General features: G+C 39.9%; 2 protein-coding genes and 1 pseudogene across 11 annotated transcripts; 2 read left to right on the top strand and 1 right to left on the bottom strand.

Moving 5' to 3' along the window:
• Nucleotides 1-14,711: 14,711 nt before the first annotated feature.
• LOC148357759 (U2 spliceosomal RNA) lies at nucleotides 14,712-14,835 on the top strand (annotated as a pseudogene).
• An 823-nt stretch (nucleotides 14,836-15,658) lies between these two features.
• On the top strand, nucleotides 15,659-55,803 carry synrg (synergin, gamma). Of its 10 annotated transcripts, none has more exons than XM_088344916.1 (24): nucleotides 15,659-15,710; nucleotides 19,365-19,405; nucleotides 20,081-20,223; nucleotides 21,437-21,564; nucleotides 23,524-23,629; nucleotides 23,717-23,816; nucleotides 24,116-24,463; nucleotides 26,426-26,707; nucleotides 27,356-27,436; nucleotides 27,653-27,849; nucleotides 28,287-28,523; nucleotides 28,678-28,817; nucleotides 29,336-29,451; nucleotides 29,535-29,597; nucleotides 30,898-31,761; nucleotides 39,250-39,756; nucleotides 42,572-42,735; nucleotides 42,818-42,871; nucleotides 44,281-44,377; nucleotides 44,444-44,592; nucleotides 46,283-46,393; nucleotides 46,473-46,511; nucleotides 50,892-50,924; nucleotides 55,319-55,803. In XM_088344916.1, the coding sequence occupies exons 1-24, from the start codon at nucleotides 15,676-15,678 to the stop codon at nucleotides 55,448-55,450; spliced, it is 4,167 nt and encodes a 1,388-aa protein (XP_088201042.1). In that variant the 5' UTR covers nucleotides 15,659-15,675; the 3' UTR covers nucleotides 55,451-55,803. The 10 variants fall into 10 exon arrangements, with proteins under 10 accessions (XP_088201042.1, XP_088201041.1, XP_088201047.1 ...); XM_088344915.1 differs by having other exon boundaries at nucleotides 23,717-23,828; XM_088344921.1 differs by lacking the exon at nucleotides 24,116-24,463.
• A 479-nt stretch (nucleotides 55,804-56,282) lies between these two features.
• On the bottom strand, nucleotides 56,283-67,301 carry dusp14 (dual specificity phosphatase 14). Its single transcript, XM_088345901.1, has 2 exons — nucleotides 67,072-67,301; nucleotides 56,283-60,959 (listed from the first exon to the last, which is right to left on the bottom strand). Exon 2 carries the CDS (start codon nucleotides 60,896-60,898, stop codon nucleotides 60,230-60,232), a length of 669 nt encoding a protein of 222 aa, XP_088202027.1. The 5' UTR covers nucleotides 60,899-60,959; nucleotides 67,072-67,301; the 3' UTR covers nucleotides 56,283-60,229.
• Between the last annotated feature and the right edge of the window lie 4,788 nt (nucleotides 67,302-72,089).

Below are 72,089 nucleotides of genomic sequence, written 5' to 3'. Positions count from 1 at the left end.
ATCTCTTCAGTCTGTCCGTAGTACAAGACAGTGACAGCAGTCTGTCGCTGAAACTGCTCTTCTGTCTGGAGATAATGCTGTGTAGTGGATGCGATGGATTGTCCAAGATTGACCTCAGCTTTTTCAGTGCTCGTCTCTCAGCTACTGTTGTTAGGCTGTCCAGCTCTTTGCCCACAACAGAGCTCGCTTTCCTAGCCAGTTTATTGAGACGAGAGGCATCCTTCTTCTTGACGCTGCCTCCCCAACACGCTGCCGCATAGAAGAGGGCGCTTGCCACTACTGTCTCATAGAATATTTTCAGGAGCTTTTTGCAGATGTTGAAGGAGGCCAGCCTTCTGAGGAAGTAAAGTCGGCTTTGCCCTTTCCTACATAGAGCTAATGAATGCTGTTCTACAAAAAGAATGTCTACACTTTTTCAATAAAATGTCAAAGGATAAAAAATATTAATGTTTGGAGAAAAATGTTTTTTAAGCCTTATCTTTACAATGTTTAGACACTCAAGACAAATATGGTCTCTAGTTGAAACATGTCAAACTAGCTAACTATTGTACCTACTGTAACTACTTTAGTTAGCATAGTAGACTGTCTGTCTGTCTGTCTACCTATCTATCGACCTGTCCACCTATCTATCTACCTATCTACCTATCTACCTACCTACCTACCTATCTATCTATTTATCTCTCTCTCTCTATCTATCTATCTATCTATCTATCTATCTATCTATCTATCTATCTATCTATCTATCTATCTATCTATCTATCTATCTATCTATCTATCTATCTATCTATCTATCTATCTATCTATCTATCTATCTATCTATCTATCTATCTATCTATCTATCTATCTATCTATCTATCTATCTATCTATCTATCTATCTATCTATCTATCTATCTATCTTTCTATCTATCTATCTATCTATCCCCCTCGGATGGGTCTGGCCTTGATGCGGCGAGGGGGCTTGCGTGTTCCAGTGACCCTGGAGAGCGATACCGTCGGGAGCTTGCTCCTGGTAGGGTCACCCATGGCGGGCCGGTCTCCGGGGTAGGTTCCAGACAAACAAAGACCCCAGCGTGTCGGTACGCTGTGAGGTGGCAGCCCCACCAACCGACTATCCTGCGGAGGGCTAACAACTCACCCAGGAGAAACACACTTTGTTACGAAACTGACCAGAGAAAGAAGCCGGACTGACCAACACGGTAACGGACCCCAGCCTGCCCCCGACCAACGAGTACGGATCGATCTTCGTCATAAGACCCGTGTCGCCACCTGGAATGTCCAGACACTCCTTCGCCCCGGAGCTGCCACCCTGCTGTCCCGAGAGCTCTGTCGCTATAACATCACCATGGCAGGGCTCTGTGAAGTACGATGGCAAGGCAATGGTGAAACAACAGCTGGCAACCATTGCTACATCTGGAGTGGCCCCGAGAGTCGGACCGGCCTTTACGGTGTGGCTCTTGCCATTCCAAAAGCCCTCCGGAGGTCCCTCATCAGCTGGACACCAATAAGCGACAGACTACTGTCTGCTCGATTCCTCCACCATCACGGCAAGATGACAGTGATCGTCGCCTACGCCCCCACCGATGTCGCTGATGAGGATGCGAAGGACACGTTCTTTGACCAACTCCACCAGGCTGTCAACCAAGCCCCACCACACGACGTCACCATCATCCTCACTGATGCCAACGCCACTCTATCCAGCAATGATCGGTCCCCCGGCTCACCTGTCGGCACCACCTTCGTTGACAGCACAACAAACGACAATGGCAACCGCCTCCTCCTCCTCTGCCACCAAAACAACCTTTGTGTTGCTGACACCTGGTTTCCCCGGAAATGCATCCATCACTGGACGTGGTACAGCCCAGATGGCAGAACCAGGAAGGCATTGGACCACATCCTGATATCACGACGCTGGAAGTCGTTTGTAACCAACTGCCGGGTGTTCAGAGGAGCACAGCTTGGCAACACAGACCATCGTCTGCTGGTGGCCCAGCTCAAGCTAAAGCTCCGAGCCAACCAGCACAAGACTCTGCCTCGCCTCGACTCCTCCCGACTCAGCGACCCCAACATTGCCAGAGACTTCAGTTGCTCCATCCGCCGCTCTCTTGATACCCTGGCTCCTGACAAGCTGACAGACTGGGCGGCCTTCAAGGAAAGTGTCCTCCAGTCTGCTCACAATGTCCTCGGACGCCCGCGATCCTCCCCGAGAAAGCCCTGGATATCAGAGAGGACACTAAACATCATAGACCAGCGGCGTGAGGCCCGACTCCGAGGCGACCTCACAGAGTATCGGAGACTGAATCGCCTGCGCAATGTGGCCATTGCTGAAGATAGGGAGAGGTTTTGGCAGGCAGAAGCCCAACAGCTTGAGTCCGCGGCCAACAACAACAACATGAGCCGCGTATTCAGTCTACTACGCCAAGCCCGTAGCGGCCCACACATAAAGACAGCCCTGGTAAAGGACTCAGACGGCAACCTCATCATGACAGAAGCCAACTGCCTCGAGCGCTGGAAGGAGCACTTTAGCCTCCTCTTGCAGCACAGCACCATCCCGGCTGATCCCACCCTCCTAGGGGCTGCGAGCACAGCACCTCCTAACGACACCTGCTGCACAGACCCTGTAACACCCGAGGAAGTGAGAGCTGCTCTGAAGAAGCTGAACACCAAGAAAGCCCCCGGCATCTGTGCCATTACCGGCGAGATGCTCAAGGCCGGCGGTGATGGCATGGTGGAGTGGCTAACCCGCCTATTCAACCAGGTGTGGGAATCGGAGCAGCTGCCCACCGACTGGACCAGAGGAGTCATCTTGCCCTTCTGGAAATGCAAGGGCGACAGGCTTGTCTGTGGAAACCACAGAGGCATAACCTTACTCTCCATCCCGGGCAAGGTCTTTACCAGGATCTTGCTCAGCCGTGCCCTTCCAGCAATCAGAAGCTGCCGCCGTCCCCAGCAGGCTGGCTTTATGCCCAACCGCTCCACAACGGACCACATCTCTGCCGTCCGTTTGCTGATAGAAAAGACCCGTGAATTCCGTAAAGATCGCCATCTATATATCGGATTCATTGATCTGAAGGCCGCCTTTGACACTGTCTGCCACTCTTCACTGTGGAACATCCTCCAAGCTCTCAGAGCACCACCCAAGATCATAGCCCTGTTCAAGCTGCTCTACAGCAACGCAGAGAGCTGTGTCCGTATCAACGGCATTGACTCCGACTGGTTTGCTATCTCCAGCGGCGTTCGCCAAGGCTGCGTGGCTGCTCCCGACCTTTTTAATTGCATCATCGACCATCTGATGTTCAGGGTTAGTGAGCGCATCCCCGGAGTGTCTTTCGGCAACTACCACCTGACTGACCTGGAGTATGCTGACGACACCATCATTCTCAGCACTTCCTACAGCCAGCTGAGAGACGCTCTGGGCATTTACAGCGAAGAGGCAGCGCGGCTTGGCCTGCAAGTGAGTTGGACGAAAACCAAGTTCATGTATGTCGGTGATGGACCAGATCCACCTCCCATCCAAATTGGTAGCGACATTGTAGAGCCTGTCAAGAGCTTTGTATATCTGGGGTCCATGGTGACAGACAATGGGGACCTAAAACCAGAGATTCTCCGCAGAAGAGCCCTGGCAGCATCTGCTCTGCAGTCTCTCTGGAAACCACTCTGGCGGCACCAGACCATCGCACGCAAGACGAAGCTCCGCATTTACAACCTCGCCGTACTCCCTATCCTGCTTTATGGCTCAGAAACATGGCCCCTGAACGACACCCTGGCCACAAGAATCGATGGTTTTGATAGCAGGGCTCTCAGAACCATCGAGAACATCAGATGGCCCCAGCGAGTCTCCAATAAAGAGCTCAGAGCCCGCACGTGCCAGCCCCAAGCATCTTCCTTGGTCGCACAACGCCGCACCCGCTGGTTTGGCCATGTCCTTCGTCTACCACCAGACCATCCGACACGAGCCATTCTCCAGTTTGACCCAAAGGCCGCATGCTGGAGACGACCACGAGGGAAACCCCGCACTCGATGGCTCGACGTCGTTGCGGGCGACCTCCAACAACACGGAGTTGCCGTAGAGGATGCAGAACAGCTGGCACAAGACCGCCAGCATTGGAAAAACCTGGTTCATCTGGTCGGCTCAACGCACAGGGACGGGACCCCCCGACCTTCGCTGGAGCAATAAGTAAGTAAGTAAGTATCTATCTATCTATCTATCTATCTATCTATCTATCTATCTATCTATCTATCTATCTATCTATCTATCTATCTATCTATCTATCTATCTATCTATCTATCTATCTATCTATCTATCTATCTATCTATCTATCTATCTATCTAGCTACATGGTTAGATAGACATATTAGGCGTTGTTACATGTTGATAATGTATATTGCTGGCTAAGTATCAGTGTAATACTGTGTTTGAAGGGAAGTAGAAAGTCCGATTGGAAAAACACACTAGCTGCCAATACAACTGCCCGATCATTGTTAAACCAAAGGAAAGTTCAGCTTTCCCTGTTTTTTAAGGACATTTCTTGGTTTTCTTGCAAAACCGTGGGCAATTATCACCAGTCAATCTAATTTTCACATTCAATTCTTTACCTCCCTCACCGTCTGAATGTTTCTTCAAAGGGTGTAACCTAAGTCTGAGATGAGAAATGTCGGAATTCTCAAATACGTTTTACATAATTAAAATTGTTTTGTTACTTTATTGGACACTTTTCTGATGCAGGAATCCAGAGCAGAGTATGAGTGTATGAGAACAAAACATTGTGCAGTTTAATCAAATGAATACATAAATACATACACAAAAAGTTACAAAATAGGATCCCAAAGAGTGTTGTCAAAATCACTGTAGGAGGTGCTTCAATGTGTTGCCATGGTGACCACCCTCAACTCCATGACTGTCCATGCATCATCATGGGCACCGCATCAACAGCAAGAAAAGAGGAGTTGTGATGATGGAAGACCTCTTCGTCGTGCGCAAGTCGCAGCGCGTCAAAGACGAATCTCGGTCCCGGGGTCGCAGCAGTGACCAATTAGCCTCCCGACCCCTGACCCCCGCTGGGACGCCTCCTCCGCGGGGCCCTTTGGGGCCCAGCTGGAGTTGATGTAGCATCCTTTCTTGCGACGCGGCTAAACACACCGTCGCATTCAGCAAGGGCCTTACACTTTCTGTCTTGTTGCGTGGGGCTCCCTCAGTGTCGCCGTAAGGTCAGTCACAAAACTATATATTTGAAATCATTTTTATATTATTAAAATCATAAAATCACAATGAAATTATTGCAAAATTATTCTCAATTTAGTGAAATTTTATGTCTTACTAAATAAGAAATAAAAGGGTGAAATTCTTTTGCGACACATGTTTTTCGGTTTGTTACTCTAAACTAAGAGCGAGACCAAAACTAGAGTTGTTTTCTTCTACACCCAAAAAAAAGACAGTATATTCATTCATTCCAAAAAGTACAACAGGAGTGGCCGAACTTGGGCTGTATTGGGTTGAAAATCTTTGCTTAGGAGCCAGCCTAGGACGTAAAAGAATGGCAGATTCAAGTCAAGTCAAATCACATTTATTTGTATAGCCCTTGATTACAAAATATCTCAAAGGACTGCATAGGTTACAATGACACCATCCCCTGATCTGTAACTGGCATATGGGCAAGGAAAAACGCAAACGCCTCAGCATGAGGAAAATAATAAGAAGGGGGCCTCACAAGAGGTAATCCCCCTCCCAGTATGACCAGGCCACAATAGATGTTGCATTTGGTAACAATACACAGAACGTATTTCTTGATTTATTTAATTTGTTGTATATGCCGATACAGTCTTAAATCCGACAACTCGACAATACATGAGGAAAGAAGATAACATAGGTTTTGAAATACTCAAAATTTACTATCTCCTGTGTTATAAAAACTTGGAACCAGCTATCTGAATTTTGGCCATGAGTGCAGTGAAGAATTTAGTTTTTATGGGTTCACATGGATATGATAAGTCACCAAAACAACACATTTTTCATTAGTAGTGTATTTGTTTTTACATGTTAACATTATATTTTTACCATTTTCGTTTGGCGGACAGGATTAAAATGCCTGACCGGCCGCACGGGGCCCCTGGTCCATAGTTTGCCCACACCTTTACTAGCCTTATCTTCTTTGTTGAGAACTAGTTGCCTTTTTCAAGGCTAGAGCTTAGCTTTTCCCGGGGGATAGCACCAATTCACCGAGCAGAGAATTATGCAGAGAATTATCGTTTATTTCAGCGTGGAAAATTGCGTTGTGTTCTTATTCAATGAAAAATACCGTAGTATTTTCAAATAATTCAATTAATTTCAGTAAATGACCTTTAAGAATGCTATGTAAAAACCAGTGTGACTTATTTATGTTTTTAGTCTACCTGCTTATGTATTTTGGGCCTAGTTCTATTTATTGGAAGGACTGATTTTAGGTCCCTTTTCTGGGCTAGGGCGCATAATTAGAGCTTCAAGTCATATTTTTTTTGCAGTAAAATGCAGTATTTGTCACGACCACAACGGAATTAAGACCCAAATGTGTAGTGTTAACCACGAGTTTATTGATAGAAAGAGGACGGGCAGCACCCGCAATCCAGTGTTCGCTAGACGCGGGAAGCAAGCCGCTCACGCAATTGGATCGTGATCCGAATACTGAAGTGGATCTTCCGTAATGGGAGATGGCGGTGTCAAGGACGGAAAAACAGGTCGATAGCCAGGACAGGAGAGCAAAAACGTGGTCGGCATCAAAAACGGGTCGTAAGCCGGGACGGGAGAGCAAAAACGTGGTCGGAATCAAAAACAGGGCGGAGCTGGAGACAAACGGGGAGATCAGGAATGGACGGGTGCAAAAACGGGTGCAAAAACGGGACAGGCAGGAGTCAGGGTCAAAATGCTTGCCTTGTAACAACAGAGGTTCGCTGACAGACTTAAAAAAGGACAGGGAACCGGCGGTTGCCGCCAAATAAGCGGGCACAATGTTGTTTTTGTCAAATATATTAAGTATTTTTTTAACCACTGCAAGGCCCTAAATAATACACAGTCCTCTTAAGCTAATATACAGGTATTAGCAATTTAGGCCTTGATTGCATTATTGGATAAAGGTTAAAGCTTGGGTTACAATTTTGAAAAGTGTTTAATCTGGCTTTGGCTGTATCTTTAGAAGTTCAACCGAGGATAAAAAAGTATGGGTTCAAAAATGTGGTTAGAGTATTCAATTATATTTGCATTTTCAGTTTGCACTCCCAAATACATTTGGGGTTTTAAAGTTGGTTTTCAAGCATGAATAAATGGGTGAGGTTTTAGTTTTTTTCCAATAAAAAATGAGTATAAATAAGTTTCAAAATGAATAACCTGGGTTAGGGCTTTTAACTCGAATAACAGCAAAAATAATGATAGTTTTTAAGCTTTTGTATGGGTTTCAAGCTTGATTTAGAACTTCATACCTGGTCTGGGGTTAGGTTGAAACTGTTACCCAATTTACACAACTAACTTTTTAAAAATCCTAAAAAACTCATGTAATCTGATTATAAATCTTCAACCATGTTTGAAACTGTAACCCAGAATTACAAACCCTAAATCACAGTGGGCAATACAGAGATTTTTGGGAACAGTTTGATCCAAGTGCAGTCATTAGCACATTCGCCTAACAAGCGAAAGGTCTCTGGTTTAAGACCGGGTGGAAACAATATGTTGCCCTGGAGAGGGATGGATGCCACCAGGCTGTACTTGCCCAAGCCACAACAAAGGAAATGGTGCCCCTACGACCCTAGCGGTTAAGGGATCCAACCAAATACAGGGTAGTATTGATTATTACAGATCTGATACATATACCCTTTGCTTGGATATCTCATGATCATTTAAAAAAATTGAACCCTTTTCTTTTTGAGTGAGCTCATAATTACGATAAAATACAAGGCAAACTTCAAAAGTATAAAGAGAAAATATAAATATTTGTATAACCACTGTTTCGGAACAAAAGACAAGAAATTCACCTTCCAGTGTACCATATTTTGAAAATGAAGTCAAAGTGCAAATAGTGTAAACAATACTATGTAAAAAGCTTTAACAGTATAAAATACTACCAAAACATACTTCAATGACAACAAGGGGGTAGTTTTGAAGGCGCATCTTATAGGCCAGAAAAAAACTTAAAATAATGATTGTAGTGAAAGTTGAAATAGGGCTGCAGTATTGATCTTAAGTCAATAGTATCGATCCAATCCAAGTACTCGCTAAGTATCGATAGCATCGATATTTGGATCGATCCACTCACCCTTACTGAGGATTGAAACGCTACCTATTGATGAAGTAATTCATGCAATTGCTGCAGAAAATAAAAAATTTAGATTAAGAGATGAAAGAAGAACCAGACTTCAAGGGATCTGAATGAGAGCATTCCAGTGAAGGCTTCTCTTGGCTGGGTAACAAACTGAGCAAGCTTTTTCTGGAGCTCCCCCAACAAGAAGGCTTGATATCTTTCACACTTTGAATGTCAATAGCTTGAAATCCATTCTCAGTCCCGTGAGGGTGATTAACGACACCAGCTATTAGTGATTAGGTGGCAGCCCATTACAGATGTTTGCATGTATTCATGCCTCCAATTGAGGTTCATTAGAAGCCCGATGAGGCTCCATCACGCTGCGGCCAAAGCTGTCCTCTCCTCCTCCTGGGCCGGGAAGCCATACACAGGTCCGGGATCAGATGGGAGCGGACCCCCCTCCAGGTTGACCCGCATCCTGGTGAATGGTGGTGGGCCCAGAAAGGTGAACATTAACCGATGCGCCGTAAATCATGGCGAAGCTGTGACAGCATGACGACATCAATCCGTCAAATGTTCTCATCTCAAATGTGTGAGCTGTTTGACACATGGCATGACAATAAAAGAAAAAGGGAGGGGTAGTATGTAGATACAACATTTTAAAGAAATAATAAATATGAGGAAAATTTGGCCCCGTAAGGAACTCTATCCTGAGAAAAAAAAAACATTTCAAGGCTTCAACTCTGAGTTTGAACCAGGGATGTCAAACTATGATCCAGACTTTCTGTTCTCAGGCGGATCGGATCAGTAAAAGAATGTCAACTTAAAAATGTTAGCTTACCGTAGTTTTTCAGTATTATGCTTTATCAATCACTCTACTTTTTTACCTACCCGACATATCAAAATCATGTCAAGGGATTTTTTTTCCTAATCATAACATATTTCCAAACAATAGGAAAAATATATTCATGCTCGGCATTGAATGTGTTCAGTGATTTATTTTAATAGTTGAGTGAAAGCAGATTTACTTGTCACGAGACGTGGTGGCGTGGAAGGTGACCGGACCAGAACGGAGGCAGGAGGCATGAAGGGAGAACTCAAATGCGTTGACGATCCATAAGTTTTATTTAATAAAATAAAAGTCGCCCAATACTCCGAGGCAAAACAGAACAATACAGAGTTCCTCCGGCACGAACTCAACAGGACAAGGCATAACAGACTAAAACAGGACAAGGCATAACAGACCGGGATTGTGAATAATGAGTAATGAACCAGCACCCGCCAAACCCAAAATCCAGCCTTTAATAGCAGAACAGCAATCAGCTGATCTGCTTCAGCTTGAGTTCGGGGGCGTGGCATACTGGTCGTCATGGCGACCGTGACAGAGCCCCCCTCTTAAGGGACAGCTCCTGAGGTCCCAAAAAAGAAAAAAATTACTACCTCGCGCCCCGGAATGTTGACGATCGCGATTGGGGCAACCCTGCTCCCTCCTCCGAACACGCAGGAACGGGGAGAGGCAGGCGCCATCTGCGTCGGGCGGATCGGAAACGGCGCTCGGCAGGGGGGGTCTGATGGCCAACTGGACAGGGGATGACAGGCAAAGGCAGAACCGACGAGAACAGGACAGATAAACAGGACAGGCCGATGCAGAAGAGTCGCACTCAGGACAAGCCGATGCAGAAGAGTCGCACTCAGGACAGGCCGATGCAGAAGAGTCGCACTCAGGTCAGGCCGATGCAGAAGAGTCGCACTCAGGTCAGGCCGATGCAGAAGAGTCGCACTCAGGTCAGGCCGATGCAGAAGAGTCGCACTCAGGTCAGGCCGATGCAGAAGAGTCGCACTCAGGTCAGGCCGATGCAGAAGAGTCGCACTCAGGTCAGGCCGATGCAGAAGAGTCGCACTCAGGTCAGGCCGATGCAGAAGAGTCGCACTCAGGACAGGCCGATGCAGAAGAGTCGCACTCAGGACAGGCCAATGCAGAAGAGTCGCACTCAGGACAGGCCGATGCAGAAGAGTCGCACTCAGGGGGGTCAGATTCAGAAGAGTCGCACTCAGGGGGGTCAGATTCAGAAGAGTCGCACTCAGGGGGGTCAGATTCAGAAGAGTCGCACTCAGGGGGGTCAGATTCAGAAGAGTCGCACTCAGGGGGGTCAGATTCAGAAGAGTCGCACTCAGGGGGGTCAGATTCAGAAGAGTCAGGCTCAGGGGTTCAGGTTCAGAAGTGGCGATTCAGACAGGACAGGCGGAATCAGAACAGGCAAGACATGAGAGGGTCAAAATCAAAACAGACAAGACATAAGAGAGTCAAAATCAGAACAGACAAGACATGAGAGAGTCAAAATCAGAACAGACAAGACATGAGAGAGTCAAAATCAGAACCGGCAAAACAGGAGGAGCGGAGTCGGGCTGGCAGGCAGCGGAGTCGGAGTCGGCCCGACGGGCAGCGGAGTCGGCCCGACGGGCAGCAGAGTCGGAGTCGGGCTGGCACGCAGGGGAGACGGAATAGCAGGCAATCGGCACGGGAGTCGGGCAGGCAGGCATGAGAGTCGAACAGGCAGGCGTCAATTCCTCCCGGGACCCCATTCGAGGCACAGCAAGGGCCACGACGGGCGGGGCCGTGGTTCGAACGGGCAGGGAAGGCCAACTCAGTAGGCGCCTGCCGAACTGCGCTCTCCAGCTCTCCCAAGTCGCGCTGGGATCGTTCGCTGAGTTCTATTTGTTGGCTGGTTCATTCTGTCACGAGACGTGGTGGCGTGGAAGGTGACCGGACCAGAACGGAGGCAGGAGGCATGAAGGGAGAACTCAAATGCGTTGACGATCCATAAGTTTTATTTAATAAAATAAAAGTCGCCCAATACTCCGAGGCAAAACAGAACAATACAGAGTTCCTCCGGCACGAACTCAACAGGACAAGGCATAACAGACTAAAACAGGACAAGGCATAACAGACCGGGATTGTGAATAATGAGTAATGAACCAGCACCCGCCAAACCCAAAATCCAGCCTTAAATAGCAGAACAGCAATCAGCTGATCTGCTTCAGCTTGAGTTCGGGGGCGTGGCATACTGGTCGTCATGGCGACCGTGACATTACTCCCAAACCAACTCACCACACTATACAAGCACAAGTGGGAGCTATGAAAAAATATATATTTGTCCTTAATTGTTGTACTGGTTTGGAATGGATTTAAAAACAAGAAATACAACATGATATTTTTGGGGTGAGCGATAAGATTAGACTACATCAGATCAAAGTACTGTACTAGGATGGGCCTTCCAAAGCAGAAAGTATATATCCTTTACTGTCCTCTAGAGGCCAGAGGTAGCATTAGTTTTGCATATATTATAAAAATCTTAACTTATGATAGAAATGATCTAAATACGTGCTTCTTTTTTTTGACATACTTAGAAATTTATGGCGGCCCAGATTAAATTATTCAAAAGACTGGGTCCAGCCCACTGGTCATATGTTCGACAGGGCTGCTATTAAGTTTAAATTTTAGTAGATTTTGGTAGTCCAAAATATTACCGTACACTTTTGAGTAACAACCAAGATTTTAAACCCAGAAGTGAAGCACATTCAGGGGAGGCCGGTGAAGCTGTGCCTTACCTGTCAAAATGGATGTGTGTGTATCATCAAAGTTCTTTCTCACTTAACTTCACAATTTTGGGATTGTCTTTTTCAAAATCACTGATCTATCACAATTTATTATGTATATTATTAATGCTATTAGTGTCACAGTTATCCATTGCCCTCACTTGGCGCCAGCTGCGGCTCGTTGCTTGATTGGCTTCCCTCCTATTTAAACTCAGTGCTCTATTTCACACCTTGTCAGTCTTCAACGAACCTCTGCACCCGCAAGACGTGTATTTTGACTCTGTCCGGTATCTATCCTGTCTGTCTCGTCCTGTCTAATATCTGACTCCAGTGTCCGGTATTTATCCCGTCTGGCTCATCCTGTCCGATATCTTGCTCCAGTATCCGATATCGATCCTGTCTGTCCCGTCCTGTCCGGTATTTATCCCGTCTGGCTCATCCTGTCCGATATCTTGCTCCAGTATCCGATATCGATCCTGTCTGTCCCATCCTGTCCGGTATCGATCCCGTCTGTAAGGTATCTGCTCGTGTTTCTGGTATCGATCTCGTCTGCCTCTGGCTTCCTGTTTTTCCGCACCTGACTTCTTTCTCACTTCTTCCGCTCAGCGATCGCCGACTCACTGGCGTTTGTGTTCACGTGCATGACTGCCCCATTCCCGTAAAATAAAGCTTGAGTGAAAACGTTACGCGTCTGTGTCCTCAGTCAGTTCTGGTTCTGATAATTAGTTTGTGACACATTACTATGCTGAGCGTCTGCAGATGCAGAGAGGCATGCAATTTGTTTGCTTTATGCCACACTTTTGGATTATAGTTAGTATGAGCTTCTGTTGAGCAATAAAATGCCACTTGTATGAATGAAATGGACTTAATGACAAAAAAATCTCTTTGTATGTGTTGCTTTTAGTTTCATGTATCCCGTCGGAGGGAGTTTGGGAAAGAGTCGGAGTGGGCCCCTTCTTCAGCCCGGGTTTTTTTTTTTAGCTGTAGAGGAGGAATTTAAATGAATAAAAAAGCAGGAGCTCTTATGATGCGTTTTTAATTTGGAATAAATTCAGGTATATGTTGATACTGTACGTTAACAGAAAGCACATTAACCTTTTTAATTCAAAGGAAAATTATATGAAGATTCTGATATACATGACAACATATTTACCCATGTACAGTATCAGTAAATTAAAATCAAAATTGCGTTTGCCTTCCCAAAAGATTTTTAGGCTTTAGACTAACTATTGTGAAGTTGCTTCATGATGACACACATTTTAAGTAGACTACTTAAAATATCAAAATCCCCTAAGCAAAGCCCTGTTCCCTGTTACTTTGTTGATGACAATGTCATTGTCTATAGACATGAGAATTTCCCTTTTCAGTGTACATCAGCATGGAGGACTCCAAAAGTACTCAAGACAGTGAGCTTCTTTGCCTAGTTTTCACACATTCTTAAACAGAGAAGCTCTGCTCACATGCAACCTTAGTAAGGGAAAGGATCAACAGGAAATTATATGCCAGCCCAATGACATGCGAGGTATCTGTGAGGAGGTTATATTTAAAGGACCTGTTTTTTTCTTATTCTTAATTCTTCTTTCTTTTTTCTTTTCCTTTTTCTTCTTTTGTTTGTTTTTTTCCAATTTTTAAAGCATGTTTCCTATTTTTCTTATTTTTTACTATGTTTTCATTCTTTTTTCTCATTTTCCTTGTATTCTTTTGATTCTTCTAGCCTTTTACCTCTTTGTTCTTCCTTTATTATTGTTTCTTCTGGAAGCAAGGTGAGAGGATATTATAAATACTGTTATCAATATTCTGTCTTTCTTTACAATTAATGTCATAATTACCTACTAGCAGAAGTCTAAGTTTACATCTTTGTTTTTGTTGTAGTTGTTTTCGTTGGACTCTAAAAATTGGTTAATGACGCATTGATTAAAAAACGGCCCTGGCGGTCATTTGCCTCGATGTATACCCTGGCAGCTGTTCAGCAAAATTGAGTCTCAAAGTCATGATATTCACAAATATTACAGTTTCCCCTCCTTGTGTACACAATAATAGGTTAAACAACATTTTTAATAATTGATTTCTCACTTCAAATGTCTTTAACCCAAATCGATTGTTGCTGTCTGTTTTATCTACAGGCATGGTGCCTACCTATACAGTAGCAACAACAGCAGCCACAGAAACAGCAGCAGAAACAAGGACTCCTTATGGTTTAAGTCAAATACGCAAAGCATGATGGGAATGAACTTTGAAGGGCAATTCTCTTGCCTCATGGTAGAGGACAGTAATTAGACCAACTACTTTGGTTTGGTGCACACTCAGCGCCAAACAACGGTCAAATTTTAAGCCATCCAGTAATTATTTTCTCGTTGAACAGACTTTTTTTCATGATGTAGGATTCTCGTTCATGTTTTGGGGATTCCTTAACCATCTGTCTTGGGCAAGTACAGCCTGGCAGCACCCATACCTTTCCAGATGTTTTTTTTTGGGTATGAGTTTGCTACCCCGCAAGAATCAGATAGTATTGGTTTCCATGGGCACCAGTAGCAGGAGGAGCCTCCTGAACTGACTCAAATTAGGCACCTTCATCATCTGGTCACCGTTGTTTTTACAGTGAAAAGCAACATCCCACTCACCTATCTCTTGATGCCTTCATTCAACAGGAGCAGTGCATAGACTCAATTTTTAGTTGAGGTAAAAGGGCCCCGGTGCTGTGGAATGCTTTGCCCTCTGATATTAGATCTGCAACCTCAGTGGAACTGTTCATTTCTAGGCTTGAAACACACTTATATATTTACCTGGCAGGGGAGATACCATGATCATTCGTGGGTCTGTAGTTCTGGATTTGTGTACTATCCAGAGCGCGTCATCCCCAAAATACAGCAATGTTGTAAGTTTAATTTTTGCAATCGGGAGATGGAATAAGAGTTTGCTCTGTGCACTCCACGCATCGGCCCGGTATTGCAGTACCTCCGGGAACGGTGCATTCGCACTGATCGCTGCTTGGCTCTGTGGCTAGGACCTTGACTCAGCCTCTTGGCTGAGAGCAAGTGTCTCGGCCCCTTGGCTTTGTAGCGTATTATGATTTGACCGATAATTGATAAAGAATATAGAACAATAAACCTTACAACATCCCCCCCCCCCAACTTATAAATTACCTATATTTCATGTTGTTGATGTCGTTGTGTTGTTTATTGCATGCTGATGATGTCTGTTTACTGTATGTTGATGCCCTTGCTGGAACACCCATTGCAGCCTGGTCAGCCTGGAAGGGGGATTACCTCATGTGAAGCCCATTCTCAAGGTCTTTATTTCCTCATGCTGAGGTTTTTAGTTTTTTTCTTGCCCTCAAGTAAGTCTTAGATCAGGGGGTGGTCTTATTATAGTACAGTATGTAGTCTGTACAGCCCTTTGAGACCTTCTGTGATTAACGGCTATATGAATACACATGACTTAAAAATAAAAGTTATTTTTTTATGCTACAGTTTATATTATGTATTGCTTTTGTTCGATTTGGCATCAATTAATTCAGCGTAACTCTGTCTTGACTTTGTTTTGTCCAATGCATCTTGATCATGTGTGTATTATTGTTATTACACATCTTTGAAGTCTCTGCCCTCAGAGATTCGATCTTCTATTCAAATAAATGTGACTTGAAATTCATTTGCTAAACGTTTATTTATTTCATCAACAAAACGTATGGCTGGTAGCTAGACACTGACTCCTGTTGGTTATTGCATGCACTGCGCAAAACGCCTGCAAGACTCAACACGGGGTTTTCTACTGAGGATGTGAATGACGTCATCACGGCCAAACTAATGCCCTTCTCAAGATGGCGCTGCGGCCAGGATCATCGGGAGGCGGCAGGTACTCGAGCGCCTGTTAAATCCTTTAGGTCTTCATTTTGTCAGTGGTTTTCCGGATATTTATCAAAGAAATACCCTTTTCGGCTTTGAGAGGTAATGTAGGTGTCTTCAAAAGGGCGCTGAGACCGAATAAATTTTAGTGAAAGCCGGCTGACGAGTTGGCTGCGTGCCACTGCTAACCGCTAGCAGCTGAGTCCTGTCAAATGATTCGACCACCAAAACAAGGATCCTCTGACAGACCTCTTGTTAATTTCTCAATGAAATAATTCGAGTCGAGCAATATTTTATGTCCTGTGACGACATTTACTTGGATAATCTCGCCTTCCCAACGATAATGCGTATATATGTGTGTCTGTGAGTCTTTCACGCTTATACAAACGATACATGTAAAGAGGCTATAATGACAATGTAATGAAGGCTCATAGTTAAGGTTGTGACTGATCATGATTTTTTTTGGTCAGAGGGCGACATCTGGTAAAAAATAAGATCATGAAATTATCATTTTCTATATTTACAATGAACAAAATTGCATTCAGGTTCTAAGATGCATCTAGATCTATCTAGTCTAGACTTTTATATATATCCCGATTTGCGCTAGTGTTAGTACGAGGTATATGGGCTACGAAATGGCTTAACCATCCATCCATTATCTGAAGAGTTTATCCTCAGTACGGTCGCGGGCGTGCTAGAGCCCATCCCAGCCATCCTCGGGCAGTGGGCATTGGACACCCTGAATCGGTTGCCTGCCAGTCGCAGGGCACACAGAGACAGACAACTCACTCGCTCATGCACACCTAGGGACAATTTGGACCAGCCAATTAACCTGATATGCATGCTTTTGGAATGTGGGAGGAAACCGCAAGCACAGGGAAAACATGCAAACTCCACACAGGAAGGTTCGATTGCATGACCTCAGAACTGTGCCGCACGCGCGCTAACCACTGCCCCACTATGCTGCCCTATGGCTTAACCAATTATCGTGAAAATATACACAGTAATACTATAGGCCTCTGGGAGTGTCTTTAACTATGTTTCATGTCAAAGCACCTCCAATAAATACCATCAGATTTGGGTAACATCTGCTTTTGTGTACAAGCGGCTCTGGGGTGTAGGTATTAGATTAGGGGATGGTGTGATATTAGTCTCTACAGCCCTTTGACACTTCTTGTGATTAAGGGCTATACAAATAAACATGACGTGACTTGGAACTGCATACGGTCATTCTGTTTTTTGGGACTCCTTAGTGACTCCCTGACGCTTTTCAACAAACCACGGCCCCAACAACCTCGCTCAGGTAGAATGTCCACCAGCGCCAAGCCTGGCAATGCCAGGCCATTATGCTTGTTAATAATAAATACATGATTTAAAACAAGAGCATCCTCCTCTAATAAAACTCTGCATACCATCATCCCTTTACACCTATGATCATTTCGAAAATGGTATAAAAACTGTACTCCAAAAATCCACATATAATACGAAAGCCTTCCCATTTAATTACAAATACTTCAAGAAGTAAAAACATAGCACCTTTCATCAATAATGCACACTAGGCGTGCTAGTGTCTTTGCAATTGCTTACTGAATTGACTTTAATTAAATCCAAAATGTAGATCAGCCATTAAATGCTGATCCAATAGTTTCACAATAGTTATTCATCACTTTATCGACACCAATAAGTACCTTTTTATTTATCAGGAATTTTTCCTAAGCTTTCTCCCATTTGCCTTTAAAATAACATAAACACGAGAGTTTTTGGATACATGGACTGCATTCAAACAATTCTCATTGTGACTTGAAAAAAGAAAATCAGTTTGTTAACCCCCAGACATTGTGAATCAGCATCTGTCACATTCTTCATCATGTTTAGCTCTATGTACTAGCAAGCAGCTAGGAAAAAACATGGACACTTGAGCCTGGGCCTTGTAAATAATGACTGAATAAATGAACATGATATGACAAAGGTGAAACTAAAGCCTGGCTGTGGTAGTGAAAAAAAACTACACAAATACTGTGTCATTCTGTGCATGCGTCATATTGTGATATTAGATCTACTTTCAAAGGCAAAGGTTTATTTGCTAACAAAAGTCAAGTCCAGTCATGTTTGTTTGTAAAGCTCTTACTCACAAGAAGTCTCAAAGGGCTGTGCAGACAATACACAGATAAAATCAACATAATAAGTAGGTAATAACAGAATGTCCGGTTGACAGCTTCCCGAGGTCAACATCATTCATAAGCTATTGAATATAATTGTGTTTTAAGCCTAGATTTAAACACTTCCACAGAGGTTGCATATCAAATCTCAGAGGGTGGAGCATTCCACAGCATGGGGGTCCGAATCGAGAACGTTGTCAAACCTAATTCGCTCTTCGATCACTAGGAGATCAGCGTTTTCCAGGCCAAGGCTCCGAGCAGAAACATAAGGGGAAATTAAATGTATAAACCAATGTGTAAACCAATGTATAATTTCTTTTAATACCAACATAACTTAAAAATTGCAACTTAAACTGACAGGGAGACAGTGCGGGTCAACCAAAATCAGGGTAATGCGATCAAATTTTCTTCTGTTAGTTAAAAGCCTCACTGCGGCTATTTGTAACAGCCACACGCCTTTTGATGCTAGACCTTGGGAGACCAGAGAATAGTACATCACAGTAATCGAGACGGGAGGTTACAAACGCATAAATTATAATCTTAGCATCAGACTGGTATAGCATTGGGCAAATTTTTGTAATGTCACGAAGATTTAAAAAAGCTGTTTGAGTGTTATTCTTAATGTGTAACTGAAAGGACTGTAAAGGGTCAAATATGACACCTGGAATTTTGACCGAGTCACTCGGGGTGATATTACATTTGTCAAGGTTCAGAGCAGTGTCTGAGAACAAGTCACAGCATTGAGACAGACCAATAATTCTTATTTGTTTTTTTAAACGCAAGAAATTAAGTGACATCGATCTATTTGACTCATTGAGGCCGGCCTCCAAATTTCCACAATTTAATGCAGTTGATGCCTCCATTAAAAGATACAGTTAAGGGGCATCTGTGTAGCCATGGAAACTATTATACTTGTGAATACTATCACCTAACAGAAGCATTAAATGCTGAAAAGAAGGGGATCAAGTACTGAGCGCTGCGAAACTCCACAAGTAACACTAAAAGGCATAGAGGTCATATCACTGTATCTTACATAATGCGTCCTATCTGAGAGTTAGGATCTGAACCACGAGAGGACAGTTCCTGAGGGACCAATCCATTTTTGCAGCCGGTCTATTAAGATATTATGGTTCATGTCTCAAAAGTTGCTGTTTTTCCACCATTTCTCTTGTGTCCTGTGTTCACCATAAAAAACAGCTAAAAATGATGAACCTGAGACATTTTCTGCCTCATAGGCAAAGAAGCGCCTTTTTGCTCATTCAATAGCAGATGTCATAGTGTTCAACTAAATACTAATGTCGATTCCAAATCAGAAACTACGCAATGCTGCCGTCTGAAGAGATCTGTTATATTACTCGCCAACACACACGGAACACGTGGTTTTGTTTGGTTTATGCCACACTTTTGGATTATAGTCAGTCCGAGCATCTGTTGAGCAATGAAATACCACTTGTATAAATGAAATAGACTCAATGACAAAAATCTTTTCTATGTGTTGCTTTTAGTTTCATGTATCCTGTTGGAGGGAGTTTGGGCCCGCCGCAAGGTAAGATACAATACATCCTCTCAAGTTCTGTGTATTTATTTTCTTTACAGCATCACTTATATATTTCCTGAGTATTTTCGAGGACAGCAAAAATAGAATATTTAAAAAAAAAAAAGATGTATTTCTTTGTAGCATCTAAATGTTTTCAGATTGACTCAGGCACAATGACGGAATGGCAGCAAGGTAAGGGGATAGTACAAATACTGTAATGTGATCAATTCTCTTCAGTTATTAAAATAACAGGCCTTTCTTTTTAATTCATGTCAGTATGTTCAGTTTAAATAAACCTTACAACTACATGCTAGCAGTAGTCTAAGTTTACCACTATAGTTTTTTGTTAAGTTGCTCTCATGCTCACTTAAAATGGTTAATGACATCTTGATTCAGAAAGCGTCCTGGCAAAATTGTAGATGGCTAATTTTTTTTCCCCACCTCCCCTCGTTTTGCTCCAAGCAGTTGAAAAACAGATTGGTTTTTGTTGGTCTTATTTCCCCCAGCTGCTCTGCAAAATTGAGTCACAAAATCATGATATTTATAACCATGACAACTTTCCCTTACTGTGTACCACTGGTGGGATGTACACATGAATAGATTTGGCAATCGTTTTTAATAGTTGTTTTATTCACCTTTAATGTCTTGATCCAAATTTATTGTCCCTGTCTGTATTATCGACAGGCATGGTGCCTATACAGCAGCAGCAACAACAACAGCAGCAGCAACAGGGCTTCCCTATGGTTCAAGTCATGCAGCCAAGTATGCAAAGCATGATGGGAATGAACTTTGGAGGGCAGATGCCTCCAGGAGCCATGCCAATCCAGGTGAGTTTTTGAGCCAATAAATCATTGCATTTGAGTGGTTATAAAAACCTATCCCAACCTACAACAAACATGCATTTTGAATGTGTTTTGGAGGAAGCTTCTTGGCTTACTCTTCGTTAAAAAATGCTGATCACCATAGACTTCTGTGTCCTCATTCCAGAAACTTCAGCAATGAATCTTTGAAAACCAAAAGTGGCGCATATTATTGAGACAGACAGGGATATTATTAATTTTAACTAGGGGTCCCAAATTCGTGACTCAGAGGACAATTGTGGCCCCAGCATTAATGAAAGTTAAAAGGATAGGGTGTACTATTTTCCAACTAGTTGTCACTGTATTCTGTTGTGCCCCCGAAATGCTAAATGTACTACAGAAAACAAAATACGGAGCCTCTAAGTGACCAAAACGCACATTATTAGTTTTGAAAAGGAAAACAAAAGACAAAAGAAATGAAAAAGAAAATAGAGAACATTGCATTTTTTTCTTTTTGTTTTTGTCTTTCTGTTTCTCCATTTTCTCTGCTTTGCTTCCTTTTCCCGTACTTTTCATTTTATTTACTTCTTCCTTTTTTGCCTCCCTTTCTTATTTATTTCCTAGTTTTTTTAATGAACAATATTTTGCCTTTTTTTGTATTTGAGAAAGAATGGGTAAAAATTAGAAGAAAAAGGGTGTCTTTAGTTGTCTGTCCCTGTGTGCCCTGCGATTGGCTGGCAACCAGTTCAGGGTGTCCCCTGCCCACTGCCCGGAGATGGCTGGGATGGGCTCCAGCCCCCCGCGACCCTAATGAGGATAAGCGGTATGGCTAATGAGATGAGATGAGGGTGTCTTTAGTCTTCCTCTGAATCATTTTTGGTTACACTACACATTACAGTGACATCTAGTGGACAAAGATAAAACGCTGTCAATTTAAGAACAGCAGAATGTATTAATCAGCGCTGGATTTGGGGAAAAACATAATTTGGCCAAACCTCATCTTGATCACAGCTTCAGCAGCCACCATCTTAATTGAGTTTAAGACACCTGATTTAAATGTATGATTTTACTTGTTTTTTCTTTGTACTATATTGCGGGTTTGTTTTTGAAACACATATTACATTTTTTTTTTCATGTTTAGACCGTCACAAGCAATTCTATTAATTAAAATGTGGTTGTGTTGTTTTACAAGCATGGTAGCGTATTAAATAAGCAGACATATGTTTAATGTGTGTCTCAGGCCGGGATGGCGCTTGGAATGCAGGCCCCCGGGATGCAGTTTTTGGGGCAACCCCAGTTCATGGGCATGAGACCTGCTGGGCCACAGTATAATGCAGACATGCAGAAGCAAATGGCTGAGGAACACCAGTAAGTAACACATACCTTCACTTTTGTAATCTAAATGTAAATGCTGTTATTTCCCCATCCACACACAGTATTGTATATATGTATACTTTTATTGTTTGGTTGTCTTTTCTTTTTCAAGTGGTCAGAGTGAATACTCAAAATGCATAAATTCAACTTTTTCAAAAACAATTTTGTAATGCAGATAGATTTAATTCTTAATTGCTAAAATTTTTTAGTTAGAGGTCTTTGAAAAAATAATGACCTAGTTGATTGTAACTGAAATGTTCATGTAAAAAACAATACTAGATTATTATTTCTCATATGAATTGCAAATGATTTAACCAGTTAACAATTATTTGTTTAAGTCTGCACTGTCATTTGCTGATAGCCACGTCACTCACTAGCCCAGACCCCGCCTTTAAAGCCATCTTTAGATAGATAGTTAGATAGATAGATAGATAGATAGATACTTTATTCATCCCCGTAGGAAAATTCACACTTTACTATAAGGCCATAGGCCACAGTATAATTGGAAGCTTGAGACTTTCACTGTTAAAAACAACCTGCACCTTAGATGCAATTTATTGTTTTTTGAATTATTTATTTTCCAACTACCGTATTTTCCGCACTATAAGGCGCACTTAAAAGCCTTTATTTTTTTCAAAAGCTGACCATGCGCCTTATAATACAGTGCGCCTTATATATGGATCAATATTAAGTCTTGCAACTAATGCAAGCAGCCGCCGACTAGATTTTCCCCCGAACGCGAATTAGTCCGCGGTGTATGCTGGGATTTATATACCAGCGTTTCATTGGCTAACCAATGTGTCAATCATCATTTGAATCAATCACTATTGGCTAAAGTTATTCGGAAGTAAAGGGGGCGGATCCTTTTTATAATTTACAGGCTCGCATAGGCTAAAGGGGCAAAACAAAGCCTGCAATTGGCCGAAAAAGATGAATGTGAATAGCATGTTAGGTCGAACTACGGCATAGAGGAAACAGTATTTTACTATTCTGTACTGTATTTGTAAATATTTTACTCTCCTGGATTTACTACACTCACGGATATAAGAGGACCATGGTTGCACATTATTATTGAACACAACGACTTCGGTGAGCTGCTCCGGCTGTATATTTTCCCAGTATCTTGTTTCAGACTGAACTCGATGTTTCTGTGATAAGCGGTGCAGATAATGGATGGAATGGAGTGTCTATTTTTATATTAAACTCAATTCCAAGTGTTTATTGTCATATGCACAGTAAAGTTGCGAGCGAAAAAGAAAATAGAAACTAAGGAATGGTTGGCATTTCTTGAATCCCAAGACTTTAACCTTCCGAATGATATTTGAAACTTTAAGTGACATCGTACAGACACTGTTTCCGTACATGTCTGAGACACGTATTTGCTTCTTTGCAAGCTTTCGGAATGTTAAGGGGGTAATAAGTTTGACTGAACTATCTGACTGTTTTGTCGACGTTCCCATTGTAGCGCCTTATAATCCGGTGCGCCTTATGTATGTCAAATATAGGACCAAAAACTATTTTTTCGGGGTGCGCCCTATAACCCGGTGCGCCTTATAGTGTGGAAAATACGGTAATAATATTTAAAATTAATCAAATGAATTAATCCCCAACTGCAGCTGTAATTCCCACCAATATTGAAATTTAATTTAAAACCGTAAATCCCAAATGCCTATTAAGAGAGAATGATCAGCCTCAATCTACATACATGTGTAGCACCTGAACAAAATAACTAAGAGTGTGTTGGTTTTTTTTAATGAGTAATTCAAAGGCAAATCAAATATTATGGTGACAAAAATGATATTCAGAGAATTTGAATAAAACCGTGAGTCAAATCTAAAAAAGCCCGCTTGCTATTCTTTCCAACACAATGATATTTGATCTATTTATAGAAAGGCATTCTCAAAGGTGTGTTTTTTACAATGCTAGTTTATTTTTTATTTTTTATTTTTATAGGAAGCGTCTGGAGCAGCAGCAGAAGATGCTGGAAGAGGACAGGAAACGGCGCCAGTTCGAGGAGCAGAAGCAGAAGCTCAGGCTGTTAAGTAGCGTCAAACCCAAAGTGAGGAAGAACCTTAGGGTACTTTAGCTCTCTTCTAGTTTCAGCCATTCAATCTCATTTTCTTTGTTTGCTTTTTGGGTTTTTTAGATGGGGGAGAAGAGTCGAGACGACGCCTTGGAGGCCATAAAGGGCAATCTGGACGGTTTCAGCCGGGACGCCAAGATGCACCCCACGCCATCGTCGCAAAGTAAGAAGTCAGGTAAAGTTTCACATGATGGTATAAAAAATAAAAATGCATGCTAATTTTTAACAATAAAAGTTGGACATGTTTCCTCCCTACCAGACTATGACGGGATTTACAATGCCAAAAAATATAATGCTTGGTGACCCAGATTAAATAATGACGTGGGCTGCATGGGTGCCAACAGCCGTACTCTGCCCACCCACGCTCTAGAATCTATTGTTGCGCTCTGCTGTTTGTTCCTCACTTCTTTATTTCTAGTGTTTGTGTTCATCTCCATCATCACAATGTGTTCATCCTTGCAGACTCGACTTCATCATCTTCATCATCCCACTCATCTGTCGCAACTCCTTCCCTCCCCCCTCCTCCTTTTTCTGAGGACAATGATGAGTTTAGTGACTTTCAAGGGTCCACTCCTTCCTCCACCTCTTGCTCTGCGGCCTCCTTCCGAAAGACAATTGCGAGCGGCCCCCTTACCACAGTTCTGCCCGAGGAGGATGAGGAGTTTAGCGACTTTGTTCAGGGCCCCCTCGGTTCCGCACACTCTCACTTTTCCTCTCAAGTCCACACTTCCCTCCCTTCCTCTGTGTCCATTCCCACTGCTGCTCTTGTGCAATCTGCCATCACCGGAAGCTCTCAAACGTCATTTCAAGGTAATACTTTTTGGGGTCATCTTTACGTGCAAGATGCTTTTAAAGTCTGGGAAGGTATCCTTTAAATACTAAAATAATAATAGAGATGAGGTTAAAAAACAAACATAAAAAGATGATTGTCGGGTTTTTTTTCAAGTCGTTTTTTAATGACAGAAGGAGGGGGTGCTCGAGTGCTGATGCTAGGTTTCATTATTTGGGTATTACTATCAATGTCTCCTTGAGCAAAGTACTTAGAGTGGTGTAAAAGATTTATTTCTTAGAATTTTAAAGTTTTTAATAAAATAAGAACAAACCTTTTTAATCAGACACGCTAGTGCTTTTAAAATTGTAATTATTCAGATAAATGTAAATATTCTTAGTTTTTTAACACAAGCACTGTCCAATGCGATAGTTTAAGCAGCATTCTATTGCGTCCTAGTTATTCATTTTTTTAAACTAATGATTTAACATTTTAACAAGTTCCAGACTATTTTCTTAAAGGGACGATGTGTATTTTTGACCTCTAGATGTTGCTGTATTGTGTAAGGTAACCGAAAACGAGTGCTGCACATAATACGGAAGATTACAAAGATTCAGAGTGATCAAACTGCACCATGTTTTCCCCCATTTTTTTGCCTAGGTTTTAACAAGGTTATTAGTTTTTGAGGGTACCCGTAGCAGCAAGATGTCAGAATTTCATCTCAGCTCCCTCTAGGTGGGCCTCGTGCTATGTAATTTTTAAGCAGGCATGAACATCTCTTACCTTAAGGCGAAATTGGCCATTTTGAAGTAAAAAACGGTGACCTATGTGAATTGTATAGATCCGAGGAGAAAATATTTTGAAGCAGGGAGGGGGGTATTCTGGGATTTCCTAGAGTGAATCGGACATTTGAGGTAGTCTGTTTGAATTGAAATCAGTGTCAATTGCACGGGCAGGAGCACTGTATTTATTTGTGTGTAACGCGCATTCTATTTTATCTCATTATCTATTTATCTATTTACCTTGGTCATATCCCTCATTTTTATTTTTTTATTCTCGTTACCAAAGACAAATGATAGGAAATAGAGAAAACAGAAAGTGCTTCTGAAATATATAAATAAACACAAAAAAGCACAACAATGGAAACAACTCTTTAGTGTATCTGATAGTAAATCAGACTTTAAAGGACATTAAATAAATACATGATGTATTTTATATTGATAGACCGGGTGGAAACTTTTGTTGGCCTGGAGAAGGATGGGGACCTCCAGGTTGTTCTTGCGAAAATGACACACAGGAACTGAATGGTGCCCCTACAACCCTAGTCGTTAAGGGATATAAACACCCACCCACCCATTGTGTTCATAGTTTTCAATAACCCATTTGAATCATGGCCACCCGTATTTAACAATGTTTGTCACTTTCAACACTTAATTCGAGCTGAAAAAAAGTCAAACTAAATTTTACACCGATTTTTAATAAAAAATGAGTGGTGTGCATTATACACAAATAAATATGTTTTTTCCTCCGTGCCCTTCTCACCTTTTTAAGTCCTGACCAATTTTCATGCCTGTATAATTATTATTTTTTTTTTTAATGCACTTTATAACATAGTTCATGTGTTTTTCCTTATTCAAATCAATATAGTTTTTAAATGAATTTTCTTTTAACCACTAGGATTTGTGAAATAACACACAATGTCCCTTTCATAGTTACATTAAAACTAGGGTGATGGATAGGATGTCTAAATAATTTTAGGATATTTAAAATATTGTTAATGCCTTACTTTGGTTAAACTACATTTCAGGGTTTGTTTGATAGTCCTGAAATTTTAAATGGTAGAACTTTTGCCACGTTGATAATTGTTGAAACATTAAATTTGCCGGCAACTGACAGCCCCATTCACGCAAATGTACATTTCGGCAATTATAAATATTTTGATCAGCTTTTACAGGCAGATAAAAAAGCTGCTTGTTCTCGGGTTGCCCCCCCCCATCCTTTAGGCCCGTCCTTGGAAGAGAAACTTTTCTCCTCTTGCGACCTCACGACAAACAAGACGGCACACTTCGATTTTAAACCCAGGCAAACTTTGACTGAAATGAGTCCCAGAGCTCAAGTTTCCGCCCAGTTTCAGAGCAGCAGTAAGGCCAGGAACTGGGCTGCAATCTCCGGGGACTTGAGTCTAGAGTCGGTCTTCGTCACAGAAAGACTACCTAAAGCCCCTGCATTGGGGGGCATTGTGGCCCCGACTGCCGACAAGACCTCTCAACAAAGTGGTGACAGTGGTGAGAGAAGCCCATTTCTTATGAGACCTATGCAGCTTCATCTGCCACTAAAATCGCATCTTCCTCTGTTCTATTGCCGCCACTGTTGCATTTTAATGTGCTTTTTGTTGGCATTCATTCGAGCCGAGCTCAATCTTGAATGATTTATGGGGCATTCAAACCTTTGCACCTTTCCTGCATTTCCAGGTTTTCTGCATTCAATTTATCTGTTGGGCTGTTGGAGATTGCTGCTGCTTCTTGCTTTCAAATACTGATTTTAATGTTTCAATCTTTTGTGACAAGGTGAACAGCGAGGATATTCATTGAAATAACACGATTTAAGTAACTGATAATGTGAATTGGTACTCTGTCTGACAAGTTTAACTCAATCCATGATGAAGCTCAAATCACTTGTAGTGTTTTAATATTGAACCATATTTGATTAAAAAAAAATTATGGATAACCTCAAAAACTTGTAAGGTGAAGTACCATTAGTTTTACCCTCTAAAACAATATGTAGGTCACTTCAGTCAAATGCTGAATTCCTGTTTATGTGGTTTTTGGATGCAAGCAGGGGCTCGTTTGCCAAGACATTGGGAACCTGGCAATGCAACTTCTCATGCAGGACAGATAACAGCTAATAACGCTGTGTATGTTTGATCACATCAGGGGGCGTCGGTGTGTATCCACAACCAGAACACATCCAACCCATTCCACCAGCTTGGCTTTACAATGACGGATTGATCCCTGGTGAGTGGTGGATTTTGGTTTGTTTAACAATAGCGACTTTAATTCACTACTTTGTTTTGTGGAACCTCCACATTATTTTCCCACGGATTGGAATCTGAACATTATTGTACGGTCTTTTTTTGAAAGTGCACTGTAATAGAAATCAATAGTCATGCTTTCTAAAGTTAATCATGAAAAATCTTTTGAAACAATATCCCTTGTTTTTTCTATCTTTAGAGATGTTTAAAAAGGTTCTGGAGTTCAGCATGACTCCGGCTGGGATCGACACTGCCAAGCTGTACCCGCTACTCATGTCGTCAGGTCTTCCCCGGGAGGCTTTGGGCCAAATATGGGCTTCCGCTAACCGCACAACACCTGGCATGCTGACAAAAGAGGAACTGTATACAGTGTTGGCTCTCATCGGTGTGGCACAGGTAAGTCTATAATAACAATAGTGCATGTAATTTCTACTCTGTTTTTTTAATCTTGTTTTGTATTTCTTGTGCCTGATTTCTTTATGCAATTATAATTATTTTAGTTTGTCTGAGCTAAAATCTCATATAAAAAAGTAGATTAAATCAATATATATTCATACCCTATAAATTCAGACAATACATCTTATGGTGCAACCTGGACTCATCATCAGTGACTCTCCCAAGGTCGGGTGCTTTCCACCCCGGCTCAGCCTGTAGCTATCACTTTATTCATTAAAGGACCTTTCTGGAATTTGTTTGATTTTTACAAATTATTCTTAATTTTTTTAATATATATTTTTTTATTTTGGCCATTCATTGTCATTGTGGGCAATACTACTAATGAGATTGTTAAAATTGTACAAAGACATTTAAAAAAAATATTCTTCATGTTTTAGAGTGGCCTGCCTGCAATGAATGTAGAAATCCTCAGTCAGTTCCCGTCTCCGCCGGTGCCCAACCTGCCAGCCCTCGCTATGGCTTTAGCCCCTGTCATGCCTCAGCATCAGCAGCCCATGTTGACCCATCCACCAGTGTCCATGCCCACCACGGCCCCTACAGGCGTGCCCCCCATCTCTGCAGCACCAGTTCCAGCACAAGCCAACAACTTTGTTGCTACTTTCCCTCCTCCCCAGGTAGCACTTGTGACTTACAACTACCACCTATCAGTTTTTAAACTTTTGAGTTACTGTTGATCGTTTTTATGTTTAGATGTTCAAGCAAAACTTCACTTCAAGTCACTATTACCTAAAGTCTATTTTCTATTGTTATGTCCACCAATACCTTAAGGTGACCAAAGTGGAAGACGACGATTTCCAGGACTTCCAGGAAGCACCTAAGGCTGGAACCGGGGATAAAGCGTTTACCAACTTCCAAGGGGAATCAAGCGGCAAGTTTGCCTCTAATGCGGCACGGAAGCATCAAAACAGGTACCAAGTTCGTTAGAATGTTTCTTAGTGCAATTAGCACTCTCATCTGAATTCTTTGTAGCTTGTTGGAAGCTCCTTAGCATAACAATGAGGTTGGGTCAACTGCTAATGAATTATTTTCAGCGGGCGGTCAAGAAGTTCATTTCTGCGTAATTATTCACGGGCTGAAAAGGAAAGGCAATTACACATCAAGAGATAAAGATGAGGCAGAACTAAATTATGCGTGTCTGAGTGGTGTTAAGTTTCTTTCACATTTAAATGGATGATGGAGACTTTTGAGTAACTGCACATAGACTGAGATTAGAATTTCAATATAGAGTATGATTTAACCTTGTGAAATGTAAACAACAATTTTGTGTTTCTTTTTTACAAAGTAACTCAATTTTAATGCATTTTTCACTCTGCACTTTTCAGGGCTCAGTGTTCTGTCATCAGACCATCTCAATGTGTGCATTTTGAAGGATTTGGTTTGATATTTTCTTCCAATATTTATTTCAAACCTGCTTGATATCTTTCAGCGCACCCGATATGTTGACTCCTCTATCCGGAGCTGCCTCAGCCGCCTCTGATAAGTATGCCGTCTTCAAGCAGCTGTCTGCGGATCAGCCGACAGAGGTCACACTGCCCACCTCAGGTACAAGTTTTAAATCGTTGTATTTGTATCGAAGTCTTTGACTATTCCCTTTTTTTTTTTTTTCAACCTTTTGCCCGACCTAGATGGAGGAGACAAGTACAGTGTGTTCAGACACTTAGAAAATCCCACTGACAAAAAACCACCAGGTAAGACCACCATCTGTACAATATAAAGTACCCCGAAGTATTCCAAAAAATTAATGACATCACCTTTTATACATACTTCAAAATAAAACAAACTGTGCCAAGCATGGCACCAATTGACTCGTGTGAGATCACTATAATGTTAACTAAAAGGCACAGACTCCCAAATAATAATTGTGTCATATCTTGTCCTATTCATTAGATAAACTTCATTGTTTTCCTCACCTGTAATCCAATTGTTTTTTATTTCATTAGAACAGTTTGCAATGTGGACCAGTGTTACAAGTCCAGTAAGTCATGCAGTGTGATGAAGAGTGTTTTTACTTTACATATGACTTGCTATCTTTTTTGAATGACTTTTGACAAAATCCTCACAAGTTCATATAGATTGAATTCTCATGATTTAGGAGTAACTTGGTGCAAAAAATCTGTTGGCGGTATTTGTAATGCCGTATTGTCCAGCCCGACTTGACCCAGACCTTCAGATATTAAAGCCCGACCCAGCCCTAGCCCGACCAATTAACTTGACTTGCATGACCGAACCCGAAGCAAATCCAAAATGTCATACTTTATTTGTGAGGACAGATACTTTATGCTCTGTTTTTTTGTTAATGTAGCATCACAATGGTAAAAGTAAGAAAAGGCCTGCTTCATTTAATATCCAAATGCCAACCCAAACCCCCCTAAAAAGATGAAAGAAGAGTTTATTCGACTGCCTCTAAGAAATGTGTGTTCTTGATAAATGAGCTGAGACCATTAGTTTAAGCCAGAAGAAGGCAGTAGAGAGTAGGCAGTGCCAAATGAGCACAGCGTGGCAGCAAGATGCCTGGCAAAAATGGCGGCAACTATTAAGTATAGACTCCGCTATGTAAAAGAAACATACATTTCTAGACCTATGAATATTTGTTAAAAAGTAAACTTGGTATGATAGTTCATCTATTTGTGCCCATAATTGTTTTAAAAGTTTTTTTGCTGAATGCATTTTTTTGCCACTATAAGTCACTACCTTTCTTTTTTAAATAGTTTTTCTTTTTTCAATAAACCTGTTTTATTTTTTTTATTTTTTAAGTTTAGTATCCACACTATGATTTTGTAAACATTTTTATCAACAAATAATATATATTTTTTAAAGTCCGCAAGACAGAAGGTACCAACCTGAACAAAATGAGTGACATTTTAAGCCAAACCCGAGCCGAAATTTGAGCCGGGCTCGGACTCCACCTTGGGCTTGAATTCTTTCTTCTAGTTAGGCCTGCTTTATTTTTAAATTCCCACAGTTACTTTTCTGTGTTTTGGTTTTCAGGCGAGGGATACGCGGATTTTAAATCTGTCCGAACTGACGACGGCTTCACTGATTTCAAAACCGCGGACAGCGTCTCTCCACTAGAACCTTCAGAGCCAGCCAAGATCTTCCAGCCCGCCTTCCCTTCTTCTCTCCCCAATTCTCAGTCTCTACAACAACAGCAGCCGTTGCCACCACCCCCCGTCTCTCAAGTCAAAAACCCTCTCAACATGGCAGACCTGGATCTTTTCTCTTCTATTTCCACTTCTGTGCAGCCTGCTGCCGACACGCAACCTGGGGCTTTACCTCCCACTCTGGCACACGCACCAGGCGCCAAACCAGGTGGTTTCGGGGACTTTGCCTTGTTTGGCTCTTCGTCATTAGACCCCACTCAAGCGCCAGCCGCACCACAGGACGACTTTGCGGACTTCATGGCATTCGGGAGTTCTGGCGGGGAGCTCAAAAGGGAGAGCAGTGAGGTGGTCCACGGCGACACCTCCTGTCAGCAGGGCTCAGACAAATACGACGTGTTCAAGCAGCTTTCTTTAGAAGGCGGTGGTCTGGCCTATGACGACGCAAAAGACAGCGGCGATGACTTTGCAGACTTCCAGTCGTCCAAATTCTGCACAGCGCTCGGCGCCTCGGAAAAGACCCTGGTGGACAAGGTGTCCGCCTTCAAGCAGGGCAAGGAGGATTGCGCCTCGGTCAAGTCCCTCGACCTTCCGTCTATCGGCGGCAGTAGCGCCGGAAAGGACGATTCTGAGGACGCGCTCTCGGTGCAGCTGGACATGAAGCTGACCGACATTGGCGGGGATTTGAAGCACGTCATGTCGGACAGCTCTCTGGATCTGACGGGACTCTCGTCCCACCAGCCGCCCGCTACAGGTGAGGAACTAGTGCGCTTGCTCTGGTGAGATGCCCTTCCACGCACAGAAACCATACTAACACACGATAGTAACATATCAAGTTGGATGTTAAGCATCATTATCATTTCCATTTTTTTTTTTAATTTATTTATTTATTTATTTCAATTTACTGTATTTATTTGTGTATATTGCGCATCCCAATTTTTTAATTACAAATTGGTGTAAAACTTAAATGGACTTTTTCTTAGCTGAAACTGAGCATTGTTAGCGACAAATGTTGAACACGCAGGCTTACCGTTGATCCTGGAATATAGTTTTAAAGGGCATTAAATTCATTATTCTAAAAATAATTAATTGGCATTAAAATGCCTTAAATCCAATTTTAAAAAGTCTGACAAATGTAAACACGTTAAAAAGATTTTTATTCGTTTGTTTTAAAAATATTTAGTAACATTTATCAATTGTCTTTTTTGATAGATAACCGGTTTACTTTCGTGGTAACATCGTGTTACCAAAATGACGGAACTATCAAAATGGTGATGTGATTTTAGCCGGGCCTTTCAGAGATGTTTCTTTTGGACTATGAGAAAGTGTATATTTAACGAGAAGTGGCTGTTCCATGAACGTTTTTCGCCATGGCTAAAACCTTTGCCAGGTAATGTGTACTAGGCACGATGCATTGTGTGCAAACATTTTTAATTTTTTATTTCAGTTGTGTTTTTTTGTCGACTTGGTCTTAAATTTGATTTTAAAAAGCATTAGAAAAAAGTCTTAAAATTTTTTAAATTTAACTTGCCTTGAGCTGTAACAACCCTTATATGTGCGACCATGATTAAAATAATTTACCATCAACGTAAACTATGAACACAATTCCATCCTAAAATTTACAATTTTTTCATTTAACGACCTCGGAAGTCCAATTTATCAGATAGAACAAATAGTTGTTTTCCTCTTCGTGTTTTTTTGCGTTCCTGTTTTCTCCATTTTCTATCATTTGTCTCTGGTACCGTGCATAAAAATAGTTTGATGAGATAAAATCGAATGCTTTTTGTATGTCATCCCTCTCACGGGAGGATTCAGCGCTCTTGCCTCCAGGACCCTGGTTCAATTCCAATAGCATCAAATGTTTTGTGATTATGGTCAGCAATATTTTTCAACTGATTAATCATTGCACAAATACGGTAAAAAAAAAGTAATTTACTACAGTAAAAAAATGCTTTATACACAGAAAAATACGATATTTATTTATGTAATTATTTATTTATTTATGTGTGTTTGTTTTGTTTAAATACTCCTTTAGTAATTGTTTTCCCTATTCCTTTCCACATTATTGTTGTCCTGTGTTGACCATTTCAAGGCTGAATTTGTTTTGTTTTTTTTAACGATTTTGAGCTGGAAACCCCCCCAGATTATAGATTAAGCATCTGATTCTTTTAATCATATAGATTGTAGCAGAAGGACAAAAATGCAAATGCTTCCTGTTAGCTTTTGTGGTAAACTCTACATCCGTATCATTCTACATTTTCATAGATAACTAAATATGGTCGCTATCTGGTCGTTGCTAATGCAAGACAATACATTTGGGCCTTCTAGTTGCTTTGAAAGTTATAATTATCTTGCCAATTGCTTTGGCTGATGATTGAAGGATCGTAATAGTCCGGGCCCTTCTTATAAACCACTAATAATATTTGAAAATAGTCTCCTTCTAGTCTCACAAATTCTGTCTTCTGGTTGGTAGTTCTTCCTCAGGTGCTGGTCGTTCATTTGGAAAAAGGCAAAAAAAATCCACTCCACTTAAATTATTCTAATTAAAAAGTACTTAGCGTGCTCTGACTAGCAAAATATATTAGCTATGGACACCTACTCAAATAACCTTTATAAACCCATAAAATGTTAGCCATACACTCGTACTAGACATGGTTTTCAAGACCTGATGAAATGCTTATGTGATGGCGCAATCTACATTTTTTTATATTAGACATGGCTTTGACATTAGCACAAAATAAATACATAAAGAGATTGATCATCTATATTCTATCAAATGAAATATTTGTGAAACAAAGGTTTTAATGATATTAGCCTTTTTTCTTTTGGTAAATCTGCATTTTACTAGTGAAATTACTAAAACACTACTGCTAGAAGTGGTAAAAAGATCATCTTTGTATAGGTAGTGTAAAAGGCAGTATTATGTCCTAAAGCAAATTATTGTTGTGTTGACCTTAGCCCTTTTCTGTTCATTCTATTTATGAACATTTCTAAATGTAAAATAATTTGGAAAGTTTCATTTCATCCCCAGTTTTTGTGATAGTTCTACGGAACTTCTATGTTAAAGTTGGTGGAAAACACCACCTTTTACGGTTGGTATTGGGATATAGTTCCCCTCAATTCGTCCCATTTATGTCAAGCAGCAATGGAAATAGGTGGGCGAAAAAAGGGACTTCGGGACCTCATAACCACCATGCCTAGAACAGTTATCTGGATAAGGCTAGATTATGTATCAATTTTTGTCCATTTTGAGACCGATTTACAAACAATGGGTTTTTGATTAATGTGTGCACAGTTTAAATTGACGGATTCCACCCACGTTAAATCAGTTTGCATTCCGTTTTTGCACTTACTAACCCTCAGCAAATCGGGACCATTTGCTTTGTGTGGCATATTCTTAACACAACCCATTTGCTTATTTATTCATTTAGAAATGTTTTAGTCATGTTCTCCATTCACATTGAGCATCGTCATTGCCTTATAATTGACAACATATAGGACACAGAAGCAGACAACATGGACCGTTTCCAATGAAGTTCTTGTCAGTCTGTGTAACGCCTATTTTTATCTAAAGCATCAGAGCATCTTGTGTTGTTCATCCCAGTTTGATGCACTGGCTGTTTTTCAACATGCACATACTCAATGACCTACTCTTAAAGAGACAGTACTCTTTTTGTCACGTGGCTTTGCGGCACAGTGCACAGAAGGAAATAATTGTTTATTTTGAGAGGGGGGGATTTGAATTGTCATATCTGCTTTGAGATATGTTCCTTTTGTTTTACCCATCATGCCCTGCTTCCTGCTGCCTCATTTAATTTGTGAAATTGACAAGTAGACAGTCCGCCCATCTAAGATGCTGTTTTATGCGACATTGAGAAAATGTACAAGATTTTAAAATGGTATTCATATGAAAGAGATTGACTTTCTTATTTTGGGATTGAGATATAAATTTTTGTGATATATGATGGATTAAATACTGGAGTACCAGTCAAACTACGTATCGTCACTAAAGCAAATGAAAAAAGGATACTGTCTCTTTAAATATTGTTTTGGGATGCATTTAAAGTCTTTTTGTGGAATCCCAGGAATCTTTGGCCGCTTTGTAACCCTTTGAGTGCTTGATAGGCCAATATAATTGTTTAAAAGCATAGAAAATTACCAATTTATAGCCTCCGTATTACCTTTCTTTTATATTATTTAGTCCTTAAATGGGTTCGTGTTGTGTTGTTACCCTTTTTTCCAAAAGAAAAAAGTGCTACTTTCCAACCTGGTAGACGAATGGATTTTATTACCTCCTCCGATTAACTGATCTGAGTTTGTGACTGTGCCTTCTGACTCCTTTTTTTGGGTCTTTTCTTTGTCTTTCGATTGACTTTTTCCTTTCTGCTCTTGACTCTGCATGCCCCTGTATGACACAACAAATCTGCCGTCCAGTTTTACACGTGTTTGTTTGCCGAAAAGCTCCTCTTGTAACAATAGATCTCTCTTATACTTTGTGACCTTTTCTGGCTCTCTCCTCTCATGTTGTGGTAATAAATATTCCTCTTGGTCTGGCTGAAATTGGGTGCCGTCTTATTTTTTTCTTTCCCTTCTTTTCCTTAAAATGCTTCACATACCGCACTAGATTCTTGTCAATTTCACAAATTGATTTTTGGGGCTCTATTGGACACTACAAACACGTTTGGGAAGCATCTAAAAAAGTTGCTGGTGTATGTCTTGCAAGTATATTATCAATGTTATCGTATTTTATTTGTATAGTACATAACATTTTTAAAAATGAATACGATTTTAATTTTTTAATTTTTTAATTACTGATCGTAAAACAGTAGGTTAAATAACACATGTGTAATATTAAATGCATATTTTAGTTGAATGACTAAATAGAACATGCTAGTTATTAGGTTAGGATCATTTGGATTGTGAAACCCAATTTAAAAGCAGATTTTCATTAGTTTAAACCCAGATAGCCTATCCTTACCTTTGTTGAAAACTCGACCTCAAAATGGAGTGCTTCAAACAAAAATCATCACTCTAGTACAGTACTAATCTCTGCCAAATCCATACTACCCTACCACCAGGCTGCACTGTTGAACAAGATGGAATGAGTCATGTTTTTTGTCCTATATTGTCATCTGACCAAATGACTCACCACATTTTGATATACTGGAACCCCATATATCAGGGGAACCTGAAGAAAGATATTTGTGAGTTATTAATCTCGTCAATTATAAATCAATCACAGATATAAGTCATTTCAAAACATAGTTAATGTGACTCATAACCTGAAAATTGAATCTGTATTATAAGGGGATTCTAAAAGGGATTTTGTTTGGATTACCCCTCACCCCTTATTTCTGTCATTTATGACTTTCAACCTCTGCAAAATGACGAACAAGAGGAGGAAAATCTCTCACTTTAATTTGCTCTTAAGGACAAACATTTAGATGAAAGAGCCACAAATGCAAAATATTTTTATTATATTGGGGGGGTTGAGCCTCACTGTAAATTTTAATAAAACAACATAACCACCAAACTGGCTATACAGACAGAAGCTATTTCTTCAGTGCATTTAATTTGATTGTGTGATTTTTGATTATTTCACAAATATATAAAAATTAATGCCAGAGCCATATTTTAAGATCTTTGAAGTACATTGTGTATTTGCTTTTTGCGAACAATGGTTTTCAAACAAGGCGTGAAAAGAGTTATTTTGAAAAATTTAAATACTGCAACTAAGAAGGATACAGAAGTATTTATCTTTTACGATGGGACATCGTCACAGCTCTAACCTTGGGAATTTAGTTGTCAATATTTGTCCTTCTTTTCGTTTTATAGATAAAAAATGTTGACAGCTTTGAAAATAAGTCCTCAAGCGCATTGTTTATGACCGTCATGCTTTCATTTTTCGCGTGCGCTTGAAAAAAATATCCAGGGAATTCACAAACACGTGAATTTTCTGATGCATCTCAATGGCTAAGGGACAAGGGGAAAAAAATCCAATCACATTTCTTTTTAACAGCCTTAAAGATAGAAAAGCACTACAGCGCTTCTTCCGCTAGTGGTAGAAACGCAGTATTGTGCTCCCGGCCTAAATGCGTTAAAAAAGTGCATTTTATATCTGAGCCATATTTGTTGTATTTTCACGACTATAAGGCGCACCTAAAAGCCTTTATTTTTTTCAAAAGCTGACCATGTGCCTTACAATGCCTTATACATGGATCAATATTGAGTCGCAAGCAGCCACCGACTAGATTTTTTTCCGTAGGTGAAATAGTCCGCAGTGTATGCTGGGATATATATACCGGCGTTTCATTTCCTAAACAATGTGTCAATAATCATTTGAATCGGTCATTATTGGCTTAAGTTATTCGGAGGTAAAGGAGGCGGGTCCTTTTTAGCATTTACAGGCTCGCATGGGCCAAAGCGGAGCAAAACAAAGCCTGCAATTGGCCGAAAAAGATGAACGTGAATCACACTTTTGGTTGCTCTACGGCAGGGGTCAGGAACTTTTTTGACCCAAAGAGCCATAAAAGCAAAATTGTTTTAAAAAGAAATTGAGAGAGCCACATCATATATTTTCAGACAAAATTGAAAAAACTGCCAAACACGCTCTCTAGACAAAAGCTAATTCTTAGCACATTTTATTTCACTGTGTGTCATTTGATGATTTAATCAAATGTATGAAATGATAATAATTTCAAATCCTGTGTCCCAAATCAATATAAATATGCCATTTACAATTTTGTCTTCCACCTTAAGAGTGTTGAGGCCATTTTTTTCCATGAAATTTGTCCTTAATAACGGTTTCAAAACAATGTGCATGCAAAGTTCTTTTGTGAAAATGTCACAAATTACTGCAAACGATAAGCATATCGTCATATTCACTTTCGGTGTAGACTGCACTGAGCGAGAGAGAGAGATGGAAGTGCCTTGCACAGTTTGCAGAGATTCGCCCACCTGTTCTGCTCACCCAATCAAAGTCGTTTGCCAGCGTTTTTATTTATCAGTTTAAATGGTTTCTTATCGAACTTCTGCATTAAGTTGGTTCGGCTTTATTTGGACCAAAATCGGAATGAAATCACTTGACTCTGGAACGCCACAGAGAGATGTGCAATAGTTACATTTTATTTCGGAGCCATATGTACTCATGAAAAGAGCCATATATGGCTCCCGAGCCATAGGTTCCCTACCCCTGCTCTACAGCATGAAAAAAACAATTTTTACTAGTCTGTATTTGTGAACAGGAACTATGGGGCTAAACAGACAGCTAGCAAAAAGCAACGTCCATCGATACTTCTCTGTGGATTTTTTCTTCTGTATGTCGGCATTATTGCGTCTTTTGGAGCGTGTAAATATTTTACACGGTTCGATTTACTACACTCACGAATGTAAGAGGACCATGGTTGCGTATTATTATTGAACGTGATGGCTGCAAGACGACTTTGGTGAGCTACCTCAGCCTTATATTTTCCCAGTATCGTGTTTCAGACTGATCTTGATGTTTCTGTGATGAGTAATTTTTAAATTAATTTCAATTCAAAGTGTTTATCGTCATAGGCACAGTAAAGAACCACCTTTCCCTGCACCATAAAATTCTTACTTTGCTGTCCACATAGTTGTCAGCGCAAAAGAAAATAGAAATTAAAAAATGTTTGGCATTTCTTGAATCCCAAGAGTTTAACCTTCCTAATGATATGTGGAAAAACCCATTTGAGTGATTGGTGATATTGTACAAACACCGTGTCCGTATTCGCTTCTTTGCGAGCTGTCTGAATGTTAAGGGGTTAATAAGACTATCTGACTGATTTTGTTCCCGCTGTAGCGTCTTATAGTCCGGTGCGCGCTTATGTATGAAAAATAAATGACAAAAAACTATTTTCGGGGACTGCGCCTTATAACCCGGTGCTCCTTATAATCGTGAAAATACGGTACTCATAAAAAGAGCCACACCTGGCTCGCGAGCCATATGTTCTCAACTCCTGATTTAGATTGTGGTGAGTGCTGAATACATACCGGTTTTGACTAGTAATCTTAAGACCCTGACTTTAAAAAATCCATTAAAGATGCTGTTCACTGCCTGTTACTGCCTCAGGTAAGTCTACTGTGATAACCAAAATGCAATCACTCGAGGAGAAAACGACATTTAAAGGAAGGGAATGTCTGTCATTGTCATTCCAAAGTTTGTCTCATAACGTTTGCGCTATCCCGAGGGTGCACTGGCATGTCCCTGTTGTCATTACAGAAGGAGACGAAATGAATTTCGATCCCTTTGGGACAACAGGCCTCAGCACCCTGGCCAATTACGACTGGTCAGACCGAGAGGAGTGCGCCGAGGCCAACAAGCTGCCAGGAACCAGGAGCAACGTCCCTTCGCCTTTCATGCCGATCCGAAAAACTGAACAGAATTCAGAAAGCACCTCGACCCCTCCTCAGGCCAGAGTTGACACATCCCACCACAACGAGGACGATAAATTCAAAGCCTTTGCAGACTTTGACGCCAGGGAACGCAATGAGAACGAAGACGACTTTGGGGACTTTGCCGGCACTGTTTCTGAGGAGGCTGATTTGCCTGCCGAGGCCAGCTCGGAAGCGAACCCAAGCGAGATGTTGGATGATTTTGGCGCCTTTCAAGGAGACAAGCCTAAGTTTGGCAAGTCTGACTTCTTGAAGGCTTGCGTTACGCCCAAAGTCAAATCCAGTGAGGAGATGATCAAGAACGAGCTGGCGACATTTGACTTATCTGTTCAAGGTGAGGTTTTTTTGTTGTTTTTTTTTTTGTTTGTTTGTTTTTTTAAATCATTTCTTTGCAAGGTGCTTATTATTGTTCTAAAACTCTCATTTGGGGACATCTATTCATAACATGAAAAGGGTTATTAAAAGAGGAACTTTTTTAGTCGCGGGCGCCACCTCTGGCTTTTGTCCTCATTTCAGCCTCTGTCGAGTGAGATCATGATTCACGGGCAAGTACATGCATGTTAACAGACTCGAGACTGATGTTTGATAAAAAAACAATCTCGATGATGGACAAGGATGCGAGAGCACAAAAAGGATGATTGCAACAGAATGCAAAAGGGCGACTAGATGGTCCAACCAAATGTTCATTGATTTTTTTTGAAACTAAAGAATTTTGGATAATTGTTGATATAATCGGGCAACAAGGAAGTTACAAGGCCAACTGGAATCAGGCACAGGCATATCATGGATATCTCCTCCCGAAAAAATAAGGTACTTGCTATTCTTGTGAGGAAACAACTTTATTTTTTGTCATTTTCACTATGTGCCATTGATCTGTGAACCAAAAGTAATAATGCACGTGTAGCTGCAGTGCTGGGATACTTATTTTTATAGGTAGTGCTTATAGCAATTAATAAACCCGGGTAACTATATTATTTTTCTCTGAATAATTGTTTTTCTACTGTTTCTACAATCCCGTGATGGTTGCCAGCAATCTGCTAAAACGATCGCTCTACCTCCTGAGCTACTGCCGCCCCGAGTGCTTATTGTTTCAAAATATCTTAAAAGAAGAGCGAATGATGAATCATCCATCATACACAAAAAAAAAGACACCCCCTAAACCGCAGGGAAAAGCATGTTTTCACTCTTTACCGCTCCCTTCGTCCTCCCATTCCTCCTTCATCCTGTGTTGCGCCAAAAGACAAAAGCAGATAGGCGCGATGGGAAAAAAAAACACGGCTGTTTGAACTCAGTTGGGCATATCTGACAGAAAGAATATTTAACATTGAACTTTTTAAGGACACCTCAAACGATGCACCCCACTTTTAAATGGGGAAATGATTGTAATCAAGCGTTGATGAACCAAATTACTGATACAGATTACTGTATTATGCACCATGAATAATTTATTTAAAGTTTTCCGCATAGTCATCAAAGCTCATTTGTCAAATAAATATCTCCCTCAGCTGCCTTTTGATTGCTCCCAGGGCTTTATTTATGTGGATTATGAAAAGGCCAGGGAGGGTGACTCATATCGCCGCAAGTAGCTTGGAGCGGGTGCCAGTCGTATTCAGATAACCCTTAGCCAGGACAACTTGCTTGCGTCTCTTGTCTGGCATGGCCTGTGGCATGGTGGTGGCGTGCCAATGAATTATTATTATGTGTGCAATCGTCTGGCGTATAATTATTACAATCCCAAATTGTTAAATGATCCTTTCAGGCAGAATGAAGCAATAATAAACCAGATTTTGAAAGCAAATGTTACCTTGATTTATGAGATTTGTGACCTTGATGGTCTTCAATTTCTCACATCAATTTTGCTCTTTGGACTGACTTGAAATTATGAAATAAATTATCTAATCCACTGCCAAACGTTGGGTGTCAAAAAGGGTAGAAAAAACAGGCTGCACAAATAGTGTGCCTTAGGTCTAAAGGGTTGTTCGAAGGGTCACATTTAAAGTATTATTCAGGGATGTAAGAAATTTGATGTTTTTTTCCCCCTCTTTTACCAAGATTTAATCTCTTTTATTCTTTATCAACTGTATATTTATATTAAAAAAGTATTAATAATTGAAAAAGTATTTCGGCTTTTTATTTTTTTTATAATGTTAACCTGAATCTGGGAACATTGCTATTTGATTTAACATATATTATAGAAAGAAACTAAAGCTTCTGTAAACTTCTGCAACAACATCTTAGTGCTATTTCTTTTGTTTTGTATTTTTCACATTGCCTTGAACAGCACATCCGTGACTTTTGTATCAGGTCAAATACCAATAATATGGGTTTCCGCAATGTCTTGTGGTCGATTAACGGTAGTCATCAAATACAGTTACAATGAGTGCTTTGCGAGTAGCGCCTGGCCTTGGCGACATCCAGTGGACATATCTAAAAATTGCAAGTCATTGGATGACATTATACAACTCATTTTTTTCTTGTCAAGTCATTTTTATTTGTATAGCCCTAAATCACGAAGAGTCTCAAAGGGCTTCACAGATTATTACACTATATTACACAGACTATTTTTCAGCCGACGAGAAGAGTAGGTTATTCATATGCTATGGAGTAGAAGTGAGTTTTAAGCTTAGATTTAAACATTTCCACTGAGGTTGCAGATCGGATCTCATGGGGAAGAGCATTCCACAGCACTGGTGCCCGGATGGAGAACGCTCTCGAACCAGCAGAACACTTCTTTGCTCTTGTGATCACCAGAAGACCGGCACTCTCAGATCGTAGGCTTCGGACCGGGACATAGGGGCAAATCAGATCTGAAAGATTGTCTCGCGGGCCACAAGTTTGTCCAATGTGTCTTAAGCCATCAAATAAGTTCCCCAATTTTTCTTCTTTTTTTCTTCGCCAGCCGATCCGTTAACTTCGATATGGCTAGCTACAGTAATGGCTATGAATGGCCGTGAATGGGTTAAAATAAAAGGTTGTCGTCTTTTGCCTACTAAGACAGTGAAAGTTAACATTTTTGACATCAATGGTACTGATTTGCTTAATACAGTGAGGTTTAACATATGTTTATACAGGTATATTTATTTTAACAAAGTCAAACTACTGTATGTTTTTATGACCCTATAATAAATCCTCTTCTTTCTTAACTTCAGGCTCCCACAAACGCAGTCACAGTCTCGGAGAGAAGGAAATCGGACGCCCGCCCGCATCCCTGCCCGCAGAGCAGCCCTTCCGAGACCGATCCAGCACACTGAGCGAAAAGCCAACCTTGCCCGTCATCCGCGACAAGTACAAGGATCTGACTGGGGAAGTGGAGGTGAATCCCTCAAGCTTACTGTTGGGATGGCTGAACATCACTGTTGACAAATGAATGTGTTTCCATCTTTGTCATGTCCTAGGAGAGCGAGCGCTATGCTTATGAGTGGCAGAGGTGTTTGGCAAGTGCCCTTGAGGTTTGTTTATTCATCATTCTGAGGCATTGTAATTAATTTATTCACATGCTTACATGAAAAGAAGTACCGTGTTGTACATTTTTAACAATGCATAATTTAGCAGTTTGGGGAATTCCATTAGCAATACACCAGGCCCACTCATGTCTAAATTACCCCAATAAATTCACTGTACTCCATTGAAGCCTATATACATTTTTTATGAGCAATAAAACAAGAATTGGTGTAATTTCAACTTTGAAGCCCCAGGACAACGTCCTTGCTTGGAAAAAAAGAATTAGCCCCGAAACAAACTGAAAAACACAATTATGTCACCAATATTAAAACTGCCATCTGTCATCGAAAAAAATGACTCCGAATAATCATTCTTCAGCCTTTTTTTTCCTACTGATCGTTTTTAAAATGCAAATAACACAAAACTACAATAAATTTATTGTACCAGTAACCGAAAATATTCAACATAATTTATATTAGGTTAACAAGATTTTATTATAATGGTGACATTGTTTTAATGAAAAGTCTAAGACAAATATTTTATTCTCAATTTATGAAGATTTAAAATCTGCAGTTTATTAGTGAAAAAAGGGAAAAAGTTTATTGTTTAAGTAATGCAATTAATTAGAATTAAGTTTTTAAATGACCGTCAAAATCATTTCAGTTAACTGAATCAGTCAATATTTTAAAGTACGATAAAATGTCTGCTTTTTTATGACACTCAATTACAAGTTTTTTAATTCACTTAGTTTTTCTTTAAGAAGTTTTAGCTCAACTGAACTACATTTTACAGCTTTGAGGTACAATCTTTTAGGGGGCATGTTTAAAAAAATGGGGGTAACTTTCTTCCTCCTTGTGTTCGTACAACATCAAGGTTGTGTGACACGACGAGTAAAACAAGTGCTGGAGTTGAGCAGTTACGCTGATTTTTTTATAAATATTTATATTTACAATAAAATTGCCTTAAAACAAACAAAACTGTGATGGTGTTTAACGTGCGCTTTTAAAATGGCTGCCAATCATTTATATACCAAAGGTAGAGCTCTGACAAAAACGAAACATAAGTCAGTGGAAAATTTCCAAAATCCTAGTTGCACACCACTCCTTTGGCCAGATTGAATCCTGCTGGTGGTATGTTAAGACATTAGGCTTGACCCCTCCAGTAGTAAATCTGAATGCCTTTTAGAACAATGTAGAGACTGTATGATGACTAAATGAATAGATACATTGAGAATAAGTAAAAAAAACACATTCCAAGATATGGATAATAATAAGGTGCATTAAATTCCACTTAATTGCTAACTTATTTTAAATATTGATGAGACTATTTAAAGAATGAAAAGGAAATAACTGAAAAATCATACAATTATGACTCTACATGCAGTGACTTGTTTTAAAATTACACCTCGCACGTCAAGGTCATCACTAAAGCCAACAACACGCTGAACGGCATCAGCAGCTCCTCTGTGTGCACTGAAGTCATCCAGTCTGCTCAGGGCATGGAGTATCTTCTGGGTGAGCACGCAATGACACATTTCCACATTTCAATGTTGACCCTAAAAACTGGTGTGCGCACATTAGGTGTAGTGGAAGTGTACCGCGTGACCAGGAGAGTGGAGTTGGGCGTCAAGGCGACGGCGGTGTGCTCGGAGAAGCTGCAACAGCTGCTTAAAGACATCAGTCGTGTGTGGAACAACCTCACCAGTTTCATGTCGCTGGCCAAGCTGGTGGTGAGACACGCCCATCTCACCACAAAAATGACACTAGATTCGCTTCAAGACTCAAATGTTAAGTCGAGAAACACTTGAGATAGATCCCAACCCTCTCCAAATGGCAAACGTCAAACACTCGCCCACACACATGCTGCTGACTGAGCCAGCGGCGCCATTGGCGCCTTCCCAATGAGAGTCGCTGTCAATATCATAAGAGAATGTTCACTGCAGAGCTGCTCTATTAGCTCAAGATTGACTTTAGAGGTGCTGCTGACTTTGAGAACTTTATATGCATTTATTCATTAACCAACCAGTTTATATTCAGAAAAATCATGTTAGTCTATCTCAGTGTTTCTCGACCTATTTTGAGTCAAGACACACTTTTTTCTTTTGCGGACCTTGAGGCATAAAATAGTATACAAAAAAAATAAATTATCTGCTTCAGTTTCATATTTGAAAATTTAATTTCACAAGAGAGAGCGAGAGCGGCGGTGGCGGTGCAGTGGTTAGCGTGTGTGTGACACAGTTCTGAGGTCATGAGATCGAACCTTCTGTGTGTAGTTTGCATGTTCTCCCCATGCTTGCGTGGGTTTCCGCCTGGCACCCCGGTTTCCTCACACTTTCCAAAAACATGAATGTCAGGTTAATTGGCCAGTCCAAATTGTCCCTAGGTGTGAATGAGCGAGTGAATTGTCTGTCCCTGTGTGCCCTGCGACTGGCTGGTAACCAGTTCAGGCTGTCCCCTGCCCACTGCCCGAAGATAGCTGGGATGGGATAATGGATGAATGGATAATTTTTTTTTTATTTAGCTTTTAATTTCCCAGGAAAATGAGAAAAATCCAACCGAAAATGAACAAACAATAGTAGTGTTCTTACCTCTTGAGAAAATAATTTAGCCTGTTTTAGGATTTTTTTTTTTTAGTTTAGTGCATATTTAATCCAAAAAACCTTGTGTGTGGTTTTGCTACATTTTGTTCTAGTAAAATAACATCACAAAAAAACACTTCAGTTAACTAGTGATATTTAAAACAACTATGTAGTCATTTTACTGTGTCTTTTTTCTGAAATAAAGGAGAAAAAAAATAAAATGATGGCAACAAAAAGTCAGCAAAATTATCTAGATATGGAAGATGGCAAACAATTTAGCTAATCTTGGGTGTTCCCCCAGCCCCTACATCTCCGTTTTATTTGATGAAAAAGTTGTATTGACTTTATTAATTTTTTCAATAAAGTCTTCTAGCTGGACTTCAAACTGAAAGCTAAAACTTTAAAGGCGGTCTCTGCAATGTCAGAATATTCTATTTGCGGACGCCATCTTCTGGCGAAAATCATCATTGCAGTCCCTTTAAAGCTCTTTTTTTAGCGTGCAAGTATGTGCAATTCTTAGATACGCTCGATTAAAGATTTTTCTTTTTCATCTTTTTGGGGGTTTGGGTTGGCATTTGGACTGTATTTCAAACTGTTTTCATCCTGGAATAAAAAAAAAAATGCGAGCACATGCTTGAAATCACATTCCTCCCTCCACCTTCTTTCCTCCACCGTAATGCGTTCCGTGGCCAGAATACGGAGGGTAAACGTAAGATAAAAGCAGTTGGGCGCGGTGAAAAAACATATAAAGGATTTTCGAACTTTTTAAGGACACCTTAAACTACACACCCCACATTTAGGCATCATTGTTCATTCCGTTTTATTTTAATCCCTCGCTCAGCCCGACGAAAGCTCTCTGGATTTCACATCCTGCATCTTGCGACACGGAATCAAGAACGCTAAGGAGCTGGCCTGCGGGGTGTGCCTGCTCAATGTCGACTCTCACAGCAAGGTTTGCACATTCTCACCTCACGCAAACGTTTTTGTTAGAATGTTGTGACTTTTCTGCAACTTTGCGTGATTGTTTGCAGATCAAAGAAGCGAGCGCGCTCGGACGCCTTTTTAAACGAGTAGGAGAAATGCGCTTGTGCTCTTTGCATATGGTGGGGGTGAAGGCTGAGCTTGGCTGGGCTTTTCTTGCGGATGAGCTGGATGCGTGTGCATGGGGCCTGGTTTGACTTCTGAAACTTTTTCCCATTGGACAAAATCAGACTTGAATGAGGAAAACTCTTGCAAAGACATTTCTTTTAAGACACAGGAAGTAATGTTAAGGTCCTTTTCCCAGGGACCTTGATTAAATTTGACCGGGGGTCATTAATGCGGAGCACACGGGCACCAGGTTCTGAAGTAGCTCACCAGTGGTCATTTTAAGTTTTAAAAAAAGATTTGATTACTAACTGGCATGAGAAATAATTCGCATAATCAGTTTGTATCATTCAGCGCCACCTAGCAGAAAAAAAAGTAATTAAAAAAATAATAATATTGATTGTATATAATTACTTGAATAGAGGAACTATCATATAAACGTGCACTTTGTAAAATACTCATTGGTAAAGGAATTTGTATTTATTTGACATAACATGAGCCTCAGCTAGATGGAGCTGACATCATTGTCAGCCATCCTGCTGCTACAACAGAAGTGGGCAAACTACAACTCGGCGGTCCACATGTCATTTTGATCCAGCCCGCCAAATGTAAATGATATAAATATGATAATATGTACCGTAAAATTCAGACTATAGATTGCACCTGATTATAAGCCACAACCAGTACAGCCGCAAACCATTTTGTACATACATAAGCCGCACCTGACTATAAGCAGCATGTGCCCACATTGAAATATGAGTTATTGACCAAGAAAGATGGTACACAGTTTTGATAATATTTAGTACCTCAAACCCTCATTGTTCCGCCGGCCTACTGGCAAACAAATGCGTGTCCGTACGATGTCAGCAGTCTCTAAAATATGTCATGCAACATATTATTTGGAAGCTTAAACTCTTGGGATATGATGACCATTTCAATAAATACTCATCAGAAAAACACCCCGATCAGACCGAAACGAGATGCCCAAAAACTATAAAGCTGGCCTAACCCACCATTAAGTCCCATGGCTGTCGTCAACCTCTTTGAATGGCTATGTTACATCAAGGACAACCCATAGAATCCAACCACGTCAAATATTTATTCCAATAGCAGATATTTGCCCTAAACATATCTGCTTTGTTGGACGTTGCTTCTTGTAATACGTTGGTTTTGCCACATTATATCCGTTTAAAATTAACAGACTTGTAAAATTATTTCCAATATGGTAGTAAGCACTCCCCTTTTGATCGGCACCTTTTCCATCTTGATTTGTTTATGCTAGTTTTATTCATGCACAAAGCTTGCGTCTTCCTCAACACATATATTCTACGCTTCTTTTTCTTACCTTTACAGGCGCCCCTGGCAGCCATTATGAAAAATGCTGCATTGTTGCATAAAAGCCGCTGGGTTGAAAGCTTGGGGAAAAGGTCGCTGCTTATAGTTTTGATTTTACGGTAGTCACAATAATAACACGTGCATCACTCACTTTGGTGGGCCAGTTTTGCCTAAATCCGCTTCCCATAGAAAACAGCACAAGTGCCCAAGTCAGTTATAACTATACTCTTAAAACCTTGTTGCACTAATGATAAGTGCATAACTCACTTCGGTGGGTCAAATTGAAATTTTTGCCTGAATAGGTTTCCCATAGAAAGCAGATAACAAAACAAACATTTCTTTCTAACTCGTGATCTAGACATTTTTTCTCAAAAGTCATAAAAATGACTTAGGCAATTATGTTATTAGTGTGACGATATGGTAAAAAAAAGGAAATTGTATTTTTGGTGGCACTCATGTCCCTACCTTTCCTTCATGTAGGTACCTGCCTGATTAAACAAAATCATGAAACCTTTTTCTATACATGCAATTTTTTGGTCACATACTTTTCTTTTAATCAAGATATTTATTTAATTTTACGCATAAGAAAATTTGTTTCAATGCATATTATCAACTTTATTGCTTAAAAAAGGACAACACGCATGAATTGTCTCACTTATGGCAATTTCAAAACCATTTTGATGATATTGTCTATTTTAATACAACTCTCAAAAGAAATGTACTTTACATACCTCCATGTATACAAGTATTTAAAAAAAAAAAAACGTATAGCCCATTTTTGAGACTTTGTATGATATCAATCAATCATTTTTTTCCCCTTTTAATCTGGGCCCTCTGCCACTTTTATCAACCCAATGATGCCCATGACTCAAAAAGTTCTCCCTCAAAAAACTTGTAAAAGGTTGGCGAACAAATTAGAAGAAAAATGGTGTGGTTTGCTCATTTTCAGCCCACGTCGTTTGTAATCCTCCTTGGGCTTTTACGCTTTCATTTTCAGCTACACAACACGATACAGCCACTTCTAGTGGTCAAATCACACACACTGTCCCTTTAAATACATGTAAATATCTTCCTCATTTATATATGTAAAGCACTCAGTGCCCTTGCACAATGCAGATGTTTTAGGGGTTAACTGATCCTAATTCAACCCTACTACCAATAATTGCAACCCGGTAATAACATAGTAATATCATGTATTGTTATTTTAGAAGTTCGTGCTGATCAGTAACATTAGAGGAGCTCTCAGTTTCAAAAAGGTTGATGAACACTCAATTTGAAAACTGCCTGCCGCAGTGTTTAATGGTAGGGCGAAGCCATTAATACTGCAGTGGGAAAAAAAAATCCAACGCGTTGATGTTGCTCCTAGTAACTGTTGCTAGCTTAGCCATTGAGCAATCAGTGGTCTGTTAGTGGGGTCCTTTTAGCACACACTCAATGCGGGTCATTGTTGTCTGCTCACTCTGTACCGGAGTACCGATGCTTGAAAGGTGAGCAGGGAGAGTGAGAAAGCCTACTTTGCCAATTTAGTTCCTTTGTTGCTATTCTTGTAGGTTTCTGAAGAAATTAGACTCTGTAGTGCAAGCTTGATGTGACTGGGTTTTTTAGTCAATCCTGTACAAATAGTTTGCTGTACTCTTGCAATATTTTTGATAAAGAGAACTAAGTCCTTTTATAAAAAGGTGGACAATTCTGAATAATGCAACCAAAGAAGTACTTTGTTTATTTCCAGCAGATTCCGATAAGAAACTGATGAGAGATTAATTGTTGATTATTAGAAATGATGACAGTTTTAAAATGTTTTGACCTTGAATACATAAATGTATACATTAAATATGAAAAAAAACACTTAATATATTCTATTGTTGCCTTTTTATCAATAAAAGCATCAGTCCATTTATATTGACAAGAATATTTTGACAAGAACTACTCTTCGGGTAATACATTTTTATTGAATTTGAAATGCTTGCATACTAACTTTCTGAATAAACTACAGTTCAATGTGATTTGAATTATTTTCCATATTCATTAATATAAATATATTGGAAAGTGCATGCTTAGATGAACAAGGACCAGTAAAAATGATTACATCTAAAATTGAATTATGCAAAGGTAGTCATTGGTAAACAGTTTTTGTTTGCTTTTGGTTAATCATCATTCCTTCAACCGGAATTTAATAGACAATTCTGATTGTCAAAAGAAAATGTTTCCGTGTCACATTCAAAGACAAGAGTAAAAATACACCAAAAATTGACTTCAACACATTTTTCTCACAAATCTATTTGATAATAAAACTTTTTAAAACAATCCACTGAAAATTTAGCTGATTATGTAAAGGAAATGCAATTCCATATTAATCAATTGACTTTTATTTTAAATTAGAATTTTAAAAAACACCCCACAGTGATTTGGTCACTGAGTCACCATCAATTCTTCCTCGTGCTTATTTTCAAGTGCACTACACAGTAGAGTGACATCTAGTGATCAAATAACACCCTTTCAATCAGCCTTACCCAGGTCATCTGTTTAAATACTCATTCAGGGCATTTGGATCCCTTTGGATTTCCACCTGTTGAGTTACTACTCTCTGTTGTGCCCACCAACAAAATAAAACATTTTTGGGGGTCATTTTTAAAAGGTTTTGCCTCTAAATGAGGCAACTTTGACCACAGGAATTATGAAAATCCTGCAGGGCCAATTTTTCAATCAGAGCGAAATACGCAAAACGAACTGTTGACGTCACGCTGGCTGATTAGTGGCGCCATCTTGCTTTTATTGTGCCAACGCCACATGATTATTTCATCAAGTGTCCTCTGGCTCACCATGCTGTCTTATTGGCTCTGGAGCTAGCATCTATGATAGATTCAGACATTTCAATAGTTTCAAGCTACAGTTAACTTGAAAGATCAGTTTGATTAGAAAAGAGCACTGAGTCTTTCTGGCGATGCTTCTGTTTCTGCTTGAAGGTGCTATATACGGATCTCACTTTTTTTTTCTCTCTCGCTCCCGTGTTGACTCTGTTGTGATTTCAGGCATTGACTCCAGAAAGTGTTCGCAAGTCTATGGTAAATGTTGACTTGATTTATAGCGCAACACATTTTTTTTTTTAGTTTGGAGTCTCAAAACCTTAATCTTTCCTTTATAGCAGGGGTGTCAAACTCATTTGAACTCGGGGGCCACACGATAGAACAAACATTCTATCGGGGGCCTGACGAGTAGATTAAAGTGAAAGAAAAAGAGAAATAAAAAAATAAGAGAAAGAGGGAGGGAAAAGGAGAGAGGGCGGGACAAAGAAAGAGAGAGAGGGAGAGATGGTGAGAAACAAAAGAGATAAAAAGAGAAGTCATGACAGAGGGGGAAAGAAATCCTCAGGGAAATAGAAAGACAGAGAGAAAGGAGAAAAGAAAGTGTGAAAGGTAGGAAGAGAAAAGGAAAAAGGGAAGTTAGAGCAAAATAAGTTATAAAGACAGAGAGAGAAAGAGACAAAGAGCAACAAAGGAAGAGAAAAAGAGAGAAATAGAGAGTGAAAGAGACAGAGAGTGGGAGAAAAGGGGTGGAAGAGAGAGAGAGAGGGAGAAAAGGGTGGAAATGAAAGAGAGAGAGAGAGGGAGAAAAGGGGTGGAAAATAAAGAGAGAGAGAGAGAGAGAGATAAATAAATACAAGTACAGTGTCTTTGTGGGAGGCACCTAGCTTTGGCAACATCAAGTTGACATATATCAACCTGCGGCTCGTTTTTCTCTTGCGCTTCTCTGAGTGTTGTCTCACGGGCCGGATTCAATCCCTTAGCGGGCCTGATCTGGCCCGCGGGCCGCCTGTTTGACACCTGTGCTTTATAGCATATGTGAAACCCTATCTTTTTTTTGAAGTTCTACTTGAGCCTCCAATTACCCAATTATCCCAAACCTCATTCCTAGACCCTATTTTGAAAACCCTAACCAAGGAGAGGAAATCCTGGGTAAAAACCTCCTATCAGAAACCAGGATCCAGACTTTAAAATTTGAAACTGCAACCCAAAGGCCTTATTGTTTAAAACCCTACTTTGAAACTGTTGGAAAACGTGAATGAAGGAGTGAAACTATAACTCTTGCTTAAAACCATACCCCCTATGATAAATTCTGACCTACACTATAAGAGTTGCCTTAAACCCACACTCAAATTGTTGGAAACCTTATTTAAAAATCTTTGAAAACTAACCAAGCAGTGAAAATGTAAATCTGGGTAAAAAGCCTGCTTCCGATTACAAAACTGAATCTAGACTTTAAAATTTTAGGTACAAAATTACACTGGCTTTCATTTGATTTATTTTTCAGTTCAAGCTAGTTTTACATAATCCTGGTTGAAAACCCTACCACTTGTGAAAATTTCAGACCCAAATTATATCTTGCAAATATAATACCGGCTTTGAATTTAAACTGTATTCCTTTAAAACCCTACTTTGAAATCCTAATTTGAAAACCCTAACCGTGAGTGAAACCATAAACATCAGTAAAAACTTTACCTCCCATTGCAAACCAGAGTCTAGAAAAACTAATATTGGCTTTCAGTTGAAACCCAAACTGTAACCCAACTCCTTTATTGTTTAGAACATACTCTGAAATCCTTGTTTGAATATAACCCTTTTTTAAAACACTACCAACCAACCGCAAATTTAAAAATATAATTCTGGTTTTGAACTCAAACTTTAGTTGTTTAAAACCCTACTTTGAAATCCTAGTTTGAAAACCCTAGCCAATGAGTGAAAACATAACCCTGTTTAAAACCCTTATCTCCTATTTAAAACCTGAAACTAGACTCTAAAATTTGATTTTATCTATCTAATATTGGCTTTCAGTTTGAACACAAAACTGTAATCCAAAAGTTATGAATGTAACGACAGTTCTCTGAGTCCCTTAGCACCGGTAGGGTTGAAAAAGAACTCTACTTTGAAACTATTGCTTGAAAACCTTAACCATGGAATGAAATCATGACACTGGTTTCAAGTTCTATTACTTATGTCAAATTCTGATCCAGACTTTAAAATCCTAACTTGAAAATATAGTGCTAACTTTAAAATCAAACTCTTAATTATTTAAAAGCCGAGTTTGAAAACTCAAGGAGTGAAAACATAACCCTGGGTAAAAACCTAACCTCCGTTTGGAAACCTAAATTTAGATTGTTGCAAATTCTGACCTTGACCTTGAAACTCTGACTTAAAAATGAAACAACGGCTTTAAAATCAAACTTCAATTGTTTAAACCTCGAGTTAAAAATCCTTGTTTGAAAATACTTAAAAACCTTATTCTGGCTTCCAGGTGAAACCCAAAACTGTAACTCAAAGACCTTATTGTTTAAAACCTTACTTGGAAATTATTGCTTGAAAATCTTAACCAAAAAGTAAATAACCCTGTGTTCAAACCCTATGTATGATAGGGTTTTGAACAACAACTGTTGTTCAAAACTCTATCACCTATGCCAAATTCTGACCTAGACTTTAAAACTGTTGCTTTCAAAGTACTTGTTTAAAACCCTAGTTTGAAAAACAACTGAAATGTGAAAACAACTAAGGTTTGTAAAACTACAAATATTACGAACCCCAACCTAGTCTTAAAAACCCTAAATAGATTAAAACCTTCATTTGCAAGCCTAAAATAAACCCTAAACTTTAATTGTTTAAAACCCTACTTTAAAGTCCTAGTTTGAAAAACCCTAACTGAGGAGTGAAACATAACAAGAACTCAATTATTACAAGCTCTCGCCCGAATTGGATTTATAACATTCATTTTAAATAAACCCCCCAAAAACCTAAAACTTTAAATTCATAATTGGAAATTTGGAATACTTACAAAACTGTAGTCAGGGGTTTTCACTTATTTTTATGACACACTCTAAACAAGCAGGTTTTTTAATTAAGTGGTGAAAAAGCATGTGGCTTGTTAATCAAGGTTGCTGGCAGGAATCTACTAGCACAGACTATCTATGAAAGTTCCAATCATGATTTATGACTAAAAAACACAAAACAAACAACTTTAGTTTGAAAGCAAAAAATGTTTATTACACTTTCTGCAATGAGAACATAATTGATGCAACCATTTATTGAAAAAAGAAATAATTACAATAACTTGTAAATGTATTTCCAAAATAGACAGGTCACGTGACAATATAGAAATAGAGATTTCAAAGATTAAAAGATCTGAGATTTGATTTAAATGTTGTCTTTAATTATTACAAAGAGAAACAGAAACAAGACTCACCAAAACTCGATTAGATCGGGTCTTTTCCTCAATTGTGAATCCCACTGACACGAGGTGGAGTCGAAATGAAGAAATGGAGAGATTTGGTTCTCCATGTAACGATTGCTATTGATAATCTCGGGCCCCGTCTGTCGTCTATGCTGACGTGCATGTTCTGCCTGTAGCGAGCAGTGACGAAAGATGTGCTTTTGTTTTTTGCTATGATGTCTTTGTTATCATTTTTCTAAACTTTATTGAAACGGGCCTTACAAAGAATTAAATTAATCATTTCTTTTTATGAATTAGTAGAGGTTGACCGATTATCGGACGCGTAGATTTTCGGCACCGATGTTGGGGGATTTGATAGATATCGGTATCGGCATTTTTTTTATTCAACGGGCCCATTATTATGTCTCAGATGCAGCTGAGACTCTCTCCCCTGCCTCTACTCCTCCCCTTCTTAGTCTCTCCTCGCTACCCACCCCGCACCATCTTATTAGCTATGCGACAGGGGGCAGAGCCACTGAAGCAGGAACAATAGCGTCAGAATGGCAGCCCAGCTAACTCGTTTCGACATGCCTCTGTCCGTGATAGAAAACCGTTTTTGCGATAGCGTAAAAAGTAGTTGTTTTAGAGAAGCACGTTCAGGTGGAGACTGATATATTAGCTTTTATCATAACATGAGTTTGTCAATCAAGCATTTGTGTTTGTGACTGAGAGAGGGACAAAAAAACACGCTATAGTGGAAGGCTGAGTGATTAGCTGTTACCATAGCATTAGTTCATCAATCTGGCTCTAAAGGAGGAGTGCCCACACTTTGCAATTCGCCAGTTCATTTGAAATTTCGATGAACTTTTTGTTTTAAGTTAATTTGTCATGTTGGTTGTATAAACATTTTTATATAATTATTGTAAATTCCTCCGCTGTTAGTTTTTGGTTTAGTTTCAGGGAGTTATTTACGTTTTATTTGTATTCATAACAAATAATATTTTGTTTCTTTCTGCATTCGTTGAAATTTGTTACACCAGTTCTAAGCTTTTACAGCAAATAAATATAGGTTCTAAAGATCGATTATCGGCATCCTCTTAATACTAATAATCGGTATTGGTATCAGCCCTAAAAAAAACCCATATTGGTCGATCCCTATAAATTAGTCACATGGTCAAAAATTGACTACGATGTGTTTCCTATGAAATGTTATACTTCTATACTTTTTTCCCAACTCACTTTTGAAATGGTTTCTATCCAGGCATTCAACTCTGAGACGGACAACTTTAAGCTGGCGTACGGCGGGCACCAGTATCACGCCAGTTGCGCCAACTTCTGGATCAACTGCGTGGAGCCAAAACCACCAGGACTCATCTTGCCCGACCTTCTCTGAACACTGACTTTCACCTTTTTTAATGTATTCATTTGTGAACTCGCGTCCACTGACGGCCATTTTTATTCTCATAAATGGATCCTGTGTATAGCTTGACGCTAATTCCTGTCCTTTTGAATGTAACAAAATGCAAACTTTTTTTTAATGTCCCTCTTAATGCTTTTAAATCTTGGCTAGGCTGGACGTTTATTGTTACTCCGTTGGTTTTGAATGTCTCCCTGGGTATTTAACTGGTGTATATTTTAGCTAATATGGAGCTATTATATCTTTCCAAGCAAACTGTCGTTTAAATTAAGTTTTCTGTGTGTTGTGTTCCGTGATGTAAATAAACGAGAGACCCGTTTTAAATGGGATTTTTTTGCGCATGTTTTTTTCTAAATAAATATTACTCAGCACAAAAATGGGAGTTCTGATTATCAACCTTTTTGGGGGACTCTGAGATACAATAATTTGGAAATTGGTGATTTCCAGCACTTTAGCAATTTACAAAATATAAATTACTCTAATTAATCAACAGAAGACGGGTCGGATTAATATTTTTTTTCTAGGGTTAATTCCAGCTCTATACAAAACGTTATATAACGACCACATGTTTTAAAAGAAAACACTGGTGAAAACGACAAAACCAGAAATGAACATTACACACTCAAGACCTGATTAAGCGCCACGTGACTGCTCGCCCGCCCCCAAAGTGAAATCATTTGTATAAACGATTGTTTGTTCCCGAGGCGGCGCTATGTTTAGTGACACCAGCTGCCAAGTTAATCCAAAAAGCCTCGTGCGAAGCATTCCGTGTTGCCTCTTATTGCAATTTTGCCAAACACCAGTCGCGCTCCTTGTAAGTCTTTATTTTTTCCTTTTCCAAACACAAACAATGGCACAGGCTCTTCTAGTTTTGCTTTTTTCTTGTAATTTTTTTAAGATGTAGAAGAGTGTCACTTTTATACTCAAAGTCTGATGTCCAAAAAGCCACAAATTAATCCTCATTTGTCATGAAACAACTTTGAACACCACCAGAGGAATACTATAATGTGTGACAGTTTTGGGTTAAAAAATATAAACTAGATTTCGATTGACGCTTACACTTCACATCAGTTCATGACAATGCAGGTGATGCTATAGTTAAAATGTATTAATTGGTTACCTTTTCTTCGATGTCGTCGATTTCCCACCCCTGCTCTGAATGCTACTACAACCTTAAGAATATTTTTTATTATTTATGATTTTTAATCCTTTGCTACATTTTGGGGGAATTATTCGTGGAGATTTTAGGCCAACAATCATAATAGTGCAGTTTTAAATAGGGACATCACTGGCATCTTAACTGGTAAGATGCCTGTCTTCCACACACAGGATTGTGGGTTCTAGTATTATGGTTTTGGTTGGAGCTGAAGTTAGAGTTTTGTTCGCATTTAGAAACAGTGCTGATAGCTTAACCGTTAAGATACTTGTAATACACTCGCATATTTCTAGGATTAATCCCCAGTCTATTAATAGGATTTTGTTGGAGCACCCAAAAACCCCTACTCCTGCTCTAACCAAAACCATATTACATGAAATTATACTATCCTGAGTTGGCATCAATCCCACAACCTTGTTAGTAGAATATAGGCATCTTACCTTTTGAGCTACCAGTGCCATTAAAAACTCTAACCCTAACCCAAGCTCCAACACTAACCGACGAACCACGGCTCTAACACTAGTTACATCAAAATCCCTAACTCCAACTCAAATCCAACCAAAAACATAGATATAGCTCCAATACCGACAATTTTTACTGGCTTGACACCACAATCCTTTCTATTTAATTTAGTCATTTTACTAGTTAAGCAAACAGCACATTTTTTAAAGTATTACCAAAACTCTAACCCTTACCTTAGCTCCAACCAAAACCATAAATCAATAAAGCCAAAAGCTTGACCTAACACTGGCTCTAATACCAGGCCCTTCACCCTAGTACTTAAACTAGGATCAAACCCACGTTGTTATGTATTGAAATCAGGCAGCTTACCAATTGAGCCACCCGCATTGAGTATTGCTCAAAAGCCTAAGCTCCAACCCTAACCCCAACCATAACCTAGATCCACCATTAAGCCGATAAACATTAAATTTAAACTGTCTTAACTGGCTACCCACAAAATTGTGCGGAAAGCATACAGCTCCAATAAAAAACCCTAACCCTAACTCCAAGCAAAACCCTTACCATAGAACACACAACCCTGTGTGTGTATAAGACAGGTATCTTACCAGTCTAACGCCGCAAAACCATTCTAGTTTATTTATGTATTCATTTATTTATTTGTGAACAGGAACATCTATTGGCTAACATCACTTTGACTTTAACATCATTAATAATAGAAAATGTTTGGCAGTTAGCTAACGTTTCTTTATTGTCTTTTTTAGCCACGCTCAAATGTTCTAAACAGTACACAAAGAGAGCGTCAAGTAACTGCTTCCTCAATGCTAAGACATACTGTGAGATTTTTTGAGAGGCCAGCCCAGTTTTTGGCAACCCAAAATGTTGAAAAAGTCATGTTGGACCAAAAGAAAAATTAAAAAACAACATGTTTGGAGCCTCAAAACAATCAAAAGCTTTTTAATAAGCCTTATAAGGACGGAATCGGCGCCAGTTAGCCACTAAGGAGTGCTCCAGAGCCACTGTGCCGACACCCGAGCTAGCCAAACAAGCACTGATAGTCATATCATATAACCCATTAAGCAGTGGATAGTTAAAAAAAATTACCGTTCCTATGCCTCATACGCCATTTTATCCCATGAACAATTTATCTGTCCGCCATTCATTTCAGCTTTACGATAACAATTTTTTTACATGCGTCTAACAATTGTATTTTCCAAACTATGTCTTTTTAAAAAAAAATACCTTTTTCATGCTTAGCTTTTCTAGTTAACGATAAATGTATCAAAAATAAAACAATACGCCTTTTGTGCTATGTTATACTAAAGTGATCATCCACGCCAGAAATGTACTTCCTTTCCTATGCCTACACAAACTACTGCATTTGATAAAGGGTTAGGGTGAATACTAATAACTTCTTGTGCGCCATAAATAATTATTTTACTACGAAAAAATAACCTTGTGCTCTGAAATTTGACATACCATAGTTCTTTGTCAATAATCTAGTTAAATATGTCATTATATAAACTGCAAAGAAATGCCACTCATTTAGCAGTGCCATTTTTGTCTACTATCTACTATTCAATACGTCTGTCTTAAAACCTCGCCCTGTTGAAAAAAATAAAATCTGTGACAAACAAAACACTATTATTTTCTTAAAAAATATTTGAGAGATATAAAGGGACATTTTGTCTTACTTAGCGCCTGACTGTGGTAAAAAATGTTGCGGTTTGGTCACTTTTAGTCTCTGTAGTTTGTATCCTTCCTTGCGCTTTGTAGCACTTGTTTTCAGTTGCACTATAAAAAACACCCAAATTTAGTGACCCTTTTAAAAAAAAGGTTGGCAACTGGCCCCTTCAAAGTGCCTATGTAAGACTTAATGGTCTTAACTGATTTAAATTAGATAATGCACACCTTAGTGCTTCCAGATAGTTAGACACCGAAGCAAGGGAAGTCACAGCAACCTAGCGGGTCAGGCTTAGTCTTTTCATTTCTGAGAGGCCTAATCGTGACTGCAATCTGTAAAAGAAGCTCGGCCTTTTACATTCAGACCCAAACCAAGGGTCCCCTGCGTTGCTTCGGCTTCCAAATGACCCAAAATTGGAAAGATACAGAGAAGATTATGATCTTTATTCTCTCTTTGAGCCAGATGCACTCACGAAGAGCCATATCTGGCTCGCGAGCCATACTTTCCCGACCCGTGATCTAAGACATCAAGTAAGTTCGTACATCAAAACCAATTACTGCGCTTCAAAAATTGCTACAGTTCACGTGACATCATGGCAAGCATAGTCAAAACCCGGAGATTTGGTCCAGCTCTTTTTTCCAAAGTTGATTGAAATCAGAGGTAAGATCTTAAGCCCAAGCCTGTGCCCGACTCGACCCGAATTTGAGGCCGGGTCGGACCTAAAATGTGAATCATTATATTTGGGTCGGGCCTGGATTCTCTCTCATTGTCTTTTTATTATCCACCCATCATTGTTCTTGTTTATTTCTCTGCTTCTCTCTCTCTCTCTAAAAGTGCCCCACTAGATACTTATTTAGGTACTGCTGCAGTGGTTTATGGCCCGATTTTCAACCTGTCGAAATTGTGAATGGCCTTAAAATTTGGCCCTCAACTCTTAACATGTAAAATCCTACATGCCCACATTTCTTGTGTAAATATTGTGTACGTATAACCTTTATATTCTTTGTTCCTTTATCTTCTTTGTTTTCTTTAATCCTCACTGTTAAATGCGAAACTGGAGTGCCACGTCCAATTTCGTTGTCACAGTATGTTCAACCATTTTGTAACAATGACAATAAAGGTATATTCTATTCTAAATTTAAAAGTGAATGATGGAAAAAAGTTGGTTGATGTAACCTCTGCTGACAATGAACTATAAAAGATGCAAATGTTCATACAATCTTGTTTAACTTAGATTATAATGGACAGGCTTTAATTTGTTACCGTTTGTTACCACCCCCTTACCGAGTCCTCACAAACAAAATATGAAATGTCGGTTCTGTAAATCAAGTCAATGAGTCAGACTGGGCTTTGGTACTGGCGGTCCTTGGTCAGTGGAGCTGGATTTGTTCTTGGGCCGATCTCACCTCTGATTGAAACTTCACAGACACGAAGGGTTTTTTTGTGCGAGGTGGGCTCACAGCCCCCAGTACGGCGCCAGACTTCGACGGTCTCTCTGGTAGACGTCCGGGATGACCCCGTAGGGCGTCTGCACCATCTTGACCGAGTTCCTTCCGAATAACTTGCGCTCGTACTCGATGAGCTGGCGCCAGAATCCGCCGTTGGGCCGGATGACGGGCCGGCGGGCTTTAACCCAAGCGTGGGCGTCGGCTAGCGAGACGCGGTGATACTTCATGAGGTAAGCCAGGCACAAGGAGGCGGAGCGGCTAACCCCGGCGGCGCAGTGCACCAAAACGGCGCCTCGTTTCCGCCCCACGCTGTGGATCTTGTCGGCCACGCCGTCGAAGTAAAGCGAGATGGGCGAGTGCGGCGCGTCGGCCAGGGGCACCTTCACGTACTCCACGTGGGGCCAGTTGAAGTTGGGCAGCTCCAGGGTGGCGTTGACCACGCAAGTGATACCCTTGGAGAGGAGCAGGCCGCGGTCGGACGCCACGTTGCCCCGACTCAGGAACAGGCCCGGCGTGATCTGGGCCATGCCGCCCTCGGTAAGCAGCCGGGGCACCGCCGCCGATGAGGGAAGCGGCGTCAAGGAGGAGCTTCGGTGATGATGATGGTGGTGGTGCTGGTGCTGCTGGTGATGGTGGTTGTGGTGGGGGGGAAAAAAGCCTTGGCTGCGGGAACCCATGATGAGAACTTTAACGGGAAAATCCTTCAGATGCCAAAGTCATAGTTGAGAAGGAAGACTCCTGGAAAATACAACATCAGTAACGTAAAATATTTTTGTGGAAACGGGCATATTTTAAGCAAACTATGGAAAATGTAAATATGTAACATGGTTTACATAGAGTTCAAATGCCAAATATGATTATATCAATGATAATATTATTTAATGTAAAGTTTATACTTGGGTAAACAACTAAAAAGGAGCTAGATAGCTAGCTAAAACAGTAAAAGCCATCTAAACAGACAGACCGAAAGCTAAATGCCTAACTAGAAAGGAGGCTAAAATTCAGCTTGATAACTACCAAAAAAGGCTCAAAAATGAACTCAATAGCATGATAAATAGCTAAAAATGTAGGAAGATAGCTCGCTACAAAGCTAAAACAATTAGCCAGATAGCTAGCTAATAAAAAAACTGCACATTTTTGGCTCATTCTTTTTATAAAACCCATAAATTAGAATTTTATTTTGTTGTATTTTCTGTAAGTCAATTCTTTCAAACAATCGAAACGTTCAGTGGCCATCGAGCTATCCATAGACATAATTTTTTTTGTGTGTACTTTTTGCCCTCTATTCACAGTAAAAGCAGTACTGTGCGATAACCAAAACTAACTATGTTGGATACATATGCTGTAACAAAAAAAACTAAACACCTGGACTTGTATTTCTTTCTTTCTTTCTCTCTCTTTATCTCTCTTTCCATCTTTGTTTTATGTTTAGTGTTTTTTCTCTTTTTATCTTTCTGTCTGTTTCATCTTTCTCCATTTCTGTGTTTCTCTCCCTTCATTTCTGTCTTGTTATCGCGATTTCCCTTCCCTCTTTTCTCCCTTCCTATTTTCTCCATCCTCTTTCCTTCACTTTTTTCCACTTTCCTGCCCCTTTTTTTTTATTTTTATCTTTCTTTCCCTCGTTCTTTCCCTCCCTCCCGCTTTCTCTCAATCTCCCTTTTGTCTTTTCTCTCCCTCTCTTTCTTCTCTTTCTTTCAATCTTTTGCTCTCTTTGCTCCTCTTTCTTTCTGTCCCTTCTTTCTTAATGTTTTTCCCCCTTTCTGTCTCTCTCTTTCACTTTTCCTTCTCTCGTCCTCTTTAATCTACTAGTCCTGCCCTGTGAGAACGTTTTTTCTTCAACCACGTAGCCCTGAGCTAAAAGCAGTTTGACACCCCAAACAATATCTGAACAGCTGTTTTCTGGAAAACATACATCAACCCAAAAATGGACTCTACCCCGGTTGGGATGTTTAGTCTGTTACAACCCAACAATAGGACAACTCAAAGCAGGGGTGGGCAAAACTTGATTCCCGGGCCCCATTAGGTTGAAAAAATTTGACAAAAGGGCCAGGAGGGAAAACAAAAATGTGTTTCTTTTTGTATCTACCAATACAATTTTGATACCTCGGCAACAAAAGAGGAAGAAAGATCATATAGGCGTAGCCAATTGTTCTCATATCTCAAAAAAACGCATGTCATTTTTGACCTATTTTTGTTAACATTCCATTCGTGCAAAAAACAATACATGACCCAAACAATAGAAAATCGCAGCTACAAATAAACATTCAAATATCTACATGTCCATATTATAATTCATTTTTTAACTATAAATAGACCATCTAATCAAATTGGTTTCCTAGGTTCGAGAGTGTTCTCCATTCGGGCCCCGGTGCTGTGCAATGCTCTTCCCCCTGAGATTTGATCTGCAACCTCAATGGAAATGTTTAAATCTAAGCTTAAAAGACACTTTTATTCTATAGCATGTGAATAACCCTGTATTTTTTGTTGACAATATCTGTGTATTTGTTATTGCAACATGGTCATCCTGGAAGGGGGATTACCACATGTGCGATCTCTTCTCAAGGTTTCTTCATTTTCCTCATGTTGAGGTTTTTGAATTTTTCCTTGCCCTCATGTTGGTTTCAGATCAGGGGATGGTGTAATAATAGTCTGTGGTTTGCAATAATCTGTGGTCTGTGCAGCTCTTTGAGACTCCTTGTGATACAAATAAACATGACTTGACTTCTAAACAGTCACAATTAAAGCAAAGTTATATTTTTAAATCACTAATGTTGATCAACTATAATTTAAAGATTTTTTTCTGAGGGCAGATGAGTTTTAAAAAAATACCAGTCCAAACTGTTAGTTAGGTTTTTAAAGGGAAAGTGTATTATATTATTATTATTATTATTATTCAGCGGCTCCTAGTAGTAAACAAAAAAAACCGCATTTAAAACAACAATATGAATTTAAGTAAGAAAAAAAACATGAGCTTTTTATTTTTTTTTATTCTGTATTCATAAGTGCAAAACAGTCAATTTATTTTACATAGCATAAGCCTCATAAAGGAAGCTGATGTAATTGTTGATCATCGTGCTACTACGGTATCCAAAAAAACAAAACCTTGCAAAAAAGAAAAAAGGGGCAGTTCAATCACTTTGTGTCTCCGTAGTTTGTATTCATCCTTGTGCTTTTTAGCACTCGTTTTCCATTGCACAACACAGCACAACAACATCGACCGGTCAAAGAGTTGAACATAGACAGGTCTTGACATCCAAGTCGAGCTTCAGGTGTCATTTAATTGGCTGCTTTTCATAAGCCTTTTTCGTGACTCATTGCTGCTGTCTACCTTTAAAGCGTTGCAGATGTTGCTGTGGCAACCTGCAGAGGAATATGTACACTGAGATATTTATCGGCACTCTGTAATCTTCCACGCTCTACTGTCGAAGAAAACCTGTCTTGTGTCAACGTCTGCGTGCACGCGTGCAAAGATTCCTCAAAGCTCGCGTTCAGGCCCAAAGAAAACTAGAATTTTAAAGTAATGGGATGTGAGGGGTGGTGAGGGGGCCTCTCCCAGAGAGGTGAGAGAAGTCTCCCACTGTGGTCCGCTGCGTGTCGTAAGAGGCGACTAAAGTGGAGGGAGCGAGTGGACTGGGGATCCTCTCCTCTCTATCTCTACTCCCAAAGAGACAGCAAGGCAAAGAAAGGGGGGCGAAAGGTCTCGCAAACCCTAGTTATAGGGTCACTAAATGTGAGAGGATGTGGAAGTAAAGCGACTGAGTGGAAGAAAGAGGAGATCGGAAGGATGATGACTAAAAGGTTTGTTGATGTGTTAGCCTTGAGTGAAACAAAGATGAAAGGAAAGGGTGAATTACAGCTTGGAGGTATGTATGGAGGGACGTGAATAAGTATACCTTTGTCAAAGTGGATAGTGGCAAGATGGTGGTGAGAGCACTGATGGATTGCGTAGTGGTTAGGAAAGGGATGTTAAGTAGCTTGCTGGATGTGCATGTTTACACAGGTGAAATGAGTGGTATGTCTGATCATTTTTATGTGGAAGGAAAACTGAGAATAGATGGATAGTGGAGGGCTAGTTATAAAGATAGTGTGAGGGAAGAGGTAAAAATGTCAGAGTTGAATAAGGCAGAAAAGGAAAGAGAGTTTAAAGAGAGGATAGGGGAAGAATATGAACGGATTAGTAGAAGAGAAATTGAGAGTGTGGAAATGGAATGGAAGTGGTTTAAAGAGGCAGTGTTGAGGAGTGCAAAAGAAGTGTGTGGAATGGGAAAAGTTGGTCGAGGTATTAGGAAAGGAAGTGAATGGTGGAATGATGAGGTATCAGAGGCTGTGACAGAGAAGAGACGTGCCTTTGAGGAGTGGCTGCAAGATAAGAGTGGTGATGCGTATGAAAGGTATAAAGTGAAGAAAAGGTTGGTAAAAGCGGTAGTGGAAGCAACGAAAAGGAAAGCAAATGATGAATGATGTCGAAAGATACGAGTGAACTTTGAAGAAAGGAGAAAAGTGTTCTGGAAAGAAGTGAAAAGAGTAAGAAAGACCGAGTCTGGAAAGGAAGAGAAAGTAGATTGCTGGTTAGCAGTAGTGCAGTCAGGACGAGATGGGCAGAGTATTTTGAGGAGTTGCTAAGTGTGTGAAGGATGGCAGAGAAGAGAGAGTTGAGGCGATCGAAGGTATGGAGAGAATGCCCGTGTTGAGTGATTTAAATGTGAAGCCTGTGGAAACATGGGAAGTGCAAGACGCAGTGAAAAAAAAAGGGGGGGGAAGGCACCTGGATTGGATGGTTGTACTGCTGAATGCTTGAAAAAAGGTGGCACGACTATGACTATGTGCATGTGTGGTGCCATTGTATAAGGGTAAAGGTGATAAGTATGAATGTAGCAATTCGAGAGGTATCAGTTTGTTGTCTGTGCCGGGTAAGCTGTATGGAAGAGTCTTGATTAAGAGAGTGAGAGGAAGAACGAATGAAGTGGTGATGGAAGAGCAGAGTAGTTTCAGGAAAGGAAGAGGATGTGTGGATCAGGTGTTTGCAGTACGACAGGTATGTGAGAAATATTTTGCAAAAGGTAAGGATGTTTATTTGGTTTTATGGACTTGGAAAAGGCGTATTTTGGTCATATCCCTCGAGAGGGGTGACCGCCAGCAAGACAAACACATCTAGAGGGATATGACTAGGATATGACTAGGGTAGACAAACCTTACAGACCTTACCAATTTGAAGCAGATTAGTCTTCGTTTAATTCTACTGTTCAATGTTATTTTCGTGGCTTGATTCTATAATCGTAATCATTACAATCGTGGCATGCCGACGCTTAAAAAATGTTCTATATCTTATATTAATATTGTTTTCTATATTTTTGGCATATACTTAAATGGTCTGCATTTATATAGCGCTTTTCAAGTCAATGAAGACCTCCCAAAGCGCTTTACAATGTGCTTCACACTTACCCATTCACACACACACTCACACACTGATACGGAGTCAGCCATGCAAGGCGCCTACCTGCTTATTGGGGGCATTAGGGATTCAGTTTATTGGCCAAAGACACTTCGACATATAACACAAAGGAACCTGGAATCGAACCTGCAACCTCATGAGCTAATGCCGCCCCTACTTCAAGAGTATTCTTTATTCATTATGCTGCTGTATTGCGTAGTGTGCAAAGAGGAATACAAACTACGGAGACCCAATGTGACCAATATAGACAATATTTCTTCTAAGAAAAGTAGCCCAACCTTTTTGGGTTTTTGGGTACCCATAGCAGCAAGATGGTGGCCAATCATGTCAGCTCCCTATAGGTGCGCCTAATGCAATGTAATAAATGCAAATTTCTCGACAAATGAGCATTTTTTTAAAACATGTTTCCATGAAAGTTTGCTCATTATTCAAATCAATATTGTTTTGTTAACGACTGACTTTTTTTTTTTTTACCACAAGGAGGCTCTAAATCAGGGGTCAGGAACCTTTTTGATCCAAAGAGCCATAAAAGTAAAAAATGTTTTAAAAATAAATTGAGAGAGCCCCATCATATGTTTTCAGACAAAATTGAAAAAACTGCCAAACACGCTCTCTAGACAAAAGCTAATTCTTCATCACATTTTATTTCACTGTGTGTCATTTGATGATTTAATCAAATGTATGAAATGATAATAATGCCAAATCCTGTATCCAAAATCAATGTAAATATGCCATTTACAATTTGTCTTCCAACTTCAGTTAAGAGTGTTGAGGCAATTTTTTTCCATGAAAATTGTCCTTAATAACGGTTTCAAAACAATGTGCATGCAAAGTTCGTTTGTAAAAATGTCACAAATGACTGCAAACGATAAGCATATCATCATATTCACTTACGGTGTAGACTGCACTGAGCGAGAGAGAGAGAAGGAAGTGCCTTGCACTGTGTGCGGGGATCCGCCCACCTGTACTGCTCACCCAATCAAAGTCGTTTGCCAGCGTTTTTATTTATCAGTTTAAATGGTTTCTTATCGAACTTCAGCATTAAGTTGCTTCGGCTTTATATGGACCAAAATCGGGATGAAATCACTTGACTTTGGAACGCCACAGAGAGATGTGCAATAGTTACATTTTATTTCAGAGCCATATGTACTCATGAAAAGAGCCACATATGGCTCCTGAGCCATAGGTTCCTTACTCTAAATAATACCCACTGTTCCTTTAAAGATCCTGACAACGGGGCATTGATATTTCAAACACAAATTTTGTCACTGGGCACATTCAATTTAGAAAAAAAGATAGTCTAGGTTTGTTTGTATCCCTTCATTCTTCCCTGAGCAACATGATGCGCACGACCAAAGCGTTATGGTTAGCAGCAAGTGTTGTATTTTGTCAACTCACCACTTGCAGATGATGAATTTGAGGAGGATGTTGCTTGGTCTTTAACGCATCATTTGCATCCGAGCGGTGTGCTCGGTACTCAGTGTCCACTCCGTCTGCTCGATCACGGCGCCGGGAAAGAGTGGGAGGAGTAGTGGGAGGTGTGGGTGTTTCGTGTCCACGCGACACGCACGCAACAACGCGCACACATTTGCGCAAAAAGCGCTCACCGGGGCCGACCGCCTGCTACTCGCTCCTACTCCTCCCCTTTTATAGTGTGTGGGGGAACAAAGACGACACTTAGAGGATAATACGAGTACTACAACGAGTTTGGGTTTTTAACACGAGAACGGGGGTCAGCAATCTTTTCGGTGCGGAGTACTACTTTCAAATTTTCTTGTAAATCAGTGTGCCACACCGAGACTAATGACTCGCACAGCATTTTTTATATCCAACAGAGCTGTCATTTTACACCAGACCGAATATACAACATGGATAGACATTGAAATTGTATAACTGACCAATTTATCTTCCACTATTCTTTTTCATCAACAAACTAAAAAATGACTGTGAGCAACATGTGGAAAGGCCTATAGACATCCATGAATTCAACTATTCTTCATCAACAATGAACTACAATCAAAATCAAGTGATATGGACAGATACCATACCATTCATCAATAAAATCTTATTTTAGAAACTTGAAACACACACACACTTTTATTGTATTTGCCATCAGTAAATGGTTTTCTGTGCTTTGCCATGCATTGAGCAATGTGATAGCTTGCTTCAGTGGTGGCGTTTGTAGCAGTGACAAATGTTTTCAGGGTCTGTGTTTGTTTGCCATACCTGGACACAACGCGTTTTAATGTCTCCGCCTTTCCAGACTCGTCCTTGAATTAGGTTGCCAACCCCTGCACTAGAAGTACCACAGCCAGGCCAATTGGCTTTCCTACATGAAATGCCCAAAGGACAGTCATTTGATTAGAGTAGATTTACTATTGATCTGCAAATGAGGCAAACTCTGGTGTGAACAACTCAGTGATGACCCTTGGCGTGCCAATGTGAAGTAAAGAATGTTTGGTGGGGGCGTTACCAGCCCATATTTTTGTAGTATGACTGCAGTCTGATTTTTGTGGTATTTCTGTAGTATTTTTACAGTATTACTGTACTTTTATTTTCAATTATTTTTACAGTGTTTTTGTGGTATTTCCATCGGACATTTTTGTCGTATATCAGTCGTATTTTTGTAGTACCTGTATTACTGTAGTTGTACTTTTGGAGTACTTCTGTCATCACATTTATGTAGCAGTATTTTTGTACTATAGTATTACTGTAGTTGTATTTTTGTAGTATTGCTGTTGTAATATTGAATAGTATTTTTATATCATAATATAACTGTAGTAGTATTTTATTCAGAATGAAAACAGAATAATGTATTAAGTCCCTGTTTTGAATCACTAAATTTGATATGTATTTTTGCAGCATTTTATTTTGTAAATTTGTAGTACTTTAGTTGTATTTTTGCCAAACGACTTGATTAGTTTCCCCATTGTTTCTGTACACAAGCTCTTTCTGCATCTACAATGTTTTACTGTATTTTCTACTCTTGGTTTCATAAAATAAATAACCAAAACGTACTGCTACTTAAAATGAGCAATATTCTTCAATAAGTTGTAACTTTTTTCTTCTTTTTGGTGGAATGGGATTATTAAAATCAGTTTAAGATGTTTTTCTTCATTTGATTTATATTATTATTTTTGCAGTTTCATCTTTCATGAAACAAAATAAGTACTTAAGTGTATTTCAGTGTAAACTGCTGCCACCTACTGATATGGATGAATGTCAGTTACTCAACTGATCACTGGAAGAAGGCAAAAGTGCAAAAATGTTGAGCTACTCTTGTCACTATTTCTACAAGACTGAACATTGTGCATGTCTAAAGGAACAGCAGTGACATCATCAAGTTGTCTCTTATAGGCACAGCATGTTTGAGAGCAGGGACAACCGGCAAAGTAGGCAAAAAAATATATGTTCAATGAAAAACATAGTCATTGCTGAATGCGTTCGTATAGAAATAGTTAAGCAAAAAAACTTATAAAATACAACAAAATCGTGTATGTTAACTGGTATGCACTGCTAACTTGACTCTTATCAACAAACATTCCAACATCAGCATCAAAAATCAAGCAATACCACCAAGTATTATTAGTGTCCTCTAGTGGGCGTTTCACAATTGAGTAGAAATTAGAGGAATAACGAAATGCCATTATTTATTCATTTTAAAAGGACAGGTTTTATTATTTGACCACTAGACGTTGCTCTATAGTGCAGTGCAACCAAAAATGAGAGCTACAAAGCACAAGGAAGAATATACACGGCAGATATATATATATATCTATATACATGTATATTAGCCGCACGTGCCCACATCGAAAAAACTCAACACAAACACGAATTTAACCCTTACTCGATACAGTCCAAAAAACACAGCCGGCAAAATGAACGGAAAATGATACCGGTACTTAACATTTAATGCAGACCTGCAGAGTCCAGGTGCCCGTTGAAAGTAATCCAAGGAAAAAAGTGTATATTTCCGAAGGTAAGGGTGGGAAAAATATATATCCACTATTGTCGGCCGCGTCCACAAACACGTCTCACCTTTACTCCACTTCCCGTCAGCCCGCGTTTGCCCCGCCCCTCCTTTCTCATTTGCTCGTACAAAACATATCAGAACAAGTTTCTAAAATACATTACAAAAATATACAGTTGCAAATACATATTATACATGGTTACACATATTTACAAAGAAAGACGGTACACAAAGAGAGTTTTCAAAGCTTTAATAATAATATTATAACTTTCATCCCAAGCCGTGCCTGTGAAGGGTAGCAAAACGCTACTAGGAACACGCTCGCAACACAGCAAACAGATCTGTTAAAAAACATACCGTACCTGTAGTGAGCACGGTAAACCGTCCTCATCTTCCTACTTTTGATTGACATCACCAAAGACGTCTTCCTTCAATATGGGAAAAAGACTTTGTCATGTTGAAGTGGTCCCACACTCCCTTATTTAAAAACACGTTAGCATCACGCTCGCAAGGTAAGTCCTATTTCAGACTGCTCGACTGCGTTTAGCTTGAAAGTTGCGTCATGTGCCTTCCTTTCTGCAATTTGCATAATGAGGATATGTCTACGCTAATTTAATTTGTGCACAAGCTAAGAAGTTGCAGTTAAAATCTTACCTTTTGTACTTGAGCGCCACTGGCGGCCGTTAGAAAAATTACATTAACTGGCCGCATCACTGAATAAGCCGCAGGGTCGAAAGTTTGGGAAAAAAGTAGCGGCTTATAGTCTGGAATTTACGGTAATAAATTAAAAAATCATGTTTATATGATAGTTCTTGTATTTTTGATTATTATTTGAATCAATATATTTTTTTCAATTATTATTTTTCTAACATCTAGGGGGCACTAATCAATACAGACAGTCCCTTGAAAGAAAACTATTTTGGGATATTGATAAGTTTATTCTGTTTTCAATACAGGACACCTACAAAGATTTCATGGGATGTCAGTTGGTCATTTACGACTATTTCTGGGCACTGTTTATTGTTTTGACTATTACAATCATTGTTGCTATCGGCCAATCATGTAGCTGTTCTTTGATTTCCACACCCATTAGGTCAGATCTGCTTTTGTAACCTATGATATGTAATAAAAAGAAAGAGAACAGGTTGGAATTCCTTATAGATAGATATATACTTTATTCATCCACGCAGGGAAATTCACATATGATATGCAAGATTCTCTCTGTTCTCCATTGATTTCTTCTCTCTCTTTTTGTGTGTCTACTAAAGTTTAAACTTCTCAGATATAAAAATGTTTATTTAAAAAAACAGCAATCACTTGGGATGGAGGAAAATTGTACGTACTGGTGGTGTCAGTACTGGTAGTGTCAGTACTAGTATATGGTATTCATTAGTACTAAAAAGTTGAGTTCTGAAATAGGTCTAAACAGTGGTGTATTCCTAAAATTAAACATATTAAATTGTGTATTTTAATGAGTGACGTTTTCTTCAAAATAATGTAACCATTTCAGATTATAGCTTCGATTGAAGTTATCTGAGAGTGCTGCAGGGGGCTCCTGTGAAATGTCACGAGTCGGACCCGTTCTGCGACATGACATCGCTCGTCGCCATGACGACGAGCACCTGCAGCTACGGTTACGCCAGATGACATTTAATTGACCTTGACGCTACCATGGGACACAACTATGCACACTACAACGAATGCATTTGATTTTTCCACTTTGAACTCTGTAAACGGACAATTTATCCTGCTTAAATAAAACCAAATATCATCAATTGAGATACAAGTTAAATTGAGCTACCACGGTTGTTGAGTAACAGCTATGTAGTGTGACATTTAATCCCCTCCGAACATATACATGGCGACAAGATGGTCGTCATGGAGATTGATAAATATGATGACTGACAAGATGCATATACCCATGAGAAAGGGTGGGATGGTGTGATTCGAGCTCGGGGCATCAATCTGGTGCACCATGACGATGCGCGTGGATGTATGAATGCAAGGTTGCCACGGTGATGAGGACGAAAAAGAAAAAAGGACAGGGCGGGTTGAAGTGGACATGTGGAAGAAGTGAATAGAAGTGATGAGGAAAGAATCTAAATCTAAAGCAACACCGACTCCTTTGGGGTGTTGTGTCGACAATCGTCGATTACAATTCTGGAATTTCGGGAAAATTGTAAAAAAATAAAAATAAAAAAATGACTAAAACATATGTAGGAAATGTAATCCCCCAAAAGGTAAATATTTTCATATTTGCCAGCAAATCTGCTTCGGATAATCCAAAATGTTTGTTCTAATTACCGGTAAGTGCCAACTATTATGGAAATTTCAAATTTATAATACAATAATATCTTGTTTACGCTCCCCTCCCAAAAACATGATAGGCAAATGTCAAGTAGAAACCTTCATTTCTTTTTACAGTTATTATACAATTACTCTACTA

Source organism: Urocampus carinirostris, chromosome 10 (genome assembly GCF_059441175.1).
Source record: "Urocampus carinirostris isolate Australia breed hairy pipefish chromosome 10, RoL_Ucar_1.0, whole genome shotgun sequence".
NCBI classification, from domain to species: domain Eukaryota; kingdom Metazoa; phylum Chordata; class Actinopteri; order Syngnathiformes; family Syngnathidae; genus Urocampus; species Urocampus carinirostris.
The sequence above is the reverse complement of the archived record's forward strand: the minus strand, read 5'-3'. Positions and strand labels throughout refer to the sequence as shown.

What these genes read in the sequence shown, in the direction of transcription:
- synrg (XM_088344915.1), top strand. Translation starts at nt 15,676, where the DNA reads ATGGCGCTGCGGCCAGGATCATCGGGAGGCGGCAG. An exon ending in GCACGGAAGCATCAAAACAG is followed by an intron (nt 28,818 to 29,335) that starts GTACCAAGTTCG and finishes GATATCTTTCAG; the next exon opens with CGCACCCGATATGTTGACTC. An exon ending in GTTTGGCAAGTGCCCTTGAG is followed by an intron (nt 42,872 to 44,280) that starts GTTTGTTTATTC and finishes TCGCACGTCAAG; the next exon opens with GTCATCACTAAAGCCAACAA.
- dusp14 (XM_088345901.1), bottom strand. Translation starts at nt 60,898, where the DNA reads ATGGGTTCCCGCAGCCAAGGCTTTTTTCCCCCCCACCACAACCACCAT.